We start from the raw sequence: 60948 nt of genomic DNA on the forward strand, positions 1-60948 counted from the left end.
TTGAATCTACCGTCGACTATATTACAGCCCTTGATGCGTGCAGAAATCTCAATGACTACGGTGATCTGGCGAGCGTAGCTGATCAAGACGAAAGCAACTTTACTCTCGCATTATTGAGGTAAGCCCCCTACCCCAGACCTCACTTCTCGAATACAAGAGCCACAGCATGGAATACTCCGTTGGCAGCAACCCTCACCCACCACACGCACAGGCACACCTTTAGCCGCGTACCCTCCCATGCCACTTTTCACCCACAAGCACGCGCAGAGCGTGGCCTGTGGACGAGTATGCTCAGGGGCTCAAACGCCATCACAGTTTCATCACACAGATCGGAGCCGATGATAGGGCACCAAACTGCACTTTGCTTTAAATCTGACATTACGTCAAATTCGTTGTTCAAGAACAAAATTCCTTTTTAGATTCATGATATGAAGCCATATAAATATGGTAAAACCTCTGTTTTCAAATACAACGCGCTACAAATTTAAGCTACCACCATGGGTGTCGATCCCGGGGGGGATGGGGGGATATATCCCCCCCCCCCAATATTTCAGGTGGGGGGGGGGGGATGGCCTGTACAATCATCCCCCCAATAATTCACCATAAAAAAATTAAAAAAATGAAGAGAAAAATTAATGATGAGAGTCCGATGAGAGCAGTTAATGGTTATTACTCGCAAGATGACCATCAATATACACATTTTGCTATCTCATTTTCATAATACATACATATATACGAAGTAAATAAGACAACCGTATATGAGACAAGAATAAATTGAATTCTCGCTCATACGGCTTCATCAGGAATTGATGAATTTATTCAATTTTTTCAATCAACAACATCATAGAAATGCAGTGCGCCAAATGCAAAGACGCAGTATCAAAAGCAACGAGCTAAATGTTAAGCGCGAAGCACAAAAGTAGCAATCTGCAATGCACATCAGACAATCCTGGACAGTGTAAACAAAGATGAACTCTGTGACGATTTCGTGATGAGATCGGAGACAAGGAGAAAGATTTTCGGACATTAGTATGACTTATAAATTAGTTCACTAGTTGTTATGTTGTTTCCGTTCACCCTTTTTCAAATTCACGTCATTGTATCTTTATTTTTATTTTTTTCACTCATTTTATTTCCTGATATTTCCTAAAACATTTTTCATATTTAGAGAAAGATTATTATGTCACAACTTATTTGTGACACAACTTATTTTCAGTGGGGAAACTGAATTCAGACAAGGATTAATATAGAGAACAGTACAACGAATCGTCTTCTTTCTCTAATAATTTAGCGAACAGGGCAAAGCTGTTAGGGGGACAACTGAATTCAGACGTGGATTAAGAGTAATAATCAAATGAAACGTCAAAGTACACGATACAACTAAGCGTCTTCTTTTACTTATAATTTAGTGAAAGGTGAAAGCTTCCGCGCTACGCGCGGAATGGGCGAAAATGAATACAGACAAGGATTAAGAGTAATAATTTAATGAAACATTAAAGCTTCCAAGCGCGGTAGGGGGGAAACTGAATTCATGAAGGACACGATACAACAAATCGTCTTCTTTCTCTAATAATGTAATAAAATGTGAAAGCTTCCGCGCTTCGCGCAGGAATGGGCAAAATGAATTCAGACAAGGATTAAGAGTCGAGAATGGTACATCGAATCGTCTTCTTTCTTTAATAATCTAATGAACCGTCAGAGCTTCAGCGCTACGCGCGGGGAACTTGATTCAAACAAGGATTAAAAGTCGAGAATGGTACATCGAATCGTCTTCTTTCTTTAATAATCTGATGAAACGTCAGAGTTTCCGCGCTACGCGCGGGGGAAGGGGAACTTGATTCAAACAAGGATTAAGAGTCGAGAATGGTACATCGAATCGTCTTCGTTCTTTAATAATCTAATGAAACGTCAGAGCTTCCGCGCTACGCGCGGGGGAAGGGGAACTTGATTCAAACAAGGATTAAGAGTCGAGAATGGTACATCGTATCGTTTTCTTTCTTTAATAATCTAATGAAACGTCAGAGCTACCGCGCTACGCGCGGAGAAAGGGGAATTTGATTCAAACAAGGATTAAGAGTCGAGAACGGTCCAACGAATCGTCTTCTTTCTCTAATAATTTAGTGAAATAAGCTTCCGCGCTTTGCGCGTGGGGGGGGGGGAGGGGGATTCCCCTCCCTGCACCCAACCCCCTAGGAACCGCGCTTCGCGTGCTCACTACCGCCCCCCTAAAATTAAATCCTGGCTACGCGCTTGGGAGGGGTGTAACTTGCCACACGCTTCTACCACTTTGGTTGCTTTGATCCATTGCCGAAAATATTTTGGCACCTATCATCCCCCCCAACCACGGATACAAATCGACACCCTTGGCTACCACATTCCTAGATCAGTACTGTATCATGATTCCTATCAAGGGTATTACTATGAAAAGATTGTATAACTTTTTAAAACATTTTATTGATCAAATACACAGACGCACCGATACGAATTATTACTGGATTGGGTTCAATGAGCTCGAAGAGGGAACTTGGGCCTGGACTGATGGCTCAGTTTCATCCTATACCAACTGGTATTCTGGAGAACCATGTAAGTAAATAACAACAAATTCATTTTGCAGAATGAGTAAAATCGCTAGGCATGGTAGGCGTGGATGTCCCTCCGATAAAGACTGATATATAAGCATAACTTATTCAAGCTTAACTTCTTTCCATTTATAATAATACATTATTGATCACTGAACACAATTCTGAAGGTACCATCGTGGCGCTCCTACAAAATTTCTCCGCACTGTGATTCGTCAAAGATATAGAATAAAGGTTTGGGTTTAGGTTACACTAGAATTTTAGTTTAAATTGTATTGTAAGAGTATACTTGTATGTTGGTTCGAGTGTTTAATTTTTGTTGCAGGGTTCGATTAGGGTAGGATGTTGATCGCGGAGCAATTATTACTGGAGCATGTTTCGCAACGACAGTTCTTAAATCAAATATAACATATAGCCTATAAGCTAAGCTCATCAGTTCTGATATTGTTATTTCTTAATTTAGCTGGTGGATGTGATCATTGTGGTGTATTACGAAGGAGTTCAAACGGCACATGGTATGATGCAGGCTGCTCGTCAACATACGGCTACATCTGTAAATACCCGCTAAACACCAGTAAGTCACACTCTATAATCAGATCCAGAGTGTTTGTAATTAATATATGGTCTCTATGACTCAGGTTTCGAGTATAATTCAACGTTATACATATAAATTGCTTTAGTGAACTTTCCACCTTGTTAAACAAGGTCTCTTAGCTCTAGACTAGCTCTATTGCTTCGTGTAGCCTATCTGCTGAATTATAATGATATAGGTGAAAATAAAGTGAAATAATGTCTTTTTACTTAATTATGTCATATATTGTTTGTTGTAAATCCAGGATCACCGTCATTTGAAGACGTTCAGTAAGAGGTTCATTTTCACTTAACTCATCGATCAATAGCTATACCATGATGACTTAAAATTCATGTCCGAGTAGGACCGAAGAAAAAAATCCTTGATATAATTATTTACTCTCCCTTCCTCTTCCTTTCTCTTGATCAGTTTCCTGTGCTGAATGGAAGCGTAAAGGCTATACATCTAATGGATACTACACAATAGATCCTGATGGGAGAAATAATGGAGTCGATCCATACAGAGTATACTGTGATATGACTACGGATGCTAGCACAGGTAACATATCAACGATAAATTATTAGTGAAAGTAGTCACGAATCGGTCATGTATTACTATTCATAAAGATATTGTCCGTGTGTTTACTCATTATTATTACAATTTGTCTTGGTTATCTCGGCCAGGAATCACGACGTTCGAGCACCAGGAGGCGAATCGATCTTTGGTAACAGGTGCAGAAGTGGCTTTTAGTTTCGTCCGAAATATTACCTATGGTGACAAGTCGGTTGATCAAGTGGCTACCGGTGCCGATATCAGCGGGGAGTGCTACCAATATATCAAGGTAGGGTAACACCGAGGTTTCTACTTTTTTCTCAAAGTTCCTTGATGGTATATATATAAATAACCCTACATAGTACATTAAGTGGACATCTTAAAAATCCTAACCCTAACCCTAATCCTAACCCCAATGTCTACTTAATGACTCATTTATTCTCTCCAAATGTCCCTCCAATGACGCCTTTAGTAAAATTACATATATATATATATATATATATATATAAAAATAGACCTTCTATGAGAAATTAAACGTAAAAAAGGGAATGTCTACTTAATTAATCATTTTTTCCACTTTTTTATACCCCCCTGCCAGTCAATAACTGTTATATTAGATAGCCTTGGTTTGGTTTTTTAGTTTTTGCCCAAAATTGTTTTCATTTTTTTTTTTTTTTTTCTAAGGGGACAATCAACATTTTAGAAAAAGAAGTGCAAAAAAAAAAGAAATTGAGAAAAATAATATTTCGAAAAAAAAAAAAAGAAGAAAATTGAGAAAAATAATATTTCGAGATAATTCAAGAAAAAACTAAATTCTTTAAAAAAAAAGATTTTGGGAAAAAAAAAATAGAATTTAAAGGGAAAAAGAAAAAAAAAGAAAAATCGAAAAAAAAAAAGAAATCTTACCCCCAAAAAGCATTTATTGGGGAGAAAAAAAATGTGGACAAAATAATTTAGAGGGGAAAACAAATTCATGAAAAAAAAATATTGAAAAAAAAACAATTACCCTTGGTAATGGTGAAATGTGTGTAATTGGTGACATTTTTTTTTTCTAAGGGGACAATCAACATTTTAGAAAAAGAAGTGCAAAAAAAAAAGAAAATTGAGAAAAATAATATTTCGAGATAATTCAAGAAAAAACTAAATTCTTAAAAAAAAAATATTTTGGGAAAAAAAAAAATTGAATTTAAAGGGAAAAAGAAAAAAAAAGAAAAAAAAAGAAAAATTGAAAAAAAAAAAAAATCTTACCCCAAACAGCATTTATTGGGGAGAAAAAAAATGTGGACAAAATAATTTAGAGGGGAAAAAAAATTCATGAAAAAAAAATATTGAAAAAAAACAATTACCCTTGGTAATGGTGAAATGTGTGTAATTGGTGACATACAGTCTTTAAGAGGGCGACATGCATTGATTAAAAATATATTCATTTCACCAGCTAGTTTATATAACACCGAAAAGTGACCGGCCAAGAAAATATAACAATTTGGATCCTCACAATCACGTGACGAGCTCTGGACCAAACACATCTCGGTATCTGTCTAAGCTATCTAATATTACGCGCTATGACATGCTACATCATATCTAGGGTTCAACATTACCTATTTTCCTGTGATCGTAGATTTACAGCAATCTCAAGGTGATATTTTTTTTTATAAATCTACATATAATCCTTTTGAGTTACAAAATTATTTGCATTGAACTTTGATGTGTTGCGGGATTGGCATTACTTTACTCTTTTGACTTTAACGAATTGTTTAAAATGACGTTGATATATTATAATGTCAAACACATTTCATTTTTTATATTTGTTCATATTTTTTAAATCTGTCATTTTACTTTTTAAATCATATTTCAACTTGAGTGCACTTGGCAGAGATTCTTCTCTCTTTCTATTTTTCTTGTTCTACTCTGTCCCTCTCTACCCCTTTCCTCCAATCTTTCGTATATTCCCTGATCAAATTTTCTTTCTTTTTTCTTCTTCTTTCTATTCCTCTTTCTAGTTCCGTCTTTCTCTTTCTCTTTCTCTCTCTTTCTCTCTCTCTCTCCTTTTTTGATGACACAGAAGGTTTTTAGTGTTTTTAATATTTGTAATATATTTAAATTTTAACGTAATATTCGTAATATATTTAGATTTTGATGTAATATTCGTAATATATTTAGATTTTGATTTAATGTTTGTAATATATTTATATTTTGATGTAATATTTGATTCTCATTTTGTTTCATTATGCATGATTTATAGTCGTACGTTTTATTTGTTCATATTTTGATCGTTTATTGTGTTGTATATTGACTTTGTAAATTGAATAATTTCAGCTTCCCAGCTGCATGTTCTTTTATTTTAATAAACCGAATCAAATCAAATCAAAATATTTCTTCTTTTTATTTTCCTCTTCCATCACCGTCTTAGTACGAATGCCATAATTCCTATTTGACTGGCTATACTGCTTGGTATGACAGAGACGGAAAACAGAAGAACTACTGGGGTGGAGCCACGGTAGACAGCGGGGAGTGCGCTTGTGGAATCTCAGGTATGACTGTAGGTCATCATAGAGGGCGTCCTTGGCTTACAGGATCAGAGCCATCCGTGTACAGAGTTTGGCCAACTTGGCATCAGTTGGCTACAACATGACGTATTTGTATTTATTTGTTTTGTGCTAGCCCTCGACAAAGCAGTATTCGCAATATTGTAACCAACTAGAACCCTGTTGCTCAAACTCTGTATATTGATTTTCTGCACTGAATGGAATGGGGTTCTCACATGAATGCAACAGCAGTAATGCCAGGCGCACCGGAAGCAGTTTGGGATGGGGGAGGGGGGGATACTCGGGAGTTTTTTTATAGATATTTAACTACGGTCCGATGAGCATCCATGTGGCCTGCCTTAGGACCCGTGGGGTCCAGGGGCGGATTCAGGATTTCTTAGGGGGCCCAAATTTGATATTTTGCGAGCCAAATAATGGGGGGGGGGGGGGGTAGACCAAAAAAGAAATCCCCATTACCCCCACTCTTACATGCAGGCCCCGCCGAACGTTTCTCGGCGGGGTTAAGGGGCGGAGCTTCCAGAAGCCAGTATCAGTATAGGCATTTAATTACTGTCAGATGAGCATATTTTGATACCTTATTAAATTTGTGACACTGGCAGGACACAAGTTGGTGTGGGTCCAGAGGGCGGAGCTCCAGAAGCTCAGAGGTTTTAACCATTAAATTATCTTTAGATGAGCATATTTTTATACCTTATTTGTGACACTGGCAGGTCACGAAGTGGCCTGTTGTCCAGGGGCGGAGTCCCCGGAAGCTCAGGGGTTTTGGGCAATAAATAACGGTCAGATGAGCATATTTTTATACCTTATTTGTGACACTGGCAGGTCACGAATTGGCGTGGGGTCCAGGGGGCAGAGCCTCGGAAGCTCAGGGCATTAGGCATTTAATTACGTCAGATGAGGATAATTATATCTTATTTGTGACACTGACAGGTCACTAATTGGCGTGGGGTCTAGGGGGCGGAACCCCCAGAACCTCGGGGGTTTCAAGCATTAAATTACCGTCAGATTAGCATCCAGCCGTCCGCCCTAGGGCTCTAGGTGGGGTCCAGGGGGCAGAGCCACCGGAAGTCGAGTTTGGGCCCTAGGTGCTATCCAGGTAGTAGAAGCCCCCAGAAGCTTTTTTTGCCCCGGAAATTGGAAAATTACGTCGTCAGATATTTTGTTCAGTGGCTAAGGGGGGAAGGGTGAGGGGGGAACACCTTTTTTTTCTCGCTTTCTTTACCACAAAAAAAAAAAAAAAAATCTTTCCCCTTTTTTTTTTGCCAGGGGGGCCCCCCCTGGATACGCCCGGAAGCTCGGGGGTTTTAGGTATTTAATGACGATCAGATGAGCATCCAGGGGACCGCCTTAGAGTCCTTGGTGGGGTCCGGGGGCGGAGCCCCCGTAAGCTTTGGGGTTTTATGCATTTACTTACGGTCAGATGAGCATATTTTGATATCTTATTTGTTACATCGGCAGGTCACTTATTTTTTCTCTCTCTCTTTCTTTCTTTTTCTCTTTAACATACTATTTCAAAACGTGAGGGGGCTCGAGCCTCCGAGCCCAGTCGTTCTGCTTTTCTTTTTTTTTTTGAGGGGGGGGGGGGGGGCTTTTTTTAGGGGGAAAAATTGCGTTTTGCCCCCCCCCCCCCACTTTTGTGGTTGGGGTCGATTGTCCCCCTACCCTCCCCCCCCCCCCCCAACTTCAGCGCCTTTGAGTAATGCCATTGTAATACATTATTTCAAATAGTGAAGTACTAGTCCATAACATAAACCGAAGAATTCGCGTTGCAACAGTTGTCAGCATTGCAGCTTTTTGCACACTTAAGCAAAAAGAGCACATTGGAAAAACATGTAGATATGTTTAATTTGAAATGAACGACCTACATAAACCGGAAAATTGGTGTTGCAACAGTTATCAACATTGCAGCTTTTTGCGCACTAAAGCAAAAAATCAAGCACATCGGAGAAACATATAAATACGTTTTATTTGAAATGAAGAACCTACATATCCCATCGAGATAAGTTATGAACGAATGGATCTTGATCTTCGTCTTTCAGGTTCATGTACCAACGGTAATATCTGCAACTGCAATACCAATGACAATAACTGGAGAGAGGACTCGGGGTATCTTACCGATAAGACTACCTTACCTGTTACTGAAATGAGGTTTGGTGACACAGAAGGCAACCGCGAGTCAGGGTATTATACGCTAGGACCATTATACTGCAAGGGAGATGAATCTTGTAAGTTTTTATATGAAAACGATCACTTATTATTACATAGCTTCGTAAAAGTTTCTTATCCTAATTGTAAAACAGGTTGGAAATAAACGTATCTGGCTCTATGACTCCCAGAAAGAGAAGTTGTATGAAACAAAATTAGATTTGCGCTCCGAGAAATGGTGGTTATTATAAATGTAAGATCATAGAGATGATGGTTACGTTGACAATGCAGATAATGATTTGAACGATGAATATAATGACGATGATGGAGATAATGATGACGATTATGATGATTATTATTATGCTGATGATGATGTCCATGATGACGACGACGACGACAATGCAGATGATACTGATAATGACCCCGATGATATAAAAATCAGGGATTACCATTCTGGTAAAATATTTGGTGAAATGACACTGACCCTGTGCTTCGTATTTTTTTTCCATTCCTTAGTCCTTGTGACGGGTCGTACAGATTTCATGTTCATCAAAGAAAGGTACCTTAGTGGTAACAACAACGCAGTCCTGTATAGCATCACGGTTGAAGAATGCGCCACGGCCTGTGTGTCAGCCTCCAGCTTCATATGTAGATCGTTTGACTATAGTCCATCCAACGGGACGTGCTTTCTCAGTGAGGAGAATGACTTGACTGTTGACCCATCTAGCTATAATTATCATCTGTTTGTTCGAATCAGTAAGTTGTCCATTCCATGTCAGTCTGCTGGATTCTTACTTAGCTCAGAGGGCGCTGATGTGGTGACATTGTATTTGATTTACAAAAGCCGTTCAATTCAATGTTGCTGGATTTACCGTTCGCTTTTTAAACTATTCCGAAGTGTTCCCCCAACTCCGAATTCCACCTGACTGTGATACACTTTGCGTTTGATTAAATTCGACAGTCATTCAATCGGTCACTCTGTCCACAGCCAATACACCCAGACATTCATTAAACAATCGTAATAAACCTCCTGAGTTTGCAAATTAATTTACTCGATGTTGCTGGATTTACCATTCGCTTTTTAAACTATTCCGAAGTGTCCCATTAACTCCTAGCTATAGGCAGAATTCCACCTGACTGTGATACACTTTGCGTTCGATTAAATTCGACAGTCATTCATTCGGTCAATCTGTCCACAGCCAATACACCCAGACATTCATTAAACAATCGTAATACACCTCCTAAGTTTGCAAATTAATTTACTCGATGCTGCTGGATTTACCATTCGCTTTTGAAACTATTCCGAACAGTTCCCCCAACTCCTAGCTACGCAGAATTCCACCTGACTGTGATACACTTTTCATTAACAAGATTGAATTTTTATATTAATTCCTATCTTTTTCCCACCTCAGTGGACCGCATTGGAGACCCATTTACTGGTGAGTAAATCACCTTACTTTTTTTTTTAGCGTGATACGAATTAATAGTGATATGTATTAATGTATTTCAATGTTCGTTACCGTTTGTTACCATGAAGTATTTTCATCAATGATTAATTCTTTTATGCTTCTTGGGAGAAATATTAACTATTTAGTCATATTTGTGGCTTACACCCAGTAAATAAGATCGATTGGTCTATCTGTAATTGAAAACAAGTCAGAAAAAATCTTGGAACCAGCAGGACTGTGCCATGGACCAGTGATGGCCTGGTGGTAGAATCGCTGCCCGGCAAGCACAAGATGCAGATTCAAGGCTGACTTACTTTTTAGTTACAGATCGATCAATCAATGTTATCTACTGGGTTTAAGCCACTATAGACGCCGGAAGTGGGGGCGGGGGGGGGGGGGCAAAACGCCCCCTTAAAAAAAGCAGTAAAGGAGTAAAGATGGTTTGTATTTTTTAACCAAAAAGAACATTACAATAAAAAGAACCTGAATTGAATCACATACAAATTATATTCCATTCAGAGAAAAGGAAAGTTAACAGGAATTAAATTTCCTATACATTCCGCATGCCCCTATATTTATCAATGGTGGTTATAATAATAGTGGAATATCGTGAAAATATTGTGACTCGAGCACGGTTCAACGAATCGTCTACTTTCTCTAATAATTTAATGAAACGTAAAAACTTGTGCGGGAAGGGGCAAAACTGAAATCAGATACGGATTAAGCGTCGAGAATAGTAGGCCGACACCGAATCATCTGCTTTTTCTCATAATTTAATGATACGTCAAAGCTTCCGCGCTTCGCGCGGGAGGGGGAGAAACTGAATTCAGACAAGGATTAAGAGTCGAGCATTGTTCAACGAATCGTCTACTTTAATAATTTAATGAAACGCCATAACTTCCGCGCGGGAGGGGGAAATCTGAATTCAGATAAGGATTAAGATGAATTCGAAAACAGTACACCGAATCGTCTGCTTTTTCTCATAATTTATGAAACGTCTAAAGCTTCCGCGCTTCGCGCGGGAGGGGGAGAAACTGAATTCAGACAAGGATTAAGAGTCGAGAACAGAACACCGAATCGTCTGCTTTTTCTCATAATTTAATGAAACGTAAAAGCTTCCGCACTTTGCGCGAGAGGGGGAGAAACTGAATTCAGACAAGGATTAAGAGTCGAGCATTGTTCAACGAATCGTCTACTTTCTCTAATAATTTAATGAAACGCCATAACTTCCGCGCGGGAGGGGGAAATCTGAATTCAGATAAGGATTAAGATAAATTCGAAAACAGTACACCGAATCGTCTGCTTTTTCTCATAATTTATGAAAAGTCAAAGCTTCCACACTTTGCGCGGGAGGGGGAGAAACTGAATTTAGACAAGGATTAACATCGAGAACGGTACAACAAATCGTCTTCTTTTCCTAATAATAAGTTAAGGAAACGTCTAAGCTTCCATGCTTCGTGCAGGAGGCCTAACACCGACACCCCCCCTAATGAGCGCGCTTCGCTTGCTCACTACCGCCCCTCCCTAAAATAAGATCCTAGCTCCGCACCTGCATTAAAATATACAGCTTTGATGTTGACTAAGTTGACGAAATAATTCGTATATTTATGTCGTCGAGGAAAATGATCATTTGCGCATACGCAATTACTATAGATAGTCTATAGGAAAAACAATTTAGCCTTCGGCCCCGGGTTTATAGGGTTAAATTTGTAGATATTGGGATATTTAATTTTGTCGGTAATTGGTGGCTAGTTTTGTCGGTAATCGTTGATCGTTGGCCTCTACACCCCCCCCCCCCCCCCACTGAAAAAGGTCTAGCGACGCCCCTGTATGCAATATAATATGCACGTGCCGAATACGTACCGGGCCGGCCACATGATTTACCATGGTAATTAGCATCATTGATGTCAATATGCTAGAATAAATCAACAGAACGCAGCAGAGCACACATACCGCCCTAACTCATTCAACCGTAAAGGATATCTAGAAATCGGTGGAACTATAGCCTATAAGGCGCCCTGGCAGCCCAGTAGGCCTAGGGAGCAGCTCCACCGCCTCAGCTCCGCCCAGGGGACCCCCTGCACTGCATAGGAGCTACCTGGTGCATGGTGGCCTCGACCGGAGTTACCCTGCAGTTAATTTGTTAAATTTGATCCAATCGTAAATAAGAATTTAAAAAATGAGGTGGCTGAATTTTATGTTTACTTTGAAATATAACTTTTTTTATATGGTCTTATTAAATTGCAAGACTGTAAGTACATAATTAGGTGGTCTGTCAACGACAGATCACCTATTGATTTCGCTAGAATTTTCTTTCTTTATTCTTTATTCTTTATTCTTTATTTCTTTATTTTTATTTCTTCCGTACACTTTTTTGTGCACACGTTTACTCGAAATCGACATGGTCAATTTCCTTTGAATTTCTGTCAGTCATCAAGCCCTATGATTTCAAGTCTAATTAACTTTTTCAAGTTCATGGGGTCATCGTGACGTCATCCAGGCGCCATTTTGTAAAAATCAGGTCAGTATCATATCTCGATAACGAGTCATCAAAAATCAACCATATTTGGTATACATCAACTTCAGGTCAAAGGTCAACGAAAAATGTCAAAAATTTTTGCGCGCGCACCTCGACGCGCACGTACGCGCGCATTAAAATTTTAAAATGGTCAAATTCGTTCCAAATTAATTTTGCATACGTTTCAGGCCATTTTAAGCATTTTGCAAAAAAACGCGCGCACGGACATGCGCGCGCGTTTTCGCGCGTAATTGCATCTTCCAACATAGAATCGCCAAATTTTTTCTGTCATCATATTTGGCACATTTTTTCAAACATTTTGATACCTTGTTCAACTTTTTCTGCCCATTAATAACGGAATGAGCGTCCGTTTAAGATAATTACCGTGCGCGCGAGCTTTTGTAATACATAGCATACATGGGCAAAAACATGCCTGTACAAAATCCATTGTAGCGCTTTAGGATGCAAGGTGACCCCAAGTTTTTTTTCATATTTTGATAGAGTATGAATCGGAGATATGATTTCATGTTTCATTTGACCCTCAATTAACTCATGACGTCATCATAATGGCCTCCGAACTCAAAATTTCAATTTTCATATTATGACGTCAGCAGATTTTTGGAAAATTGATTGTATCTCTGCAAATGTTGATCAATTTTCTTTCAAATTTTGATATGTTCTACCTTAGAATATTCTCTACAAATGCAGTTACCACGATATTTCATTTAGACAATGGCATCATGGCGTATTTTTGCGATTAAAGGAGGCATGTCAATTTTTCACATTTTGCGTGTATTCTCTATGGGACATGACTTTTTCTCAAAATTGGATTCTACATTCTCGTCTTTCGCGAGCAATATCTCCGTCGTTTTATTTTTGTTAAGGCTGAGCTTTGAGTATGTTGTAGCTGAGACAATAAGCTATCACAAGTGTGCCCTTTATTTTTCGATCAGATGCCGGGATCATGCTCATATTTCACTTACAAAGTGGGATTAGAGAATTCCATTTTCCGTTTACGTGTAATCTCTATGTGAAATGTTTTGGTATAACGGTAACGCACTTGACTTCCGACCTCGAGGTCCCTGGTTCGAGTCCGGGCGTCTCCAACAATTTGTTTTCTTCACTTTTTTTTCTTTTTGACCTTTCACTGTACCATCTCCTTTGAATATTAAAACACGTAGAATCGCAACTAATGTAATAAACAACCATATTTACTTTATTATTACCCTATTATCACTTGATCCATTACTTTTTGCGTGTAATCCTTATGGGAGATGACTTTTTCTCAAATCTGGATTCTACATTCTTGTCTTTTGCGAGCAATATCGCCGTTATTTCGGCTTGATTTTTGTTGATTTTTGAGTATGTTGTAGCTGAGACTATATACTATCTCAAAGTTCTCTCATTTTGTTCAGTCTGATGTCATCATGGTCTGTTGATGATGATCATCAACATCATCATGATCGTGATGATCATCATCATCGTCATCACCATTACTATCAAGATCATCATCATCATGTTCATCATGATGATCATCATTGTTTACATGTCTATATAACTTGAAGGCAGACCACCTTATTCGTCCTCGTGACGAATTAAAATCTAGTTTTTATTTCATTTCTACTGGACTATAGCCTATCAGTATCCTTGCTGCTGCGCTGGACAACGTGCAAGTGCATAGAAAAAAAGAAAAAAAAATGTACCATGTGCCATGGTATTACCAGGGTTTCCAGTACCATGGTTGACATGGTTCTTATGGAGGTTGGTAATTTGGACAAAGATCCATGGTAACCATGGTACCGAGAACCATGGTTACCATAGTTCTTATTTGGACAAAGATTCATGGTAACCATGGTACCGAGAACTATGAACCTGTAATTCAAGGACTCGTGTCTTGGATCCTTTATGTTAATGAAAAAAAAGTATAAATGTCTTGTCCTTGAAATATGGTAAAAATAGGGGTAAATTTGTGAAAATGTCCTTACAATTGTAGAAATAGGGGTTTTCCGAAGTACGATTTTGTCCTTGTTTTGACGTAAAAAAGGGGGATAAATTTCACAAAATGTCCTTGAAATTGACCACAAAAGGGGGTCATTTGCATTTGTGGTAACGGTCATACCCGTCACCCTCTGCAAGGGAGTGAACCCACCGGGGTTGCACCTTACCCCCTGTTTTTGCAATGACGAACCTTCGTCATTGCCTTGTTTTCGTTCACATTCTGCCCCATTAATATTCTTGTTTTCCTGGTTATCGTCCGGAAATCGCATTCGTTTTGCACACAGTGCTTGTTATTCCTAGTTAGGTGCTTTCCTCATGTCCTTTTCCTTTTAAATTTCATAGGCATAGTCTCTAACATCTCATCAAGGTCACTACATTCTTCGATTTTCGAAATCACTCATGCATAACCGTCCAGGCGCCATTTTGTCCGTTTCTGGTCCATTTTAAGGCCTTTCTTTCTTCCTTCCTATCTCCACTATCCTAGATCCTACACACTTCTAACAATTTTCTCTAGATAGTCTAAGAGATGTTCTTTAATCTGCGACGTATAACCTGCCCTTCAAAATGCCATCTTCATACTCAAAATTCAAATCTGAAACCGTCTCCGTCAACAATCTCTCAAATTCTTGAAAAAATGACCCCTAAATAATCTAAAACTGCCATAACTTTCTCATATAAATTCCGTTTTGTATTTAAATCTCACAGTATCTTTATCTCATAATTGCACATAGCCATGCCAAATTTCACGCTCTAATGGCTTTGCAAAACGTAAATAGCGCCCTCTAAAGTTCTGGGAATTGGCTTTCTTTCTATGGCCGTATCTCCATTATGGCTTGGCAAATCCGTACCCTTTTTTGGATTTAGATACTTGAAGATATGCCCTTTCCAGCCATATACAAAATTATATACCCTTACACTGACTGACTTTGAGAAAAATGCCCTCCAAATTCGCCATTTTCAAGAAAATTCAAAAATAACTTAAACTTGCTCTAAAATGGCGATCTTTATACCTACACCAATGAAACTTGACACACATATGTATCCATATACGTGACAACTGTCTGCCAAGTTTAATAAATTGTAATGCCCTCGTTGCAAAGTTATCGCCAAAAATGATGAATTTGCTATGCATTACGTAATAGCGCCTTTAATGCGTGCAGTACATTGCGTGCAGATGACAATGGTGTCAAACTGACCGCAATGAAGTGCCCTTTCGAATGATACCAAGTATGGTATATGTTTACACAGAAAATTGTGAGTAAATCGCATTTGAACAAGGGTCACTATACGAATTCCGCCCGATTATAACACTTATCGGCCATGACGTCATTTTTTCAGACTACTTTTCGCCCCCTAAACAACCTTTTTTTTCCTTAAAAATTTGCAATGACATTCCGAGATGCAATACGCAGGGCACCTCTTGGCCGGATTTTTGAAATTGGTCAAGGTGGCCATTTAAGACGCCATTTTGTCCTTTAAATCTATTTTACATCACACGTTTCGATAGGATTATCATATAAAAAAAAAGAGTAGTTTACAATAACGACCATGAAATTCTCTTTCCAATGATACCATATACGGCCCATAAAGAGACATAAAGAGAGAGAGAAAAAACAATTTAACTCCGGTCATAATACAGATCCTGTACGTTTTCCGTCCATGCATTACACGCATTGTCTATGGGGCAAATCGGGTTCACGCTTTTGACCCCTAGAACGATCTTGATTGCAATGACGAACATGCAACTAATCCCATTTGTTTTTGCACGTAGTGCTTGCGAGCCCTTTCTAGGTTCTTTCCCCTATCCCAATTTCTTTCAAACATCGTAGGCATAGTCACTACCATCCCATCAAGGTCACTATTGAGGCCTTTCTTTCGCCCTACCTGTCTCCAATATTACAGAAGCTAAAGACTTCGTACAAATTGCTCTGGATAGTCCGAGAGAAGCTCTTTCGTTCGACACGTAGAAACACGGCGTCATTGCACGCACATCGTTGTGACACGATTGCATTTCTAGTTTTTCCTTCCGTTTCTTTTTTCAGTCTACGAAATGTCAAAATCAGGGGTGCGACCTATACGGCGCTTTGGCCTTAACGCCGGCAAATACGGAAGCTCATTACAGTAAGGGACTCATAACCCTTTTCAAACATTTGAGTTGCGGCAAACATTCCTTACCCTCTGTCAGGGGCGGCGATTTCTTGGCCGGGTTGGGGGGGGGGGGGCGAAATGCGAGGGACGAGGGAGCAGGGGCGTATCCCCGTGAAGCTCTGGTGTTTTAGGCATTTAATAACGGTCAGATGAGCATCCAGAGGGCGAAGCCCCCGGAAGCTCAGGGGTTTTAGGCATTTAATTACGGTCGGAAGAGCATATTTTGATACCTTATTTGTAACACTGGCATGCAGGTCACTAGTTGGAGTGGGGTAAAGAGGGTGTAGCCCCCATAATCTAAGGGGTTTTAGGCATTAAATTAAGATCAGATGAGCATCCAGGGGCTGCCTTATGGCCCTTGGTGGGGTCCAGGGGACAGAGCCCCTGGAAGCTGAGGGCAAAACCATGCCATTTCAGCAACATTTGTAATCACTGGTATCGAATTAAAAATAAACCACGTGTGCATTTTATATGGCGGGGGCAATAGCCCCCAAGCCCCCCCCCCCCATCATTACGCCAGTACGTGTGACTACCCTTCACAGTTTTTAAAGTTTTGTTGTATTAAAAAATTAAAATTCCTTAGCAAAACTATAGTACACAACAATCAATGTACTTTTTTCACAACTCACTTTTCTACAATTTTTTAAATTGTACACTATGAAGGATATTATTAGAGGGAGCGTAGCTACCTGGGAGAATATTTTTGCATTTGTTTTTGTCTAAACACTGCACTCTAGGGTCCTCCAGAGCCTAAAAGTGTGTTGCAATCTTTAGTCAGTATTTGCTATATATTCTTTGTTGGCACTTTTTCAAATTTTCCGGGGGGACGATCCCGCTCCCCCTAAAAAATGAAAGGAGGATATCAACGGCGAAGGAGAACAAGGACCAACATTGACATTTACAAAAAAACAATGGTGGCATCTCAAAGAATTTAAATGTAAAATAGCGTTATATGACGGCCCATGATAAATAGAAATACTTGAACCATCATGAACCAAAATTAAAAATGGAACAGCTAAAGTATATTTAAAAAAAATCTTAGGTTAAGATATCGACAATTACAATGCCAATATATATTCCATCCATCCATTCATCACACTCCCAAACACTCACACATCATCTGGTGCGCGCGCATGCTCCTAACTTTTCATTCGGGAATCACCAATGTCTAAGTAACCTACTGGGACCCAGGGGCGGATCTAGGGGGTGTTACCCACCCCCCCTTGGGCGGCCAAGCGAAAAAGAGAAAAAAAGTAAAACAGTAAGACGGCGCGATTTTGGGATTTTTTTTTGTGGTCACCCCCCCCCCTCCCCCGTCCTTGGCAAAAAGCTAGATCCCCCCCCCCCCCTCCTTGGCAAAAAGCTAGATCCGCCCCTGGGACCGGTCTGTTCGCATGCCATTACAATCAATTACGATCATATTCTAGTACCTGACTTTAATATCTATCATGTATCTATCAACATCTGTTTGTAAATATTACTATTTAGGTGGTCTGTCAACGACAGATCACCTATTAGTTTCGTCAGGATTTTTCTTTCTTTATTTATTAGGTGGTCTGTGGATATCGACAGATCACCTATTGTTTTCGTCAGAATTTTCTTTCTTTATTTATTAGGTGGTCTGTCGATATCGACAGATCACCTATTGTTTTTGTCAGAATTTTCTTTCTTTATTTATTAGGTGGTCTGTCGATATCGACAGATCACCTATTGTTTTAGTCAGAATTTTTTTTCTTTATTTATTTATCAGGTGGGCTGTATATCATACAAACCACCTTATATTTTTGTTAAAATTGCCTTTATTATTTATTTATTTATTTTTCTTAATTCTTACCACTTTTTTGCTCACAAGATAACTAGAAAATGGATCAATCAAATAACTTGAAATTTGGCACACATATGTATAGGAATATAGAGAACTCACAATAACGTTTTCAACCTCGACCTTGACTGATGACGTCATCTAGGCGCCATTTTGTGAAAATAAACTTGTGATCATATCTTCATAACCAAAATTCATTTCTCATTAATATTTAATAGTATCAAGGTCAATATCAGTCCAATCAATTTCAGATCAAAAAACGCGCGCGTCCGCGTACGTCCGCGCGTCAGTGCGCGCGCAAAATTGTATAATGCTCAAATCATCTCAATTTTTTTTTACATACGTTTTAGGCCATTTTAAGCATTTTATAAAAACTCGCGCATGCGTGCGCGTTTTTCGCGCGTAACAACATTACAAAACATAGAATCGCCATTTTTTTTTCTTTCATGATATTTCCCATATTTTTCCAAACAATTTGATACCATTTTTATCTCTTTATGACCATTAATAACAAGATGAGCGCTCATTCAAGATAAATGTCTGTGCGCGCGAGCTCTTTTAATACATAGCATATGGGCAAAAACATGCCTATACAAAATCCATTATAGCTCTTTGGAATGAACCGTGACCTTCAATTTTTTTTCATATTCAGATAGAGTATGAGTCGGAGATATGATTCCATGTCTCATTTGGCCATTAAGTGTATCGTGACATCATCATAATGGCCTTGGAACTCAAAATACGTATTTGCATATTATGACATCAGCATATATATATATATAGTTTTTTTGTATCTCTGTAAATATTGATCGATTTTCTTCCAAATTTTGATATGTTGTAGCTAAGACAATGGTTTACAAACTCAATGATCACCATTTTTCATTTTGATCACGTCATCATAGTGAAAATTACGATTAAAGGGCACATCAGACATTTCTTAAGTTGCGTGTTATGCCTATGGAAGGTGAAATTCGTTCACATTATTAATCTACATGTCATTGTTTTTTAGCAGTATCTCGCTTATTTTTGCTGTATTTTGTGTCAATTTTTAGTTGACCAGCCCACCTATACTTGTTCAAAACAAGTATTATATGTCTAGTTAGGTGATCTGTCGTTTTCGACAGATCACCTATTGTTTTCGTCAGAATTTTCTTTCTTCTTTATTTATTAGGTGGTCTGTCGTTTTCGACAGATCACCTATTGTTTTCGTCAGAATTTTCTTTCTTCTTTATTATTAGGTGGTCTGTCGATGTCAGATCACCTATTGTTTTCGTTGTTTACAATAACAACCATGAAATTCTCTTTCCAATGATACCAAATACTTCCGATAAAGACACATAAAGAGAGAGAAAAACAAACAATTAAAGTCCGGTCATAATACAGATCCTGTACGTTTTCCGCCCATGCATTACACGCATTAATTGTCTATGGGGCAAATCGGGTTCACACTTCTGGACCCCAGAACGATCTTTATTTTTCTTGAAATTTTACAGGCACATTCTGAGTGGCCAAGTGCAGAGCATCAAGAAGCCGGATTTTTTTTAATCGGTCAAGCATGACATTAAATGCTACTTCATATTCTGCGTAACTAGTCCGAAAGATGCTCTTTCGTTTGACACGTAAAAACATGGCGTCATTGCACGCACATCGTTCTGACACGATTGCATTTCTAGTCTTCCTCTTCTTCTTGTCGTCCGGAATCCCATTCGTTTTGCACGTAGTGCTTGTTATTCCTATCCAGGTCCTTTTCTCTTGCTCGATTCCTTTCAAACTTCGTAGGCGTAATCTCTGATATCCAATCTAGGTCACCTATTTTTTCGTTTTCTGAAATCACTCATGCGTAAACGTCCAGGCGCCATTTTGTCCGTTTCTGGTCCATTTTAAGGCCTTTCTATCTTCCTTCCTATCTCCACTATCCTAAATCCTACAAACTTCTAACAAATTTCTCTAGATAGTCTAAGAGATGTTCTTTAATCCGCGCGTCAGTACGCGCGCAAAAATTTTAAATGCCCAAATTCGTCTCAAATTTATTTTGCATACGTTTCAGGTCATTTTAAGCATTTTATAAAAAATCGCGCACACGTTTCGCGCGTTACACCATTACACAACATAGAATCGCCATTTTTTTTTCTTTCATGATGTTTCTCATATTTTCTCGAACAATTTGATACCATGTTTATCTCTTTATGACCATTAATAAGAAGATGAGCGTCCATTCAAGATAAATGTCCATGCGCGCGAGCTCTTGTAATACATAGCATATATGGGCAAAAACATGCCTATACAAATTCCATTTTAGCTCTTTGGGATGGAACTGGACCCCCCAAATTTTTTCATATTTTGATAGAGAATGAGTCGGAAATATGATTTAATGTCTCATTTGGCTATTAAAAATATTTTGACATCATCATAATGGCCTTCGAACTAAAAATAGGAATTTGCATATTATGACGTCAGCATATTTATGGAGAATTGATTGTATCTCTGTATATATTGATCGATTTTCTTCAAAATTTCGATATGTTGTAGCTGAGATAATTCTCTACAAGTTAAATAATAACCATTTTTTATTTTGATAAAGTCATCAGAGTAAAAATTTCGATTAAAGGCCTCATGTCAGAAATTTCACAATTTGCGTGTTATGACTATAGAAGGTAAATTTCGTTCACGTAATGAATCTACATGATATTGTTTATTACAAATTTATAAGCAGTTTCTCGCTTATTTTTGCTCTATTTTGTTTTCAAATTTTAGTTGACCAGCCCACCTATACTTGTTCCAAACAAGTATTATATGTCTAGTTTATTTATTTATTCTTTATTTTTATTTCTCCACACTTTTTTGTTCAGATGATAACTCAAGATCGGTTAAGTCAATTTCGTTCAATTTTGGCACAGTCATAGGTCGTTGCCACAAGACGTGACGGGAACATTTTCAAGGTCATCAAGTATTCATGACGTCATCCAGGCGCTATTTTTTTTTGGGGGGGGGGGGGGGTACTTTCAACTCATGATCATATCTTCATAACAGAAAAGCATTTCTTATTGATATTTATCATGATCAAGGTCAATATCCATCCGGTCATTTTCAGGTCAGAAAACGCGAGCGCCTGCGTACGTCCGCGCGCAAAAAAATAAAATGCTCCAAATCGTCTCAAATTCATTTTGCATACCGTAAATATCTGTGTATAAGGCGCACTTTTTTGCCGCCGAAAAAATTGAAAGTCGGGGGTGCGTCTTATACACAGGTACAGAAAAAGTTTTTTTTTTTTTTTTTTTTTAGTTTCGATTTATGGCGCTATGCAGAGGCGGTTCTCCCGGGGGGGCAGGGGGGGCACAGTGCCCCCCCACTTTTCAGATACCCCAAAAGTGCCCCTTTTTACATAGGAAAAGTGCCCCTTTTATTTTGTAAGAAGTGCCCCTTTTACATAGGAAAGGTGCCCCTTTTACTTTGACAAGTGCCCCTATTACTTAGTAAAAGTGCCCATCCCCCTTTTCACCTCTGACGAGTGCCCTTTTTATTTTTGACACGTGCCCCTTTTCCTTCGACATGTTCCCATTTTCCTTTGCAATAAGTGTCCATTTTCCATTCTCATAAATCTTGAAATTATCTTGAATAAGTGCCCTTTTTAATCTCTAGTAAGTGCCTCTTTTCAGGTACGAGAAGTGCCCCTTTTCACATTTAATAAGTGCCCCCTTCACCTCTGATAATTCCCCTATTCAAAACTGAGAGGTGCTCCTTTTACTTTGACAACTTCCCCTTTTTTCCTTTGTAAGAAGTGCCCCTTCTCCTTTTAATAACTACCCCTATTTAAACTCGGATGAGCACACCTTTCATTTTAACATGTGCCCCTCTTATTTTCTAATAAGTGCCCCTTTTCCTTATGATAAGTGCCCCCATTAAAAAGAGAGAGCTCCTTCCCTTTCTCATAACTACCCCTTTCCCTTTCTAATAAGTGCCCCTTTTCCTTATGATAAGTGCCCCCATTGAAAAGAAAGGGCTCCTTCTCCTTCTCATAACTGCCCCTTTTAAAAATCTGAACGGTGCCCCCTTTTTATTCAACAAATGCACATTTTCCTTTATTATAAGTGTCCCTTTTACATTTTCATAAGTGCCCCTTTTCATATCTGGTCAGTGCCCCTTTTCAACTCTGATAATTCCCCTTTTAATAATGATACGTGCCCCTTTTCCTTTCTAATAAGGGACCTATCCCCTTTTCACCTCTTATAAATGCCCCTATCAAAATCTGATGGGTGCCCCTTTTCCGTCAACAAATGCCTATTTCCCATTTTCGTAAACGCCTCTTTTTCATCACTGGTGAGTGCCTCTTTTCAGGTGAAAAAATGCCTCATTTTCACCTCTTATAATTATCCTTTGTACTTTGACACGTGCTCCTTTTCTTTCCTAATAAGTGTCTTATCCCTTTCGATAATTGTCCCCTTTTCATGTAATCATTAAACGTGCCCCTTATTTAAAGCGACTAAGAGCAATTTCCCCCAAAGTTCGCTCGCTGCGCTCGCTCGCATTTAAAGATGATATAATTATGTTACTTATCAAAGGTCTTTTCAGTCTTCCGTTATGAGAATGTGCTTATAACCCCATCACGATTGGCTTTTTTCCTCTTTATAAGATGTAATTTTTCGCACTGCGACCTCACAGATCTTTAATTTTTTTCTCGCTCGCTTCGCTCGCTCGTAAATGCATATTCAGACATCACACCCAACTGTAAAGTATGATGCTTAAGCGATATCTTGTATGATGTATGAAGAGAAACAAATATTGAAATCAACCCTGATAATGTAATCACAATGTAGGGGTATATACCAATGTCTAAAAAATTGTATATTTTCGCTTTGAGATTTCCCACTGTAGGTGCCCTTTTTTTTCCAGAAAGTGCCCTTTTTTGTTGGTGCCCCCCCACTTTGGAAGTCGCTCGGCCGCCCCTGGCGCTATGCCTGGCAATGTCTCCTAGCTCAGTAATCAGTGTGTTGACTCACCACTCGGAAACTACAACAACACTCAAATTTGTCTGTCATCTTGGTTTGAAAGTAATCTTTCTAATAGATCTCAATATGTAGTTTATAATAATAATTCCTCAATTTTTGTTTCTATAATAAATGGTGTACCACAAGGTTCTATCCTAGGTACTCCATTGTCAGAAATTTAGAGGATGCTATTCATATCATGCATGACTATTGATGTTTGGCATAGAACACAGTGCTTCTGCTAGGTGATGTGATGAGGCTGGTGTGACACACTTGGTATCATGAAGCCTTAGACTGTTGTTACTATTATTTGTGACAAGTTCACAACTTCAACTGCACCTCGATTTAAAATGAAGGTCTTTCCCCGCGTGGGTTTTCGGCAACAAAACAAAAAACGATTTATTTTTTTTCGCGCGTACTGGTATTTTCCAACATAAAATCGCCAAATTTTCTCTGTCATCATATTTGGCACATTTTTCCAAGCATTTTGATACCTTGTTCACCTTTTTCTGCCCATTAATAACGGAATGAGCGTCCGTTTAAGATAATTTCCGTGCGTGCGAGCTTTTGTAATACATAGCATACATGGGCAAAAACATGATTTTACAAAATCCATTGTAGCTCTTTAGCATGCAAGGCTACCCCAATTTTTTTTTCATATCTTGATTAAGTATGAGTCGGAAATATGATTTCATGTCTCATTTGACCCTCAATTAACTCATGACGTCATCATAATGGCCTCCGAACTCAAAATTTCAATTTGCATATTATGACGTCAGCAGATTTTTGGAAAATTGATTGTATCTCTGTAAATATTGATCAATTTTCTTTCAAATTTTTATATGTTCTAGCTGAGAATATTTTCTACAAATGCATTTGCCACGATATTTCATTTTGACAATGGCATCATGGCGTATTTTTGCGATTAAAGGAGGCTTGTCAATTTTTCACATTTTGCGTGTATTCTCTATGGGACATGACTTTTTCTCAAAACTGGATTCTACATTTCCGTCTTTCACGAGCAATATCTCCGTCGTCTTATTTTCGTTTTCGCTGAGCATGGAGTATGTTGTAGCTGAGACAATAAGCTATCACAAGTATTACATTTATTTGTCGATCAGATGCCGGGATCATGCTCATATTTCACTTGCAAAGTGGGATTTGAGAATTTTATTTTCCGTTTACGTGTAATCGCTATGTGAAATGTTTTGGTATATCGGTAACGCACTTGACTTCCAACCTCGAGGTCCCTGGTTTGAGTCCGGGCGTCTCCAACATTTTTTTTTCTTCACTTTTTTTTCTTTTTGACCTTTCACTGTACCATGTCCTTTGAATATTAAAACACGTACAATCGCAAATAATGTAATAAACAACCATATTTACTTTATTATTACCCTATTATCACTTGATCCATTACTTTTTGCGTGTACTTATGGGAGATGACTTTTTCTCAAATCTGGATTCTACATTCTTGTCTTTTGCGAGCAATATAGCCGTTATTTCGGCTTGATTTTTGTTGATTTTTTAGTATGTTGTAGCTGAGACTATATACTATCTAAATGTTTTCTCATTTTTTTCAGTCTGATGTCATCATGGTCTGTTAATAATCATCAACATCATCATGATCATGATCATCATCGTCATCACCATTACTATCAAGATCATCATCATCATGATCATCATGATGATCATCATTGTTTACATGTTTATATAACTTGAAGGCAGACCACCTTATTCGTCCTCGTGACGAATTAAATTCTAGTTGTTATGATTATTATTATTATATTATCATCACTATTATTATTATTATTATTATCATTATCAATATTTGTGTTATTATTTTTATCATCATTACAATAATTATGATGATTGATACTATAACAAATTGTAATAATATTTTTTAGTATTAAAGACCTCTAATATGTTAATAAATTGCTAGAGTCCGGCCAATTTTGCCACACTGTCTTGGACGCGGGCGCGGTCTTTGGCGCAATCTTTGACTCCACCAAGGCCTACCATATGTTCAAGATAGTAGTCATTGGTAGTTGAATCTTATGGATGTATATTTTATATTTCATGCATGCGTTTGAATATTTTGGTCTCAAGTCTATAATTGAAGTCTATTGGCTTATTGCAGTTATGTCTATTGTCGAGCCTCTCGACATGCCGTGATTTTAAGATGATTTTAATTCTGACGAAATTGCAATTTTAATATTTTAACCTTGTTGATATCCTTGATATTTTAGAAACGTCTGCAATTAATTTTTATTATTTTCATTGTTCTTATCATTAATGTTATTGTTATCATTTTTATTATTCTTAATAATAATTAATAATCAATATCGTCATTATATCATTATTATAATTATTATTATCATTTTCATCATTTTAAATATAATTGATATTAATATCATTATCATCAATTCAATTATTGTGATGATCGATACTATTATCATTAATTTAATTTTTTAGTATGAGTAATGACTAATGTTATTATCATTATCAATCATTAATTTGCTCTCATTCCAGATAATGAGGAACCAGCTATACTTGGCTGTCCATGCTCTCAGTCTGTTTTCATGGAGCTCGGTCAGAATTTTGCTTTGGTGAATTGGACTGAACCAACAGTGATAGATAATTTTGTTGCATCTGAGAATATTAACTTCACATTCGATGGAGAGGGGACCAATCCAGGCAACTTTACGCAGGGAATCACTTCTCTTTCATACACAGCTAAAGATAGAGCTGGAAATAGAGCTACTTGCATGTTCGAGATAGTAGTTAGTGGTAAGTGAATCTTGTGGATGTATATTTTATGTATCATGCACGCTTTTGAATACTTTGGTCTTTACCCTAAAAAGGCCGGGCTATTTGAGGTTTTAATACGGCCGGGGGGCCATTATGGCCATTATGCCCTCCCCCCCCCCCCCAAGATCTCATCCGTGCGAAAATGTGCACGCATGTCAAGTGAAGTGTATAGAATACTATGGTCAATTTAATTTTTTTGGAAAATTCACTCATATGCATATTTATGGTAATTTATGCAAATAAGGTCATAACATTCACCTTTTTACCTATAAATCATATATTCTTTATATTTAAGCATTCTTTTTTTACTACGTGTATTCGTTAGACCATTTGAAACAATCATAGGACAACAAAAATTTGGAAGAGCAAGTTTATTCCTAATGTTATCTCTTGTTTTGATAATTTCTTTTGTATTTCATTGTTTTTTTAACTTGTGTATTATATTGTTTTTGTTGTTTTATTTCATTTCTTACTACAATTCCACTATTTTGACTCCCAAAACAAACACCTTAAATTTAAACAAGACCCCAAAAACAATGTTTTATCTCTTTTTATGAAAAATGACATTTCCATGTTTTGTACACAAATCACGAAAATGAGGGATTTTCGGGCTGACATGCAAAGACAAAAGGTCACGTGACTTTGTAACTGTACGTCTGATTTTCAAAAAATTGTTTTAAAAGATGCGCAAGACTCGAAAGAAAAAGGTAAGTGAGTGGCGGGGTGCCATCCGTATGCGTTCCCGAACAATCAGAAAATTGCAGGGGGGGGGGGAGGTGGCTGTAATGCCCCTCCCCCCCCCCCCTCCCCCACCCGGCCTTATTAGGGTTAACTCTAAAAGAAGTTTATTTCATTATGTATTGTCGAGCCACACAATTCAGGGTCAGTCATGACTTGAAGGACGACGACGATGCGCAATTAGTGGCCACCACTGATTGCCTTTCAAAATGGGGGAGGGGGCACCAACAAAAGGGGCACCTACAAAGGGTAACCTCAACGCGAACAAATACAGTTTTTTGACATTGGTCCATACCCCAACATTGTAGTAAATACATTATTAGGGATGATCATCAAAAATTTATCTTCGCATGGTCCAATTAGGGACTGCTTCGGGACCATACTTTGCAGTTGTGTGTGGTAGTCTGAAGGTTCATGGATGAGAAAGCGAAGCGAGTGAGCAAAAAATAGAATCGGGCGTTCGCATTGCGACCGATTAAATCTAGTATTAGATGAAATAACCAATCCTGAATTTAATATAAGCACAACCTCATAGTGAAACCTTTCATGAATTAAATAACCTGATAAACTATCAACGCAGGTGAGCTTACAGAGCGAGTACTTTTATTTTTAGGGAGGGGGGGGGATTCAAGAAGAAATTGCTTACGGTTGCTTTAAACTAAGGGCACATGTTAGGGAGACTAAGAAAAACCTTTTGTTTCGAGGAGATGAGAAGTGATTAACAAATATTTTGTCATAGCGCGTAGGGTAAGCTAATTATGTCTCATTTCAACATGACATTTTGTAATGTAAATGCAGTCGCCTTGAGTTTGAAAACTTTTTCATTTTCTTAAACCTAGCTTCTTGCACAAAGGGCAATTGATTATCTTGGCATTCTAAAAAGTTCAAAAGGTCATGGGGTTTTAAAATCTAAGGAAGATAGGTAGGAAGGGGAAGAAACCTCTTAAAGCCGCTGTCATGAGTACAGTAGTATATAACATGGTAGTTTAAGTGACATTTGAAAGTTTTGAAAACAAGCACGAATATATTTTTCTAAAAGGGACAGAATTCAAACTTATGAAATTTGGGGCGTAATTGTGCCCCCTGCCCAAACTCCACTATCTTTCATTATGGTGATAGTAATAATGTGCTTAATAATATTGTTACTATCAAAGCTGCTCAGATCCATTGAAACGAGATATGGGCTCAAAAAGGGCTCATTTTGAAATGCATTTCTGGTTTGTTTCTTTCCTCCTTTTAATAGATGCTGAGACACCATAATCTGACAATTAATGCAATTTTTTTTTTCCCTCTCCTTTGACAGATACCGAAGCACCAAAATTTGAGAATTGCCCTCGTTCCATTATCGACTCCCCCAATAGTGGTACCAACAACAAATATATAAAGTGGGATAGCCCTGACATTACAGACAACAACGGTGCTCCTTCAGTTGAGGTATCTGGAATTGCTGCTTCTGATACATATCTTGTAGGATTTGCGTACGACATCTTGTACGTTGCGAGCGACAGTTCGGGAAATTCTGCAACCTGCAGTTTTACTGTAACTTTAATAGGTACGCCTGTAGCTCACGTTTCTTGAGCTGTGTTCATAAGGGAACGTCACAGTTTAAAACTTTAAGTTCATTCAGATAACCATCCCTTCATCCCTTATCATCATTATAAGTATTATTAATATCATCATCATCATCATCATCATCATATTGTGATGATCGATACTATTATCATTAATTTCATTTTTTAGTACACATAATTTTTTGATTTGATTTCATTTTATTTTATTTATTTTTCTACTCAAATATCTACAAATTAAAATGACATATATAAACCAAACATTTTTTACAATATTTAATAAAACAAATGAATTATACAAGTAACAAAATACTGATAAGTATGTATGTAATAAAATAAGTTTACAGAGTACATTCAAGTTCGAGAATAAGACAAAATATTTTATATTGCTTGATTTAACTGAGAGGGGAAAAAAAAGAATCTCAGGAAAAAAAAGAATCTCAGGAAAAGCTAGGCTTGTTGAGCGAGATTCCCAGTATAAATTAAGTACTAGACCATCGTCAGCGTGCATCAAATCCTGCACATGTCTGCTACCAGAGAGATCAAAGACACGCGAACTCACCCGCCCGCGCCAGATCCCCGGGTCTCCCCCGCCAAGGCCCATTTTGTATACATTCGCCTGCCGTAATTGCCAGGCCGAACAAGCTCAAGGTTTTTTCCGACCTAGCTAGCCACCAGCAACATAAAAGTATGAGTAATGGTATTATCATTATCATTAATTTGCTCTCATTCCAGATAATGAGGAACCAGCTATACTTGGCTGTCCATCCTCCCAGTTCCTACCCATGGCGCTCGGCCAGAATTTTGCTTTGGTGTCTTGGACTGAACCAACAGTGATAGATAATTCAGATGCACCTGAGAAGATTAACTTCACATTCGATGGAGAGGGGACCAATCCAGGCAACTTTACGCAAGGAATCACTTCTCTTTCATACACAGCTGAAGATACTGCTGGAAATAGAGCTACTTGCATGTTTGAGATAGTAGTTAGTGGTAAGTGAATCTTGTGGATGTATATTTTATGTATCATGCACGCTTTTGAATATTTTGCTCTTAACCCTACAAAGGCCGGGCTATTTGAGGTTTTAATACCGCCGGGGGGGGGGGGGGCATTTTGGCCATTATGCCCCCCCCCCCTAAGATCTCAGACGTGAAACGGCCGATCGCCGTGAAAATTTGCACGCATGTCAAGTGAAGTGTATAGAATACTATGGTAAATTTATTTTTTTGGAAAATTCACTCATATGCATATTTATGGTAATTTATGCAAATAAGGTCATAACATTCACCTTTTTACCCATAAATCATATAGTCTTTATATTTAAGCATTCATTTTTACTACATGTATTCGTTAGACCATTTGAAACAATAATACGACCAAATTTTTTTTGGAAGAGCAAGGTTATTCCTAATGTTATCTCTTGTTTTGATAATTTCTTATGTATTTCATTGTTTTTTTAACTTGTGTATTTTATTGTTTTTGTTGTTTTATTTCATTTCTTACTAAAATTCAACTATTTTGACTCCCAAAACAATCACCTAAACTTTAAACAATACCCAATAAACAATGTTTTATCTCTTTTTATGAAAAATGACATTTCCATGTGTTTTGAACACAATTAAATCACGAAAATGAGCGGTTTTCGGGCTGACATGCAAAGACAAAAGGTCACATGACTTTATAACTATACGTCCGATTTTCAAAAAATTGTTTTAAAAGATGCGCAAGACTTGAAAGAAAAAAGTAAGCGAGTGGCGGGGGGCCATCCGTATGCGTTCCCAAACAATCAAAAAAATCGCGAAGGGGGGGGGGGGGGAGGCCGTAATGGCCCCTCCCCCCTTGCCATCATTATAAATATTATTAATATCATCATCATCATCATCGTCATGTGATGATCGAATCTATATTAATTTCATTTTTTAGTACACGTAATTTTTTTATTTTAATTTATTTTATTTTATTTATTTTTCCACTCAAACATCTACAAATTAAAATGACATATATAAACCATACATTTTGTACTATATTTAATAAAACAAATGAATTATACAAGTAACAAAATACTGATGAGCATGTGTAATAAAATAAGTTTACAGAGTACATTTAAGTAGAGAATAAGACAAAATATTTTATATTGCTTGATTTAACTGAGAGGGGGAAAAAAAAGAATCTCAGAAAAAGCTAGGCTTGTTGAGCAAGATTCCCAGTATAAAGGACTAGACCATCGTCAGCGTGCATCAAATCCTGCACATGTCTGCTACCAGAGAGATCAAAGACATGCGAACTCACCCGCCCGCGCCAGATCGCCGGGTCTTTCCCGCCAAGGCCCATTCCGTATACATTAGCCTGCCGTAATTGCCAGGTCGAACAAGCTCAAGGTTTTTCCGACCTAGTTATCCACCAGCAACATAAAAGTATGAGAAATGTTATTATCATTATCATTAATTTTCTCTCATTCCAGATAATGAAGAACCAGCTATACGTGATTGTCCATCCTCCCAGTTCGTACCCATGGCGCTCGGCCAGAATTTCTCTACAGTGTCTTGGACTGAACCAACAGTGATAGATAATTCAGATATGTCTGATGAGATTGGCGTCACATTCGATGGAGAGGGAACCAATCCAGGCAACTTTACACAAGGAATCACTTCTCTTTCATACACAGCTGTCGATACTGCTGGAAATCGAGCTACTTGCAATTTCGAGATAGTAGTCAGTGGTAGGTGAATCTTGTGGATGTATATTTCATGTTTCATGCACGCTTTTGAATATTTTGGTCTTAAGTCTAAAGAAATTCTATTAATTGATCGTCAAAATATTTTGTTGTTGTTGTAAATTTCAAATTAACATTGTGATATCTAAATGCTGTAGTAGTATTAATAGTGGTAGTATTGACTTTATCGTTATACATTATAATTCATTGATGTAACGCCCCCTTAGTGGTATAGGGTGCTAAAATAAAAGAACACGGGGAGAAAAAATAGATGGTTGTGATGCTATAGTGTCAAGACGTGGAATGGCACATGGGCATTACAATCACTCATTTAGTCCCTCCTCACATGGTATCCTGGACTCTTCCATTCTTTCAGCGGGGTTTGTGTGTCCTCTAAGCTGGAAAGGGGCAAATGCTTTCCCACTTCGATTACATAATATACTGACTGATCTATACTGTACTTACAGTAGCTTTCTATCAGAGACATAGAGTCTCTACATAAAGTAAAAGATACAGTATTGATATAAGTATATAAAAAAAGGGGGGTACAAATTTCCACAAAATTATTCTTTTGCAGGGATCACACTCTTCCCCGCTAAAAGAAATGTCGTCCTCGACATTACAAACACAATAATTCAAAATATAACATTACAGTTACAATAGACAAGAGAATATAGTATTCAATATGAATGAAAGTCATTCGTAGCCAACAAATTCCATCCTGGTGACTGTTTCCGATTTCGTGTACTTCGCTTAAATGGTGTGCACAGTCCATAAAGTTAGTATTCGCAGTCTCTGAGACTAAAATCGTTTCAACAGTCCATAGTAGTTAACTCCATCAGGACAGGTTGCTGCACGGTTATCAGAGTGATGTTCCTTTATCGGTGGTTGACAAGATGAGCTATGTTGCATTCTTTACTCGGTTGCCTAACCTAACATAGAATTTATATTCCTGTTCTCATCCGTGAACCCGTTACACAGCGCTGTGAATTTTCTCTCGAACATCGGCTCCAAATTCTCTCTGCATGCTTTCAGTTCATTGTTTTCAATTACATAATTACAGTTATTATTCAAACAAAAATTCAAATAAATCGCTCTTCAGTCGGTGACACAAGGGGCTGATTTCGGACATCTTCTTCAAAAATCTTGCTGCATGTCTCATAGTTCGATGTTTCTAATTACATATTTAGAGTCATTATTCGCAAATTCCAAATCTGTTTCTGTACAGTCGGTTAGACCAGAGGCTGATTTCTAAAGTTGATCGGGGCCCATGCTGGCTGTCCAATTGGGTAGGGTGGTCTAGCAGGGTACATCCACGGGATCATCTGGGGGAACATTGGGTAAGGACTTGCTCCTGCCTGTTGGTGAAAGTTTAGGTGAAGGGGTGGTTATTAGGGATCGTGGGTTGAGTGGTTCCTGGATAACTAGTTTGAGCAGGAAAGAAAGGCATTGGGGAAGGTTTTGACGGAGGTACCCATTGTTCTGATTGGGGGTTTAGGGGAAAGGGTTGGTTGATCCCTGGAGTGGATTGGTTGGTCGGCAGTTGGTCGGCGTGTATAGTTTGTACAGATGGTTCACCCATCTGGTCATAAACTAAACGAGAAGGAGGATGTCTATTCCGGCGTGGTAATGCAGTTTCTTCCTCTTCATGAGCATCAGTGCCTGGGATTATTGTGCCCTCTAGTGTTGGGCTCGATGGTGTGAATGTTTCTCTTTGGGGAACAGTAATATGCGTTTCGTCTGGGAAATTCATTGGTTCTGCAATGAAGGAGGGACTCTGAGGCGTGTCATTTACTGATTCCTTGTCCAACTGAGCTTGTGTCACTTCCTCTCCTGTAATGTCAAGGATGACCTCCAGATCATCCTCGCTGTCGTCATTACTGCCAATCTGTTCAGACATTGTTCTGTCCTGGTGTTTGGCTTTCTTTCTGCGGTTAGCATTTTTCCCTTGTGATATAATGCTACCTACAGGTTCATTCTGTGGTGGTTGCCTTGGGAGGAGGTCACACGGCAGGAGAAGATTGCGATGAAGCACTCTGATTCTTCCTAGACCACCCTCTGCCTTGACCTCATAGACTGGCATCTCCCCTCTTTGGCTGACAACCACGTGGATCTGATCTTCCCAGTAGGCCCGAAGTTTGGAAGGTCCTTCTGAGGGTCGCATATTCCTGACGAGGACACGGTCTCCTGGAGAAAAAATTACAGGCTTTGCCTTCTTGTCATAATGCTGTTTCCTCCTATCGCCTGACTGGCCTGCATTCCTGGCAGCTATGTCATAGGCCTGTTCCATTTGTTCCTTCCATTGAGCCACATAGTCTTTCTTGTCGATGGATACTTTTCTGCCCATATCAACATCTGTCCCAAATGCAAGGTCAATGGGAAGACGGGGATGTCGGCCAAAGAGCAAGTAGAATGGGGAGAAGCCTGTGGATTCGTTCCTGGTGCAATTGTAGGCATGAACAACCTTGCCGACATAGCTACTCCAATTGCTTTTCTGCTCTTCGGCAAGGGTGCGCAACATTCCGAGCAAAGTCCGGTTGAACCGCTCGACTTGACCATTGCCTTGAGGATGATAGGGAGTTGTGCGGGAGTGTGAGATTCTGGGAGCTCCTGTAATCGCTGGAACAGGTGATTCTCGAACTCTCTTCCTTGATCATGATGCAGCCTCTTTGGGAATCCATATTTAAGACAGTAATTGTTGAAAATTATGTCGGCTGCCGTCTTTCTGCTTTTGTTCCGGGTGGGGTAGGCCTCAGTAAAGCGGGTAAAGTGATCGACCACCACAAGGATATACTCATAGCCTCCTTTGCTGCGCTCCAGGTGGACAAAGTCAATGGAAACCAGTTCAAAGGGCTGGGTGGTTTTGATGGGGACAAGATTCGCTTTGATCTGTCTCTGAGGCTTCCTTTGCTTTAGGCACGAGCATTGTTGGGTGATGTACTTGGTCAAGTCAATCTCCATATTGGGCCAGTAGAATCTTTCTCGTGAAAGATGGAGAACTTTTTCTGCACCAAGATGTCCCATATTGTTATGTAGTTCCTGATACACGAATTGCTTATACTTAGCAGGTAGCACTATCTGATAATAGGAACTTGTCTTGCGTCGAAGGATCCCATCAGAGTCTATCTCTAGCTTTTTCCACTCACGGAGCACTTGTAATGTCTCTCTTGGAAGCTTTCGTCTCTCATTACGACTTGGTTGTGTTCCATCATGCATAACCTTTAGTACATACGAAATGGTTGGGTCTTCTTCCTGTGCTCGTCGGATGTCTTCCTTGCAAAACCTGTCAGAAGAAAGGTGTTCAGAATCCTCCCCATTGCCAGAGTCGGATGCAGTAATAGCATTTATCCATGCTGTAATCTGGTATTGCTCCGCTTTCACAGCCTGGCACACAGCATTGATGGTCGACGGGGAAATCTCTTCGCTGAACTCATCGCCACCACTAACCTCTAACGGCACCCTGGACAGCGTGTCTGCATCTGCATTGGCTCGACCAGGCCGGTACTTAATGTTGAAGAAGTCAGCCAACTCCCCAACCCAACGATGGCCTGTGGCATTTAATTTTGCTGAAGAGAGGACATAGGTTAGGGGGTTGTTATCAGTGAAGACTGTGAATGGAGGAGAGTAGTACAAGTAATCTCTGAACCTGTCACAGATTGCCCACTTTAGTGCAAGGAATTCAAGTTTTCCGGAATGGAGATGATACTGCTTCTCGGCTGGAGTTAGTGTCCTTGAGGCATAAGCTAGCACTCTCAGTTTTCCCTCTTGTTTCTGGTAGAGCACAGCACCCAGCCCGTCATTTGAAGCATCAGTATGAAGTACAAATGGAGTCTCGAAGTCAGGGAATGCCATGACTGGGGCTTTCAGTAGACTATCAATCAGTCCATTTAGGATGTCCTGATAGTGCTCCCTCCATTCTATGGGCTGCTTAGAAGACAGGATGTGCTCGTTCTTCTTTGGATTTTTCTTACGGGGTGTCTTCTGGTCTGGTGGAAAGGAGAGTAGATTGTAGAGAGGCCCCGCTTGCTTCGAAAAGTTAGGGATGTACTTCCGGTAATAGCCTACTAATCCCAATACTCGTCTTAGCTCACCAACTGTCTTGGGTCTTTTCTCTCGAAGGGTTTCTACAGCCTGTACATCTGCAGGGTCCGATCGGTGTCCGAGGCTGTCCAGCACATCTTGGATTCTTGGGATCGGCTGCCTATCAGGAATAGTTTTTGCGTTTAGTGCTCAGTAATCAATGCATATGCGTAGTGACCCGTCTCGTTTCCTTACACAGACTACTGGGGAGGAGTTGGGTGATGACGATTTCGTATCCAGTTCTTTCTCAGCAGATCATTGATATATTCCTTCACTTCTTGTAGGAGGGGGCGAGGTATCGACATGTAGTTCTTTTGTACTGGAATATGATCAGAGAGGTTTATTTTCATATGGAGATCACTTATCTGGCCAATATCTTCGTTTCCGATGGAGAATGCACCTCTTTCTTCTTTCAGCATTTCCAGTACCGCAGCATGTTGGGTCTCGGGTAGATGATCAAGGTTGCAGGGATCACATTGATATTATCATTATTATTATTATCATTATATTAACCTTAAGTCATCATCATAATCATCATAACAGTTAATGTTATTATTTATATTATAATTGTTTTTATGCAATTGTTTTCTTTACAGATACTGAGGAACCAGTTATAGTTGGCTGTCCATTGTCCAAGTCCGTTCCCATGCAGCCCGGTCAGAATTTCGCTACAGTGTCTTGGACTGAGCCAACAGTGTCAGATAACTCTTATAGTGTTACGTTGACATTTAATGGAGAGGGGACCAATGCAGGCGACTTTTCACTGGGAATAACCTCTCTTTCATACACAGCTGTTGATGCTGCCGGAAATAGAGCTACTTGCATGTTCGAGATAGTAGTCAGTGGTAGGTTGATCTTGTAAATGTACATGTATTTTGTTGCATGCACGCTTTCAAATATTCTGTTATCATTATTATTTTAAATATTAATACTATTATTATTGCTGCTCATAAGTATCGACTTGCATGGTAATGTAGAAAGACAAGCTTGGGGTTGCACCATCGGGGAGAGGGGAAGGATTGGGGAGTAACCCTGAAAAGCTAGGGCTCTTTGTAATCTTTCTTTCTTGAGTGTGTGTATAGTCCTGAAAAGGACTGTTGGTGCAGTCTTGAAAAGACTGTTGGTTTATAGCTTATAGTTCTAATGAGAACGCTAGCGCCGCTTGGAGAGGATGGGTAGTAGGAGTGGCTCAATGTTTCTAAGAGGTTGACTATATCCGTCGTCAGGAGTGGGGAATAGCAAAACAACAGCATCCCCTTCCTAGACGTCCGCGTTACCAAATTGCCATCCGGCAAGCCTGCTCACCAAGCTCATGCACGGATAGATATCTTCACTACAGATCCTTCCACCATCCAGCTGAACTGCAATATTAGTCCTTAACACCCTCATACGCCGAGCCCATCAACTCAACTCTAACTACCATCAACACATACCCAAGACATAAGATCAAGTCCTGCTAGGACACCAGCCAGCAAGCCCGCAACCAACACCAGCCATGAAGAGAACCAACCCGTAGCTACACCCCAGAAACAAACTGTTGTTTTACCCTGTATCGGCCAAGCCTCTAACAAGATTCAACGGATCCTTCAAGCAGCAGACATCCAAGTTCGGCACAGTTCCTCCAACAAACCCCAATCACACCCACAAAGACAAGCATGAATCCAAACCAAAAGAAAGCTGGAGTCTACAAAATGCAAACGTGGAAAAGTCTACATTGTTGAAACTGGGAGAAATCTGGAAACAAGACTCAAGGAGCACAAAACCAGCTTCATACTCAGCAATTGGAATAAGTCCACCATCGTCAAACAGGCCCAAACAACATCAGTCATCTCATCTCCATAATGATCGATCGAAGCACTGGCACACACGCCGAATCCGAGAAGCCATCGAAATTCACTGCCACAACACCGTACCCCAAGACTCGGGTTTATACATAGATAGATAGAAAGATAGATTGATAATGGTTTTATTGAGAATAAAAGAACAACAATGCATCGCGGCCTACAAGGCCGAATTGGGCAATGTTTTACAAATGTAAAATACAGTAAATAAAAACAGAGCGCCCTTGGGTAGAAGAGGGTGGGTGTTGGGATGCCAAGTTCTTCATTTCAGTCATGACAATGGAGCGGATGGCTGTCTGCATCTCATTCCAATCGGGCATTTTTGAACCCTCGTTGTTTGCCGTTTTCTTCTTTGGGTTCTCTAGTGGCGGTGCGGGTTGATCCCCAGAGGCAGAAATCTCATTAATGCCACTTGGCCTCGTCTTGGTTTTCAACTTATTTTGCCTCTCTATCTCGTGCCCTACAATAGTAGTAAGTGCTACTAAGACCTCTTCATCGGACCCTGTTTCTGTGAGGTATGGCTTCAATTCATGACGGATGGTGTCATTTTGAAGGCCTGTGGATACGGCATGAAGGAACATCGTCTGCACTTGATTATCATTGTATCTCACGCCAGACCCAGCTTCCTGACAGGCAAAGAGCACCTTCTGCTTCAAGTCCATTGATCGTAGGATAAAGTCATGTTCTGACTCACGGGGTCCTTGAGCGGCAGTTGAGAGCTCATGGAAAAGTGCCATAGCATCCTTTTCCCTGTAGTGTGCCCTTATGATCTTTCGAAGAGTGGGCAAGTCGAGGCCAGCCCTTCCTTCGAGGTAGCTCCGGATCCGTAGCCCAGGACTAATGGCACGAATCACCTGCTCCACCACCTCTTCTTCGGCATATTTCTTGCGAATCCCACTATCTATCTGGCGGGCGAGGCTGGAGAAAGACAGCTTGTCCTTCTGCTGGGGTTCTCCGATTTGTCCTACAATTCTAAACTCCTTCCGGAATGCCACGTTGGAGATGGGGATGGAAGGTGCAACGTCATCTGGCTCGGCTGCTGTCACGCTTTGGGGTACTTGAATAGCCTCCTTCACATCAGCGTCCTGTTCAACCCTTTTCCCTTGGACATTCCCAACCTTCCCAACCAGTACCTCCGTCACCTTACCCCATACTGCCTTACCTTCATCTTCCAGCTCCTCCACTTCCTCGCTGGCCAGATACCGCTGCAGCATTCGAAGAAGCCCAACACGTCCCTTCGACTTTGCCTTGCTAACGTCACCCCCTGGCCTCTCTAGAACCTCCGCAACTTTAAGGAGCTCGTCTTCCGTACCCGCGTTCAACCGGGCGAGTACATCGGCCGCCAGATCCTCGAAACCAGCCATATCTGCGGTGGGTCAAGCGTCAAAAGATTCCCTTATGCTTAGAGTCAAACGTTGCAAGTCGTAGTTCCGATTCGTTTATGGTGGATGAAGGATCCTAGAGTTAGGCTGCTGGCTGGTAGTCTTCACTCATGGATACGTCATCCGGGCAGTGCTTCCAGAAATGTAACGCCCCCTTATAGTGGTATAGGGTGCTAAAATAAAAGAACACGAGGAGAAACAATAGATGGTTGTGATGCTATAGTGTCAAGATGTAGAATATGGCACATGGGCATTACAATCACTCATTTAGTCCCTCCTCACATGGTATCCTGGACTCTTCCATTCTTTCAGCGGGGTTTGTGTGTCCTCTAAGCTGGAAAGGGGCAAATGCTTTCCCACTTCGATTACATAATATACTGACTGATCGATACTGTACTTACAGTAGCTTTCTATCAGAGACATAGAGTCTCTACCCAAAGTAAAAGATACAGTATTGATATAAGTATATAAAAAAAGGGGGGTACAAATTTCTACAAAATTATTCTTTTGCAGGGATCACATTGATATTATCATTATTATTATTATCATTATATTAACCTTAAGTCATCATCGAAATCATCATAACAGTTAATGTTATTATTTATATTATAATTGTTTTTATGCAATTGTTTTCTTTACAGATACTGAGGAACCAGTTATAGTTGGCTGTCCATTGTCCAAGGCCGTTCCCATGCAGCCCGGTCAGAATTTCGCTACAGTGTCTTGGACTGAACCAACAGTGTCAGATAACTCTTATAGTGTTACGTTGACATTTAATGGAGAGGGGACCAATGCAGGCGACTTTTCACTGGGAATAACCTCTCTTTCATACACAGCTGTTGATGCTGCCGGAAATAGAGCTACTTGCATGTTCGAGATAGTAGTCAGTGGTAGGTTGATCTTGTAAATGTACATGTATTTTGTTGCATGCACGCTTTCAAATATTCTGTTATCATTATTATTTTAAATATTAATACTATTATTATTGCTGCTCATAAGTATCGACTTGCATGGTAATGTAGAAAGACAGGCTTGGGTTGCACCATCGGGGAGAGGGGAAGGATTGGGGAGTAACCCTGAAAAGCTAGGGCTCTTTGTAATCTTTCTTTCTTGAGTGTGTGTATAGTCCTGAAAAGGACTGTTGGTGCAGTCTTGAAAAGACTGTTGGTTTATAGCTTATAGTTCTAATGAGAACGCTAGCGCCGCTTGGAGAGGATGGGTAGTAGGAGTGGCTCAATGTTTCTAAGAGGTTGACTATCCGTCGTCAGGAGTGGGGAATAGCAAAACAACAGCATCCCCTTCCTAGACGTCCGCGTTACCAAATTGCCATCCGGCAAGCCTGCTCACCAAGCTCATGCACGGATAGATATCTTCACTACAGATCCTTCCACCATCCAGCTGAACTGCAATATTAGTCCTTAACACCCTCATACGCCGAGCCCATCAACTCAACTCTAACTACCATCAACACATACCCAAGACATAAGATCAAGTCCTGCTAGGACACCAGCCAGCAAGCCCGCAACCAACACCAGCCATGAAGAGAACCAACCCGTAGCTACACCCCAGAAACAAACTGTTGTTTTACCCTGTATCGGCCAAGCCTCTAACAAGATTCAACGGATCCTTCAAGCAGCAGACATCCAAGTTCGGCACAGTTCCTCCAACAAACCCCAATCACACCCACAAAGACAAGCATGAATCCAAACCAAAAGAAAGCTGGAGTCTACAAAATACAAACGTGGAAAAGTCTACATTGTTGAAACTGGGAGAAATCTGGAAACAAGACTCAAGGAGCACAAAACCAGCTTCATACTCAGCAATTGGAATAAGTCCACCATCGTCAAACAGGCCCAAACAACATCAGTCATCTCATCTCCATAATGATCGATCGAAGCACTGGCACACACGCCGAATCCGAGAAGCCATCGAAATTCACTGCCACAACACCGTGCCCCAAGACTCGGGTTTATACATAGATAGATAGAAAGATAGATTGATAATGGTTTTATTGAGAATAAAAGAACAACAATGCATCGCGGCCTACAATGCCGAATTGGACAATGTTTTACAAATGTAAAATACAGTAAATAAAAACAGAGCGCCCTTGGGTAGAAGAGGGTGGGTGTTGGGATGCCAAGTTCTTCATTTCAGTCATGACAATGGAGCGGATGGCTGTCTGCATCTCATTCCAATCGGGCATTTTTGAACCCTCGTTGTTTGCCGTTTTCTTCTTTGGGTTCTCTAGTGGCGGTGCAGGTTGATCCCCAGAGGCAGAAATCTCATTAATGCCACTTGGCCTCGTCTTGGTTTTCAACTTATTTTGCCTCTCTATCTCGTGCCCTACAATAGTAGTAAGTGCTACTAAGACCTCTTCATCGGACCCTGTTTCTGTGAGGTATGGCTTCAATTCATGACGGATGGTGTCATTTTGAAGGCCTGTGGATACGGCATGAAGGAACATCGTCTGCACTTGATTATCATTGTATCTCACGCCAGACCCAGCTTCCTGACAGGCAAAGAGCACCTTCTGCTTCAAGTCCATTGATCGTAGGATAAAGTCATGTTCTGACTAACGGGGTCCTTGAGCGGCAGTTGAGAGCTCATGGAAAAGTGCCGTAGCATCCTTTTCCCTGTAGTGTGCCCTTATGATCTTTCGAAGAGTGGGCAAGTCGAGGCCAGCCCTTCCTTCGAGGTAGCTCCGGATCCGTAGCCCAGGACTAATGGCACGAATCACCTGCTCCACCACCTCTTCTTCGGCATATTTCTTGCGAATCCCACTATCTATCTGGCGGGCGAGGCTGGAGAAAGACAGCTTGTCCTTCTGCTGGGGTTCTCCGATTTGTCCTACAATTCTAAACTCCTTCCGGAATGCCACGTTGGAGATGGGGATGGAAGGTGCAACGTCATCTGGCTCGGCTGCTGTCACGCTTTGGGGTACTTGAATAGCCTCCTTCACATCAGCGTCCTGTTCAACCCTTTTCCCTTGGACATTCCCAACCTTCCCAACCAGTACCTCCGTCACCTTACCCCATACTGCCTTACCTTCATCTTCCAGCTCCTCCACTTCCTCGCTGGCCAGATACCGCTGCAGCATTCGAAGAAGCCCAACACGTCCCTTCGACTTTGCCTTGCTAACGTCACCCCCTGGCCTCTCTAGAACCTCCGCAACTTTAAGGAGCTCGTCTTCCGTACCCGCGTTCAACCGGGCGAGTACATCGGCCGCCAGATCCTCCAAACCAGCCATGTCTGCGGTGGGTCAAGCGTCAAAAGATTCCCTTATGCTTAGAGTCAAACGTTGCAAGTCGTAGTTCCGATTCGTTTATGGTGGATGAAGGATCCTAGAGTTAGGCTGCTGGCTGGTAGTCTTCACTCATGGATACGTCATCCGGGCAGTGCCTCCAGAAATGTAACGCCCCCTTATAGTGGTATAGGGTGCTAAAATAAAAGAACACGAGGAGAAACAATAGATGGTTGTGATGCTATAGTGTCAAGATGTGGAATATGGCACATGGGCATTACAATCACTCATTTAGTCCCTCCTCACATGGTATCCTGGACTCTTCCATTCTTTCAGCGGGGTTTGTGTGTCCTCTAAGCTGGAAAGGGGGCAAATGCTTTCCCACTTCGATTACATAATATACTGACTGATCGATACTGTACTTACAGTAGCTTTCTATCAGAGACATAGAGTCTCTACCCAAAGTAAAAGATACAGTATTGATATAAGTATATAAAAAAGGGGGGTACAAATTTCTACAAAATTATTCTTTTGCAGGGATCACATTGATATTATCATTATTATTATTATCATTATATTAACCTTAAGTCATCATCATAATCATCATAACAGTTAATGTTATTATTTATATTATAATTGTTTTTATGCAATTGTTTTCTTTACAGATACTGAGGAACCAGTTATAGTTGGCTGTCCATTGTCCAAGTCCGTTCCCATGCAGCCCGGTCAGAATTTCGCTACAGTGTCTTGGACTGAACCAACAGTGTCAGATAACTCTTATAGTGTTACGTTGACATTTAATGGAGAGGGGACCAATGCAGGCGACTTTTCACTGGGAATAACCTCTCTTTCATACACAGCTGTTGATGCTGCCGGAAATAGAGCTACTTGCATGTTCGAGATAGTAGTCAGTGGTAGGTTGATCTTGTAAATGTACATGTATTTTGTTGCATGCACGCTTTCAAATATTCTGTTATCATTATTATTTTAAATATTAATACTATTATTATTGCTGCTCATAAGTATCGACTTGCATGGTAATGTAGAAAGACAGGCTTGGGGTTGCACCATCGGGGAGAGGGGAAGGATTGGGGAGTAACCCTGAAAAGCTAGGGCTCTTTGTAATCTTTCTTTCTTGAGTGTGTGTATAGTCCTGAAAAGGACTGTTGGTGCAGTCTTGAAAAGACTGTTGGTTTATAGCTTATAGTTCTAATGAGAACGCTAGCGCCGCTTGGAGAGGATGGGTAGTAGGAGTGGCTCAATGTTTCTAAGAGGTTGACTATCCGTCGTCAGGAGTGGGGAATAGCAAAACAACAGCATCCCCTTCCTAGACGTCCGCGTTACCAAATTGCCATCCGGCAAGCCTGCTCACCAAGCTCATGCACGGATAGATATCTTCACTACAGATCCTTCCACCATCCAGCTGAACTGCAATATTAGTCCTTAACACCCTCATACGCCGAGCCCATCAACTCAACTCTAACTACCATCAACACATACCCAAGACATAAGATCAAGTCCTGCTAGGACACCAGCCAGCAAGCCCGCAACCAACACCAGCCATGAAGAGAACCAACCCGTAGCTACACCCCAGAAACAAACTGTTGTTTTACCCTGTATCGGCCAAGCCTCTAACAAGATTCAACGGATCCTTCACGCAGCAGACATCCAAGTTCGGCACAGCTAGTTCCTCCAACAAACCCCAATCACACCCACAAAGACAAGCATGAATCCAAACCAAAAGAAAGCTGGAGTCTACAAAATACAAACGTGGAAAAGTCTACATTGTTGAAACTGGGAGAAATCTGGAAACAAGACTCAAGGAGCACAAAACCAGCTTCATACTCAGCAATTGGAATAAGTCCACCATCGTCAAACAGGCCCAAACAACATCAGTCATCTCATCTCCATAATGATCGATCGAAGCACTGGCACACACGCCGAATCCGAGAAGCCATCGAAATTCACTGCCACAACACCGTGCCCCAAGACTCGGGTTTATACATAGATAGATAGAAAGATAGATTGATAATGGTTTTATTGAGAATAAAAGAACAACAATGCATCGCGGCCTACAAGGCCGAATTGGGCAATGTTTTACAAATGTAAAATACAGTAAATAAAAACATTTGTATTAAATAACCTCAAATTAATGAACTGGAGTTGAATGAGTAGATTGTTTAAAAAAAAAATTAACTTTAAAATGCTTATTTCTTATTATTTAATCTCCCTAAGTCATTTTATATAAAAAGAAGATAAAGAGAAGTGAAGAAGAACATGAAGGTGGTGTAGAGTAAAGAAAGCAAAGAAAAGAGGATGGTAAGATTAAGAAGAGAATGAAGAGGAAGGAGAAGAGAAGGAGGAAGAAGAAGAAGAAGATTCAAGTAAGGATAGTAACATGATAGACAGAGGGTAGTGCGAATAGTAACACTATCATAATGTATCGATATCAATATTCAAGCATTACACATTATACAAACTACTAATGATATAGGCGACGTTATGAAGAAAATCTATACTTATATGAACAATTGTATGAATTAAAAAAAATTACTCTAGCTAGGTTATAACATTTCAACCAGACTATAACAAAAGAGAACCATTAGAAGAAGCAAAAGCAAAAGGAGAGAGAGGGAGAAGAGGATTGAGAAGGAAGGATAAGGGCGAGATGAAGAAAGGAGGTGGGAAAGTAGAAGTGGTAGCGGAAGAGGAGACAACTGCAACATTGGCCACGGAAGATAATTTGAGTCATTTAAACAATTACAAATAAATGGTTAAACACAGATTTTTAACTTCGGTACAGAAAATGTAGTGATTCTATTATACAGATACAAAGATTAGACCCCAGTATAAATATAAAATTGGTATATGAATATAAATATATTAAAACAAATTACATCAACAACATCTGGAAACCACTCATCAACAAGTGAACGGACACGCCTCCACCACCACCACCAGCGCCTACACCCCAGCCACAGACACCCGTACACCAACCACCACCACCCGCCGAATCCACAAAGCAGCCACCAGCCTCACAGAAACAATGCACAGCAGACTACAACGCCGCCTACATCGGGTACACACACAGCGTCTCGACGACACCACAACGCCATCTAATGCCTAGGTCACATATAAACCGGGCCCCGTACGATTTTCCATACCCGGCGGCTTGCCGTGGATTTAGAGACCGTACGGGAACCTTCCGATTTTCTTTTCTACGGCATGTGTGGTCACATATTCTGCGGCGCCCGGGAGGTGCCCGGTGAAAATTGGTCGAGTGAAATGCAAGGCGCCCGTAAGGATGCCGGCCGGTAAGCTACGTGCTCCGTCCGATGAGCAGGTGCACCCGTGGCTCCCGGAAGGTGCCCTGCCGGGACCCGGCCGGGGTCCTCAAGGTGCCCTGCCGGGGACCGGCCGGGGTCCTTAAGGCGCCCGGCCGGGTCCCGTGCGGTGCACTGAACTATGTGTCCTCTGAAATCCGCACCTCAAGGTTCCCGTAAAGATTTTTCATGAGAATTGACCCCCCAAAATCGTGAGGGGCCCGTCCGGACACCGTCCGGAGCCCGCACGGGACCCGTAAGGTGCCCTGCGGGCACTTCACGGGCTCTCTACGACCTAACGGTCGGATAAAAACGCCGGGAGAATTGGGAGCAGCCGACTCAGCACCACGGCGCCCGTACGGCTTCAAAAACTGTCCCGGCGCCCGTAGGATCTTTACGGTAGCCGGCCGGATAGATTCGGAGTGCCCCCAAGTCCACAACCCGGAGACTCGATCCAGCCTAGACGGACAAGCAGCTCACCCAAGTCCACACGTACCCGGTGACTCAAGTCCACACGGTCATGTATAGTACCCCCACGTCTGCAACCCGGTGACTTAAGCTCACGCACGCCAGCTATTCCCACTCCTGACAACGGATAGTCAACCTGTTCGAAACGTCGAGCCACTATAGCTCCTACCACATATCCTCTAGAACCGGCGCCATAGTTCTCCTTAGAACTAATTAAGCTATAAGAAAGATAACCAACAGTCCATTTCTCTGATGATTCTTTGAAAAATTATTATAATATTATATCATTTTAATCTTTACAGACACCGAAGAGCCTGTGATAGACCAGTGTCCATCCACACAGTCTGTGAGCACAGAACTTAACCAGGACTTTGCAATGGTTTCCTGGGTAGAACCCCGTGTGACAGATAACTCTAATGACTTTACACAGACATTCAATGGAGAGGGAACCAATCCAGGCAACTTTCCAATTGGAATCACCTCTCTGTCTTACACAGCAGTTGATGCTCAAGGCAATACAGCCACATGCATGTTTGCCATAGTTGTCAGTGGTAAGTATTTGTAATAATATATAGTCTTCATTTTATCGCGGTAGCCTCGATCATCAGTATGTTTCCTGGGGTCCCTGCAATTATTGTTACCCCAGCATTGCCAGGTACCTATTTATTTCACGTGGGCCAAATGGGACATACATGTATGTGAGTTTACCTTATTGAAGGATAAAATATGGTATTGTTTATCAGTCATGCGTCGCAACGTAATGTTCAATTGTGCATAATCTACAGGAAAAATGATAACTATAACGAGAGTCATAATTATACCTTCAATGATTGAAAATAACATTAGTATAATGTGGAAACAAAAGAACGTACTGCAAAGGGTACAGTGCTAGTATTATGGTGGGGGTAATTATGAAGAAGAAAAAGTAATACTTTGATGTATAGCTCATTGAGGTATTTGTTTTAAAAATAATGATAGAAAATGGTACAAGCTAAAGATGAGATAATGCATAATTATCTACAAAAATATGAGATTCAGGATACAAGCACTGCATGAGGAAGGATTGTACCTGAGAACGTACGTATACTAAAGTGTTCCCATTAAAGCCCCTCATGACGAAAACTCGTTGTTTAAAATTGAAACCCCCATTTGACTTTCACTACTCCTAAAAGTATGTTTACACTATTACGTAAGATGATGAAGAGTACAGATGCGAAGAGCTGCAAGGCTCTGTCAAAGTTTTAACGAGAGAAACAAAAGTGGGGTCGTGATACCCCGCCTGATTTAAATTGGTTCCTGTGTTATAGTAGTACGAGAGCCTTTCGTAATGCTATCAGGGATATGCAAGACCTCACAAACTTCTCTGAAAACTTATCTGTAACCGTTTCACACGTTTCTTTTGTAAATCAAGGGCTCATAATAGCCAGTACACGTCAGTAAGATATGACATATTCAAGGACACAAGATTGTGTAGAAATAAAACACCCCGAGAAAGATCTGGAAATTTAATTACCACATAACCGAGGACCTACTTTCTCCATGCAAATAGAGCACCTAAATAAACGTCCCCCTATATGAAATTTTTAACAATTTCACATGGTTCTCGAACCAAGGACGTCCTCGTTTTGCGAGTGGTCCCTAAAATGAAGATACAGATCTTATGAGACCACAAACGCCTGCAACTCACCAGTAACCCTGACACAATTGAATGTAGACTGCAACCTCGCATGACGGTTTATTAACATACCACGTAAAATGAATCCTAATGATAATTTATTAACATACCATTTTTTAGAGCTTATTCCCTAAAAACAAATTAAATAAATAAAACTAAATTAAATTAAACAAAAGAAAATTGTGACATATATTGAAAAAAATATTGTGTTCCTTATGTTTGCAGACCATGAAGCCCCGATTATCACTGACTGCCCGAGCTCTCAGACTTTAACGACAGAGCTCGGATCAGAAACGGCCACGGCGATTTGGGCGGAGCCCACTGCATCCGATAATTCCAACAGTATGACCCTGACCCCGAGTCGTAGCGGAGATGTGTTTCCCGTCGGTCAGAACATAGTCACTTACGCGGCTCAAGACCCGAGTGGGAACACGGCAACATGCACCTTTGTTATATCAGTCATGGGTAAGTGGTTTAGTTCTAACACGATAGCACAGACTTATCAATGAAATCAACTTGAGGCCTCTAGCGCATTCTAAGGAGGCACAATTTGTCCCTCCTGAAAGATTTCCGAACAAGAAAAGAAACTACTCTCACTATTACATAACATAATTATAGTCTCCAAACCCGTGGAATTTATATACAGTGCGTCCCAGAAAAAACGAAACCGAGAAGTATCGATGGTTTATCATAACTTAATCACAACCATAATTAATGAATGATACATATTTGGAAAGCTTAGAGTCTCCTCTTTCAGTTGATGCTACTCAGATGATGCATATTTTACGCATGAGTGATTAAAAGCAATATGAAGGAAGGAAACCAAAAAGACATTTGGCGGGCGGTATCTGAATTTCGAAGAAAAATTCACATTTCTAGGAAGTTGAGTTTCTGCCCTTTCATATGACACCTCAATCAGGAAAAATGAGCGAGGAATAACAAAGTTCTGTTTGCTTAAAGTAGCCCTTACATTTTCAGAATTTTAACAAACGAATTCGTTTTCACTGGGTGCCTGCCGTAGCAAAAAGCAGATTTGACAAAAGACTTAACTCCGTTTCGTTGACAATCAACCATGCATGAAAACTCTCGTCTACGGCTGATTGTCAACGAAACGGAGTTAAGTCTTTTGTTAATTTCGTTTATTGATACGGCAGGCAGCCAGTGAAAACGAATTCGTTTAATAAAATTATGGAAATGCAAGCACTACTTTAAACAAACAGAACTTTGTCATTCCTCGCTCATTTTTCCTGATTGAGGTGTCATATGAAAGGGCAGAAACTCAACTTTCTAGAAATGTGAATTTTTCTTCGAAATTCAGATACCGCCCGCCAAATGTCTTTTTGGTTTCCTTCCTTCAAATTGCTTTTAATCACACATGCGTGAAATATGCATCATCTGAGTAGCATCACATGAAAGAGGAGACTCTAAGCTTTCCAAATATGTATCATTCATTAATTATAGTTGTGATTAAGTTATGATAAAACATCGATACTTCTCGGTTTCGTTTTTTCTCGGACGCACTGTATATTCTCAAAAGACTCCCTTATATTGACTTCTAGAAAATACACTACTATGAGAGATACTTTAATTTTATTCCGATATGATTTAATTTGCATTTTTGATAATTAATCAGAAATACGCGTTTTATGTTTTAAACTGAGAATTTCTTATCATCTATGCATGTTTCCTTTCTATGGAAGCACCAGAAAAGAGGAGTTCCTTCAAACATGCTTATATAGAAAGAAAGAAATTGACTCTGGTGGGCTCAGAGTTGTAGTAGTAGCAATGATATTTTTATGCGTGGCACATAATGAGCTGGTCTGCGTACTCTTTATTCATGCATGCTGCACTTATTTTTAAAGAAAAAATGAATACATTTTTCTGTGACCTAACATTCTCTTTGACATAGCTCCTCTGGGATGCTCCACTAGCCAGCTTATATCCTGCCGGGACACAGAAACGTGTGTGGAGAATGAATGCCGGTGCAGGCCTGCCTTCATCCGACTGAATGATGTTTGCACAGGTATTTATTGTGTTCGTGTTTTATAAAAAGAAATTTTTGATATTTCATATTTATTTTGACATTTCGTAGAGCTGTTGTGGTCTAGTTGATAAGTCACAGAGCATGTGGATTGCAAGGTACGGAGTTCAAATCCCAGGCTGGCACTGATGTCCTTTAGTAGGATGTCAATTTTGCCACTCTCCGTTTAAGTGTAAAAGGGTACCTGATATGCTTCTTTGCTAGTAACTTTGGCGGCTTGGCAATGACCGTGGTAATAATGTCTAAAAGTCATGAGCGTCAAATCATGACAGATAATAGTGCGATTTAACAAATATATATATACATATATATATATATATATGGATTGAGTGGGGTATTATATATATGGTAGGTGGGTATATGAAAGCCTGAATATATACTGTGTTGAATTCTAAAATTTGAAGATCACTCATACATGAGAGGCAAAACATTCCGACTTGAACATATGATTATATTTCTTGCAATAGCACAATTTATAAGAATTTAATATTCGATCTTTGATTGCGAAATTAAAATTCATCAATTTACATTTATAACTGTCTGCTGAATATGACCTAATACACTATATTTGATATACACTCTATTCATATTATAAAAAACTGACATTTGCTTAACATTGTAGTTAGTTCATTTGAACAATTTTGTAACTCATATACATGTTATTGTGTTGCCCTCTTGAACCTGAAAAGAACAAGCCTAGCTTTTGCAAAGGTTCCTTCATAATCCTCATTTCCGCTCTATACCCTGTGAGTCAAAAAAAAGTTTACACCTAATTATTTTAAAAATCATCTATGAACAGTAAATTGTTATACATCTTATGAAAGAGTGTTTTATCCCAAATCATTTGGTACCATTTTTGTGTGGTATGTGTTCACGCTTGAATGAACAGGAGGCATTGTTTGCGAGAGTGCACAAATCGTTTACTACCATGGCAATATCATTGAACAGCCAATCCAATCAATGTTTCTATTGAAGTTTATATTAATGGGTAAAGTTACCATCAATGGCAAGTTTTATACAACGTGACCCAGATCAGTAACCCGACACATGCTCCGGCGACAAATGCTCTGGTGACAAATACTCTGCAAAAAGCGACAAATGCTCGGCTACATTTGCTCCGCGACATTGGCTTTGACGTCAAATGCTCCACCGACAATCGCTTTGTCGACAGTTGCTCCGACGACAATTGCTCCGCCACTATTTGCTCCTACGACTCTAATTAACAAGCATTTATGCTTTCTTAGCAGTCAGGTAAAATAACCACCACTTCTACTACTTCTACAATTTCTCCGCATGAAGAGATAAATACACCGGTGACAAATGCTCCTCAAACGACACTTACTCTGCCGACATTTGCTCCGCCCCGTGAAATACAAATGCTACTACGACAATTGCTCCTCTGCAAAAGTACAACGTTAAAGACAATAAAATCGCTCTCTGATCCAAAAGTTCATTTGTCTTCCACGGGACAATTTTTTTTTTTGAGGACCAAATGTCGTCGGAGCAATTGTTAGAGGAGCAACTGTCTGAGCTAGGAGCAAGTGTTGTTTGGGGAGCATTTGTAACCAGAGCATTTATCGCCTCGTGCATAGCAATTGTCGGCGGAGAAATTTTCGGTGGAGCAATCGCCGGCAGAGCAAGTGTCGTAGAAGCAAATATCGGCGGAGTAATTGTCGTCGGAGCAACTGTCGGTGGAGTAACTGTCGGAGGAGCATTTGACAACGGAGCATATGACGCCAAGCAAATGTCACGGAGCAATTATTGTCATGTTTTGCAGAGTAAATGTCGGCGGAGCATGTGTCATGGATTCAACCAGATCATAAAATCAGAAATAGGAATAATGAACTAGAGTAGACGAAAAAACTTAATTTGTTACTTCCTAGAAATCGATCAACTTAAGGGCCATTTCAACACCTATCATATTGACTGCCTTCATGTTCAGATTGTGTGATATGCCATTGCACTGTTTCAAATGATGAGGAAAAAGATTAAAAAGGTTGACTTATAGTTTGATATTTTGTGCGATCGTTTTTAATCGTGATTTTTCTTTTTTTATTTTTTATTTGTTTGTTTTATATTGACAGAGGCAAACAAATTCAGCATTTCAGTGCGAGCCCTAACGCTCAACGGTATTGATTACGAATACACTGATGCCCTGAGTGACCCAAATTCTCCAGAATTCCAAGCAAAGGCTAACGATTTCATTATCGTGGTAGGTCTGAATTCTGATCCGTGTACCGATCTGTCTCTCTCTCTCTCTTTCTCTCTCTCTTTCTCATCCATTCTCCTGCTTTGAGGCTTGTTCAGACATGATGACGTAAAGTATAATACGCTTGACTTTTCTGTATCTCTGTAAAACAGCTTTCATTTACAGGTAAAATAAATGCAATGGGTTTTCGCAGTGTTTACTTCGCCATTTCTGAACAAGCCTTTGCGCTAATCACTAAAATTCAAAGAGGGCCGGGATGACAATGTTTTCAAAAAGGTAGATTCAACCCTTTTTTATGCTGGATGCAGCTTCTATAGTGTTTCAACATTAAAGGTCACTCCCCAGCCCTTTCTAAGTATGATTTAACATTTTATTCTTTAGAATGTATGCATGATAGTTCCCATGTCGTCAGCGCTACCCGAATGCCAAGATCTGCTACCGCAAAACCTTATCGAAGATTCATCAATCACACTTTCCTATTTGCGTGCTTATACAGATGATGCAAAACACTGATACGATTTATGGAGTTACGGTTATTGAAATTCAGAGAGGGAGTCTGATATTCGTAGCTGAAGCCATCACCGAACCGTCTACAACGATGGCCCAACTTGAACAAGATATAGATAGTGCTATTCAAGAGGGGTCGGCTACCGCAGGACCAACGACCATATTCTTTGCTCCCGACGACACTGTCATCGCGGGTAAGCATTTACAGCAGACTTTGGTAGCCTATATTAAAAGTCCAGATCAATGTGACCTTGATATCTATTTCATCAAAAGAAGTAATTTGTTTTTTGTCCCTATTCATAATTGTTTTTCCACAGATGTCTGGCCACCAGGGTTTTTAAAAAGTGCTGTCATATATCATTTTACCAAGTTTTGGCTGATGCACCAAATGTGGGTCAGCTATGCACATGTTACTTTTGTCTTCCAATCCTTTTAAAAGAATTTTACTTTAAAGAGTTTTACTTGCATATCTCATTGATCCAGGAATTGCAAGAATAAGATGGCCATGATGATAACTACCAAAGATAAAGACAGTTGATTTTCATAAAAAGAGATAGCATATTCCCAAGGTCGTTTCATCGTAAGAAATATAATATCATAAGTTTTGCTTGGAAATAGGTCCGTTCTTGACTCTGAGTTTACATTATTACCTATTCTATTCCAAGGCTCAAAATCAATGGGAAGAACACGATTGTTTTCCAAATGAAATAACTATGTGTGAGGGCTTTTGATCCACTTTCATTGCTTTAGCTCAAATTGGTACAAGAGGAATTTTGACAAGTTTTTATGAAAACGCTGCTGCTCAGTCATCAGCAGAGTCATAAATATATAAGATATCCTTAGAAAGAATATTAGCTAATATTTATAACTCAAGATCACACAGACTATGACTTTAAAAATGGGAATATATAACGGTTTATCATATTTTTGTATTCACATTGTAAATGTCTGTACTATAATTGTTATTATTATTGGCAATAGGGGTGTAAGAAAAATGCTGCTTAATTGCGACAGTTGGCCCACCGTGTAGCTGCACTAACGGACTCCCTAAATTCAACCTTTGACCCGACATTAACTAAACCTAAGCATAGCCCTATACCTAACCTAAAACCCAATTGAAACCCAAACCTATACTTTTGATGAAAGAAATTAAGCCTGTAGCAATTGTCGCCGGACAAAGTGTCGGATGACCTGCAAATAGAGGTGCCGTGGCCGAGTGGTAGAAACGTTTGACTGGAGATGCGAAGGTTGTGCGTTCGATCCCCGGCACGGCACTCTAGTCTTTAAGTAGGCAAGGCATTTTCTTAACTCCATCCATTTAAAAAAAAAACACATTTGTAGCCGGTAAGCGATAGGATGCTAAAGTCTTTGCAGTTGACTAGTTATCTCTAATAAGGGGCCTGAATATTCATTGAAAATTCCCCAGGGAGTGGAGAACGTATATATGTGGGCATCCGATGGCTTGGGTATGGATTCCTCTAAAAAGCAGTTATAGAAACCAAACGCTTAATAAGTCGACACCACTGTTATCTTTTTGTCCTCATGTTTCATGCTATTTTACACCAATGTGGCGTAAAAAGCTTTTTCTTTATACGTATTCGTTATTGTTGTTGGAAAATAAATGAATTTCAACTTGAACGTCAATAATTTATTCCTGTTCTTCTTTAGACATCAATGAATGTGCAAGTACGACTACCAATGACTGCTCGGAGAATGCCAATTGTACCAACATGGTTGGGTCCTACACCTGCACCTGTCATTTTGGCTACACGGATAGATCACCTGCAGGGGTTGGCCCCGCGAGAGTATGCGGTAAGATTACCTACGCTCTAAAAACTCAAAAGTTAATTACTTCAACATTTCAAAGTGCCGGCCCCTCCCTCCCCCCCCCCCCCCTTCCTCCACTCTGGGATCTGGGACCGCATTTGTGTTCCCAAATTTCCGGTAAAGGGGTGATTTTCATGCAACGAAATCTGGCCCATATTGACTTATACTTACCGGGGGGGGGGGGGCAGTTGCCTCCAAAATAAAATTCAAATGTTTATTTCTATACCAGTGATTTACAGATATTGCTGAAATGACATGATTTTCCGGGTTTTTTTCCTTAAAAAACTTTAAATATACTCCTTTTTATGCGTTTTGTTGGAAAATTAAAAATTCCCAGTCAAGCAAAATAAATGCTTATTTAGAAGCCTTCATGTCAGGGCCTCCAGAACGGCGAGGCTCTGGGGCTTGAGCCCCCCCCCCCCCTCACTATTTTTAAAAAGTATGTTACAGAGAAAAAGAAAGAAAAAGAGAAAGAAAGAATGAGTGACCTGCCAGTATCACAAATTAGGTATCAAAATATGCTCATGACCGTAATTAAATGCTTAAAACCCCTGAGCTTCCGGGGGCTCCGCCCTCTAGACTACACCATGGGTCCAAAGGCGGGGCGGGCCCCCCGGATGCTCGTCTCAGTGACTGCAATTAAATACCTAAAACCTCCGAGCTTCCAAGGGCTTTGCCCCCCTGGACCCCATCTAGGGCCCTAAGGAGGGCCCCTGGATGCTCATCTGACCGTAATTAAATGCCTAAAACCCCTGAGCTTCTGGGGGCTCGATCCCTTGACCCCCGCCGGGGCAAAGCCCATGGACCCCAATCAAATTTACACTACGCTCTGCCTAATCGTTAATACTCGACTTTGAAAAATGTTGCGCCGAGCCTGCATGTAACATGCAAGAGTGATGGTGATGCAGATTTTTTCTCCCCCCCCCCCCCGGCCCCATCACGCTCATTACGCCACTACATTACTACTCATTACGAAGGAGAGCCCCTGGAATGTTTGCCCCTCCCCCCCCCCCCATCCCAAACTGCTTCCTGCATGCCTGCTGAGTAGGAGGGGGGGGGAGGGGGCGGGATCATAGTGGAATGTTTAGAATAGTAGATTAGCACTTTTAACATGCAGGATCTAACAGTACAAGAGCTAAACCAAGCCTATTGAAAGGCATTGTTTAACAATGTTTCCAGTTTTACAAATCTGAGATGCATGGCCCTACGTGTTATCAGTGTCTGCATGTGATGGTGTAATATTGAAACCCTAAAAAAATGCGCTTCAAAATGATCATGAAGTGCCTAAAAAAGGTAAAAATCTTTGAGTGACCGGTTTTTACCAGACTCATTTTCCCCAATAGACTTTAGTGTTAAAAAAAACGTTGGGAAAACGGTTTTTGAAATTTCTAATTCCAATCATAAATATCTTGATAATCAGACAGGCGATCGGCTTGTAGCCTGAGCATCACCTTATGATATGTGGGAACATTTTGATGCCATATTCCGTAATCCGAATGAGGTTTCTGTGAAAATCGGCCGATTTTATTCAAGAAACATTGTTTTATAGCTTAATTAATATCTTGACCTTGAGAGGGAGCTGTACAACATAAAGAGTTTATTATTCACAGTTTCATAACTTAAAGATGTCCCTTTTGCAGCCAACCTCAAATTCTGTAGAACTTTGAAGGAATTATGAATATGTCATGTATGTCCTATCTGTGAAATTTAAACGTTAGCAGTGTCCTCATAATCAAATTATGCAAGGAAACCCGTTTACTTGCTAGATTTCACTGTCAGACACTATTGAGTGACTGACTGGCTTTTTTTCTTCTTTGGAAATAACATACATGAAAAGAGTTGTAAAGAGTACATGAGCATTTGTCTACATCAATAACCCACTTCTTGTGATGGCCAAGATTAAACTGATTGAATATAATTGAATGTACAGCATACCATTTATCACGATGAAATACATGTAAAACTTGACGTGAAGATATACAAATACAATGTACTGATGCGTTGAAGTCTAGAGAAAGTCTGATGTCTGAGAGTTTACTCTCTCAAGGATCGAAGTTTCTTCCTGTCTCAAATGTTCTCTCTGATAATGGTCCGAAGTATTCTGACGGGAGTCCAAAACGAACCCTCTTTCACAATGGGTAAACCCTCTATTGGGTGGGGATAACCATAGCCATTGAGCAAATAATTATTATCTAAAATAGGCCATAAATTGTACTCAGTAATGAAAGAGGAGTACGTCTATTATCTGGAAGGAGTGTATTGTGACCAGTGCTTCATGAGCTTACTTGAAAGTGTACTGTTTGCAAACATTTTAACTTCTTGTTTACTTCGTGTAGATGTATTGATAGATTATTGATAAGCTTTTGATGAATATAGATTTTAGTCTATTGCTCACAAAGCACTTGTGCCCCTATTATATTACATTCAAAAGATAATATTTCCCAATACCGGTAATTTTATTCACAGAGCTGACTTCACTGGGCAGTTTCTTGGGTGTTGGTGGCATAACTGGGGTGGCTGTAGGAGCGTCTGTTCTCGTGGCTATACTGTTTTTGTGCTGTATAATTGCTGCGAGGAGAATGACCCACAACAATTTCGTAAGTAATCACAATTAATGAATTCTGCGCAGTTTGCTTCAGAAACAAAAAAAATGTAACCAATATTTTTATGTTTAGGGGGGTTTTAATAAGCCATAAAATTGGTCTCAATATCGAAATCAATTTAAGCTGATGAAACACACCCTGATCATTTTTTCTATATTTACGTGAGATATCGACTCACTTTAATTACTTCTCATGATAATCGTTATATCCTATGGCTTTTTATAATGAATGGATATGAATGATTGTAAATGGGTTAATGTCAAAAGTTGTTCATGCACAAAAATATAAGCACGTTTGAGAGCGATGCTGAGAATACAACAAGAAGAAAGTCTTGTCCCCTATATGTTTCATCTTCGTGCCCCCCAAAATGCCCGGGCAACAATTACACTGATGTCTATTTCCTACACTACGGTAACTAAAAACCGAACTTTAATTCCTGCATGGACGGAGCACTATATTTCTTGGAGACTGGGGCATCCCCTGCGATGCACATTAAAAAAATGAGATTTGTAGCTTTTATCATTATGATTGTTGTTATTTATATTGTTATTATTAATATAACTTTTGTTTTAGTATATCATTGCTATTCTTATTCTTTTTGTTGTTTTTGTTATTACTATTTCGACTACTATTTACTACTGCTGCTGCAGCTACTTCGATTACACAAATTAGGGACTTTTAGATTGAGTGGACGAGAACGGCGTGAACGTCCACTGATCATGCTTGTCTATGACAAGCCGTTTTAACATTTATTACTATTTCTTGATACCAAGAATTATCATTGCTTTACAACAGAAAATCATTTCTTGATATCAAGTATTCAATTCTTGATGTCAAGAAATACCATTGCTTTACAACAGAAAATCATTTCTTGATATCAAGAAATAGGAATAAATGTTAAAATGGCTTGCCATAGACACGCATGATCAGTGGCCGTTCACGCCATTCTCGTCCACTCAATCTAAAAGTCCCTAATATTATTACTGTTGGTAGTAGAAGTAGTAGTATAGTAGTAGGATCAGTAGTAGTAGTCATAATAGTAGTAGTAGTAGTAGTAGTAGTAATATTAGTAGCAGCAGTAGTACAAGTAGTTGTAGAAGTAGATGTATAGTAGTATTAATAATATCAACATCATGGCCATAACAATGAGTTATTATTATTATTTCTCACAATTTGTAGGCACAGAGGAAAAGGGACCCCCAGACTAATGTGCATCTATCCTCTAGAAGAGCGGGAGACCAGAGGGCACGACGTCAAGGTCCAGGGCGCCCGGGGGATGTCTTCTGGCATGACGACAATCTTTACCGTGGCTATGTGGGCGGGACTCGCGGGAATACTCTCACGACGGAATTTATGGGATATTAAAGTGCACCAATCACTGAAAGATATGTTGTTCTGTATCTTGTAGTTCCATCTCATGATACTACATGTGTAGGCCTATACATACAAATATATTCTCAACTAACTCAATAATAATAATAATAATACACAACATTTATTAGGCGCTTGATACTGGTGTTTCTAAGCGCACCATTGTCTGATTAAAAATTACCAACTAAAACTTATAATAAACACACAAATTATAAATCTGTTCTTTATTCAATAAATCATGCATATATGATAATAAAAACAAAAACGAGATCAAACATAAGGTCAAACATAAGACCAAAGAAACAATTAAGGAATAAGATGGTTTGCAGTGCACCTCCTTTGACCGACTCACAACTGCACCCGTGTAGAATATCATTCATGAATTTTAAAAGTGCCTTTTTAGCAAGTGAGGTAAAAGCAACTTGTGATGGGACTAATCAATTAATGCAAAAAATAGGGCTCGTACGTAACCCAAGTCCAACTTCGGCTCTGTGCGCGCGATGTTACGTAATCGTTTTTTGGGGTTTATTTCCAGCTGTTCATAGATTACTTTTTTGGGTGATTGGTCCACTTTAAGGTTAAAAGCCCAAATCCGTCTTGGGCTCTATGCGCGCGATGTTACGTAATTGTTTTTTGAGGTTTATTTACAGCTGTTCATAGATTACTTTTTTTGGGTAATTGGTCCACTTTAAGGTTAAAAGCCCAAGTCCAACTTGGGCTCTGTGCGCGATGTTACGTAATTGTTTTTTTAGGTTTATTTCCAGCTGTTACTTTTTTGGGGTGATTGGTACACTTTAAGGTTATAAGCCTCAATTTTTTAGGTTTATTTCCAGCTGTTCATAGATTACTTTTTTGGGTGATTGCACTTTAAGGTTATAAGCCCAAGTCCGACTTGGGCTCGGAGCGCGATGTTACGTAATTGTTTTTTGAGGTTTATTTCCAGCTGTTCATAGATTACTGTTTTGGGTGATTGGTACATTTCAAGGTTATTATAAGCCTTAATTTTTTGGGTTTATTTTCAGCTGTTCATAGATTAATTTGTTGGATGATTGGTACACTTTAAGGTTATAAGCCCAAGTCCGACTTAATTGGGCTCGATGCGCGCGATGTTACGTAATTGTTTTTTGAGGTTTATTTCCAGCTGTTCATAGATACTTTTTGGGGTGATTGGTACACTTTAAGGTTATAAGCCCAAGTCCGACTTAATTGGGCTCGATGCGCGCGATGTTACGTAATTGTTTTTTGAGGTTTATTTCCAGCTGTTCATAGATACTTTTTTGGGTGATTGGTACACTTTAATGTTATAAGCCCAAGTCCGCCTTGGGCTCTGTGCGCGATGTTACGTAATTGTTTTTTGAGGTTTATTTCCAGCTGTTCTTAGATTACTGTTTTCGGTGATTGGCACATTTCAAGGTTATTAAAAGCCTTAATTTTTTAGGTTTATTTCCAGCTGTTCATAGATTACTTTTTTGGGTGATTGCCTTGGGCTCTGTGCACGATGTTTTTGAGGTTTATTTCCAGCTGTTCTTAGATTACTTTTTGGGTTGATTGGTACACTTTAAGGTTATAAGCCCAAGTCCGACTTGGGCTCTGTGTGCGCGATGTTACGTAATTGTTTTTGAGGTTTATATTTCCAGCTGTTTATAGATTATTTTTTGGGGTAATTGGTACAATTAATATAAGCCTTAATTGGCGTAGCTACAGGGGAAAAAGGTAAGCTTCCCTCCTAATGGGATGGTGTTTTAAAGTTTTAATTTTAGGAAATGTATGCTACTTTGTTTCACTATTATACCCTGCTTAGCTTTGATCATATGTAAAAAAAAAAAAAAAAAGGGATAGCATATATTATTATTGTATTACAAGTATTCATATTGATTGTTATTGGGTCTGCTATTTTTGTCTACAAATACATATTTTTGAATTACTCCAGAATGTTCGTCTGACAATTGAAAGTATCATTTAGTTAGTTCTAGCAGAAGTTTACAAGTATGTGAAAAATTACATGAAAAGAATGATCATGATTTCAATGCAAATTAAGGTTTTTACCATAACGAAAAGCTCTCGTTAAAACTATACCCCACCACTAAAACACAGGAACCAATGTAAATCAGCCGGGGTATCACGACCCCACTTTCGTTTCTCTCGTTAAAACTTAGACAGAGCCTTGCAGCTCTGCGTGACGAGAGATATGGCAGTTATGGCAGATATGGCATAGTGTAAACAAACTCTTACTGGGGCTCTGCCTGAAAGGAAATGAGAATTAGGAAACATATATTTTACTGGTTTTAAGATATTTTCATGTCCAAAAGTCACTTATAATTTAGATGAAGACCATAATAAAGTTTGAACGAAGCAAAATGACCCAGAATTGGTGATATAACAACAATTTTAATTGTGAAAATTAGCACTCTTTCTCCCTTCCTCTCTCCCTCTATCTATCTCTCTCTCCCTCTCTATCTCCCCGCCAAAGTCTTGGCAGGGGGATTACATTGTATAGCGCTAGTGTTTACTTTAGGGATAGCTCTGGGAGTAGTGACAGTCAAATGGGGGTTTCAATTTTAAACGACGAGTTTTCATCATGCGCTATACCTGATGTAAAAGGAAATCCCATTTAAAAAAAGAATTTGTAAACCGTTGATAAATCATTATGTAATTATAAATATTTTTATCGCCTGCGTAGCAAGAAGCGTGACATATAGGCGCCGCTTTTGAATTTATTTTGAAAGTATGAGTTCTTATCCAATGAAACTTGGACCAAAGGTTTATCAAGTATTCCCAATCATGTGAGGAGAATTTCAGGTCACAGAGTCAAGGTCAAAGGTCATTTTCAGTCTGCAAAGTTAGACTTTGTTGATCAACATTAAGATTTTGAATTTTTGGCATAATTTCATAGTACATCCCTATTCCATGAAACTTGAACATAAGGGTTATCAAGGATCACCAATTATGTGATTAGCCTTTTAGGAGTCAAGGTCAAGGTCCAGTTTCATTTCAGGTCTGCAAACTTGGACTTTGTTGTGGCATCAACATCAAGATTTTTAGCATAATTTCAAAAGTGTTCGTTCAAATTCCATGAAACTTGTAACCCAAGGGTTATCAAGTATCACAAATCATATGACACCAATGCCAGGTCTTAAAGTCAAGGTCAAAGGTCAGTTGACTTGAATAATGTTTTTCACAACTTAACATGAGAATTAATAAATCATTTTTTGTTATTCATATTTTATAACAGTTATCAAT

General features: G+C 39.7%; 1 protein-coding gene and 1 long non-coding RNA gene across 2 annotated transcripts; both read left to right on the forward strand.

The window, feature by feature from the left end:
• The first annotated feature begins 39031 nt into the window (after positions 1-39031).
• On the forward strand, positions 39032-57810 carry LOC115922666. Its single transcript, XM_030981968.1, has 10 exons — positions 39032-39333; positions 42350-42598; positions 45778-46026; positions 47376-47615; positions 49060-49173; positions 51276-51403; positions 51897-52101; positions 53576-53719; positions 56201-56331; positions 57517-57810. The coding sequence occupies exons 1-10, from the start codon at positions 39135-39137 to the stop codon at positions 57700-57702; spliced, it is 1845 nt and encodes a 614-aa protein (XP_030837828.1). The 5' UTR covers positions 39032-39134; the 3' UTR covers positions 57703-57810.
• A 90-nt stretch (positions 57811-57900) lies between these two features.
• Positions 57901-59640, forward strand: LOC115922667. Its single transcript, XR_004063545.1, has 2 exons — positions 57901-58460; positions 58530-59640. It is a non-coding gene; the product is annotated as an uncharacterized LOC115922667 (long non-coding RNA).
• The last annotated feature ends 1308 nt before the right edge of the window (positions 59641-60948 follow it).

The sequence above is a fragment of the Strongylocentrotus purpuratus genome, unplaced genomic scaffold, assembly GCF_000002235.5.
Source record: "Strongylocentrotus purpuratus isolate Spur 01 unplaced genomic scaffold, Spur_5.0 spur5_scaffold_12, whole genome shotgun sequence".
Taxonomy (NCBI): domain Eukaryota; kingdom Metazoa; phylum Echinodermata; class Echinoidea; order Camarodonta; family Strongylocentrotidae; genus Strongylocentrotus; species Strongylocentrotus purpuratus.

What these genes read in the sequence shown, in the direction of transcription:
- LOC115922666 (XM_030981968.1), top strand. Translation starts at nt 39,135, where the DNA reads ATGCAGCCCGGTCAGAATTTCGCTACAGTGTCTTGGACTGAACCAACA. An exon ending in ACTGAATGATGTTTGCACAG is followed by an intron (nt 49,174 to 51,275) that starts GTATTTATTGTG and finishes TTATATTGACAG; the next exon opens with AGGCAAACAAATTCAGCATT. An exon ending in CTAACGATTTCATTATCGTG is followed by an intron (nt 51,404 to 51,896) that starts GTAGGTCTGAAT and finishes GTGCTTATACAG; the next exon opens with ATGATGCAAAACACTGATAC.